Source organism: Camellia sinensis, chromosome 7, assembly GCF_055761805.1.
Source record: "Camellia sinensis isolate YWXY chromosome 7, ASM5576180v1, whole genome shotgun sequence".
In the NCBI taxonomy this organism is placed as follows: domain Eukaryota; kingdom Viridiplantae; phylum Streptophyta; class Magnoliopsida; order Ericales; family Theaceae; genus Camellia; species Camellia sinensis.
In genome coordinates this window covers 27261824-27333912 of record NC_138967.1, presented here as the reverse complement: position 1 = coordinate 27333912, position 72089 = coordinate 27261824, and the positions used below count along the sequence as shown (strand labels likewise).

Below are 72089 nucleotides of genomic sequence, written 5' to 3'. Positions count from 1 at the left end.
ATCCAGGCTGCAGGACGTTTGGTCGGAATAACCAAACATTGTTCTAAGTTAGCTGGAAAAAACTAACTTAGAGGTTGGCTGGATTAAACCAACTCTTTGTACTCTTCAGCCGAAGTATGAGTGTGGCCGAAGAGTGGTTGGCTGGAATAAACCAACTCTTGTTACTCTTCAGCCGAAGTAAGGGTATGGCTGAAGAGTGGTTGGCTGGAATAAACCAACTTTTGTTACTCTTCAGCCGAAGCAAGGGTATGGCTGAAGAATGGTTGGTTGGAATAAACCAACTCTTATTACTCTTCAGCTGAAGTACGGGTAGGGCTGAAAAATAGTTGGTTGGATTAAACAAACTCCGTATACTCCTCAGCCGAAGTAAATATATCGGCTAAGGAGTGGTTGGCTGGTAAGCATAGTTTAACCAGCTAAAATCGAAATAGCAGTTAGAGTAATAGAAGACATTACAAAGTACAGGCATACATATCACAACCGGAATAAGAGTGAAGCAAATTTTTCATTCATTAAAAAGTCATTACAGAGGGGCATAGCCCGGTTACAAAGACAACAGGTAACAAAAAAGAGAAAAAATGCAAAATCAAGAAAAAAGATCTTCAATTTCGGCGTCAAAGGCAGCATCGGCATCAACTTGAAGACCGGTTTCAGGCGGAAGGACGTTTTCAGTCGCAAGAGTGGTTTCGGTCGGAACCACGGTTTCACTTGGTTGTTCAATAGTTAGATCTTCCACCGTGGGCTCCGACCGAACTACCTGATCTACATTCACAACCGGAGTATCCTCAGGGGCAGAATCTTCATCAGAGTCTGAGCCCTCAAGAAACTGCTGTTGCATGGCATTGGCGTATTCCATGAGGGAGTTCGGTATGAAGTATGCTGGAGGGTTGAAAACCTCGGTCTGAGGATCATGACTGAGCTTCTCAACGGCTCCCCTCCAGCCGCACTTAAAGAACAGCTCTTTGGCGGCCTCACATTGTTGGACGTATACATCTTCCGCCTTCTTGAAACCTCTCTTTTCGGCCTCTTTTGCACTCTCCTTCGCCTCTGATATTTCGGCATCTTTCTTCCTTTCCAGCTTCACCAGCTCGCGTAGATACTTGTCTTTCAGAGCAATGGCAGCCTTCTGCTTTTCGGCTTCGGCCGAACTAACCATTCCGGTCAGTTTGCCGACCTCACCCCGTAGTTCGGCCATTTCCTTTCTGGCCTCCTCCAGCTCGGCCGCTTTTGCCTCAGCCTCTGCCGCTGCTTGCCTAGTTACTTTCCTAAGCTCCAGTACTTTCCTATGAGTGATTTGGTTTTTCTGAAGGGCCTGACAAAGCAAAGATTTCCCTTTAAACCGAAGTAGAAGTTGAAAAAAGAAAGTAGATAGCAAAACGACCGAAGTTGCTTACCAAAATCATGGATTTTGTCGTTGACCGGATGGCCTTTAGTTCGGTATTCAGTTGTTTTTGGTGGTGCTCCATGTCTTTGGGGAGGCACACACCCTTGGCCAGATTGAGGGCCAACAAGTGGTCTTTCTCAGCAACAACCGAATTTGTATCTCGGATGTCTCGGTCATTGAAGGTAAGTTTTGGGGCCCAGCTGCCGGTAGTTCAGTTAGAAGGTTCCGGTTGAGGGCTCGGTGGCAAGCTCGGCGGCAAGCTCGGCGGAAGTGCGGGTTCTGCTTCATCAACCAAAATTTGTTCGGTCTCAGCAGTCCGGGCGCGCTTGGTTCGGCGAGAAGAGGACGGCTGTTGAGAAGGGAGGGCCACAACAGCAGGTTACGATTGGCTGGGTGGCGTTACTTCGGGCCTTGTTGTCTCGGTTAAAAGAGCCCTGACTCTGTTCTTTTTCGCCATCTCTTCTTCGGCTGTCAGTGGGATCAGTCTGATCTCGGGCAAGGAGGGGTCCGGTTCTGGGACGTCTTCAAGAAGAAAGTCGGTCACTTTGGCTTTCCGACGACCACTATATCGATAGGTCGGCTCGAATTGCAGCAATTTGGCCCAGCTACGTTCAGGATATCATAGTGCGACTCGCAAAGTTGCAAGGTTTGGATAACTGTATAGAGAGTAAAGGTGGGCAAAATCTGCGAGAAAAGACAACTGTTAGTCCGGTTGAAACATTAAAAACGCCGAAGTAAAAAATGAAAGGAAGAAGACCGAAGTTAAATTACCAGGCTCTCATTTTTTCCAATTTATAGGTCGGCCAGGAATTTGGGCTTGAAAATCCTCAAAGTTCCCAGAGACTCAGAAAAAATCGTCGTCATTAAGGTCTTTGTCCGGTGTATATTTAACTATCTTCTCTCGGCGGCGGCGAATCCTAAGGTAATAGACCCACCCATCCTCTTTTGAGCCGATGGAGTATTGATGGAAAATTTCGGCCAGGCCAAGATTTAGTCCGGCTTTTCGGTTTAGTTCGGCTATTACCATGATGATACGGTAGGAGTTGGTGGACAGTTGGGTAGGGCATAGTCTGGTTTGCCTACGAAATTCACAAATCAACGGTTGAACCGGAAACCGTAGTCCGGTTTCTATGATGGATAGAAGGGTGAAGGGGACGAAGCCCTCATTATCCCAGGGAATGACGTCTTTTTCAGCCAAAACCAGTTGGACGTCGTCAGGGATTTGGTAGTCTTTCCTGAATTCGGCTAGGCCGCCCGGAGTATCTACTAGGTATCTATACTTCCCCATTTATCGTATAATTTAAGAATAAGTTATATCGGTGCAAAAATTATGCTCAGTAGTTCGGTTGAGTGCACGGAGTGACTGGGCAACCTAAGTCTGCAAAGTAGAAAACAAAAGGGTTAAGCACAGATCACTGGACCGTGCTACAAATTAAAAGCATGGTAAAAGAGCCCTACTTCGGTTTTAAAGACAGGTTCTATCTCGGTTCAGCGAAAATGTTTGGGAGCTCGGTTTGAGCAAAGTGCTTATAGATCAAATCTTGGAAGACATCTCGGCATACTGGCTTTGGAAACAATTTTTAGACCAGTTCATCGTCTAGGGGCAGCTTTCTGAGCTCGGTCTAAAAAACTAAGAAAGCTGGTTCAGCCCCAAAGGCCTAAGTCGGTTGAACTAGGAGTTTTGTTATTTCGGTTGAGCCTCTAGGGGCAGCTTTCTGAGTTTGGTTTAGAAACTAGGAAAGCTGGCTTAGCCCCAAAGGCTTAGCTCGGTTGAGACCGAGATTCCTAAATTAAGCAGTTCAAACTTCGTTCGGTGGATTTATCTCGGCTAGAGTGACTTAAGAGTTGATAACCTACTGAAACTGCTGCTATTTCTACAAGTTTTAGTTCGGTTATAATCTAAAGTGATCTACCTATATAGGACAAACAGTGTCCTAGTTCGGTTGCTACTTGATTTTGGATTCAAGACCAATTTTCTACAAGATAGTTCGTACACGCATGAGTTTTTACTAATTTTTTCATAAGAATACAAGAAGCAAAGTAGAAAAGGAAGAACATGTTTTTCAAAAATACAGTAAACAAAATGCCTAGAACATGTACGAAAGCAAAAACAAGGAAGGAAAATAGATTTACTTACCAGATTGGAGAGAAGGGGACTAGAGATGGAGACAGTAGCTGCAAAATGAAGAACACAAACACAGGTTGGAAAGGCAGAGGCATGGGGAGAGAAGAATGTGAAAAGTATGAGTGAATGACTCAAGAATAGAAGGGTTGTTTTGTGAAAAAGGAGAGAGAAAAAGCGGCAAAAAGGGGCGGGACTGTTCAAAAATTTCGTAGTACGAGGGCGGCGTAATAACAGCTCACAGCCTATCAGAACCTGCCACGTGTCATTGGAAAGTGAAGCGTTACAGTCAGTGATTGAAGAGACGTTTTGACCGAACAAGTAGAGCCGGAGTGAAATAAGCTCGGCTGGAGAGGCTGAAACGATGTTTTAGTTCGGCTGGAAAGGCTTGATAACGTTTAGCTCGGCTGGACACTTGGTAATCCCAATCATGCTGTGCAGATGGAATTAAGGGGCAATTGAGAGGGTAATTTTGAGTGAAAATTGGGCCGAGCTATGAGACGGACTTTATGGCCCAAAGTATGACGGACTGAGTAAAAAGGGCCGAAAAAGTTACTCAGGCCCAATGGAAATGTAAAAGTTACTCCGGTCCAAGAGTAAGAAAGTTACACCGGTTCAGGAATGGTAAAGTTACTTCGGCCCAGAAGAGATGTTGAGTTACTTCGGTCCGTACAACTTTTCTAGTAAGGCCGGTCTCGGAGATAGTCCGGCCATGATGTATTTTGGGTAAGTCGATCGGAATGTTGCTACTCGCTAGATCGGTCTAACCACACCATGGTTCGTACATGAGAGAACCGGAATATGGTGTAGCAAGAAGAAGAACCGAACTACTGTAAGTTCGGCCTACTCCGTGGCTCGGTATAGCCAGAATTATTTCGGTCATGTGGTAGTTCAGCCATAGTAAAAACCATCCCACTTAGTGTAAGCAGTGGGGGGGGTGAAAAAGGATACGCATTATCCTTTAGGAATGTAAATCCTAGGAGGACTCTGCATGGAGAAATAAAAGTCCTACTAGGATTGTGCCACACGAAACCTATAAAAGCTCACAAGCATCACCTTGGAGGAGGTAACAGAACACAACACACAACTTTGCTTTCTAAACACATTGAGCTTTGTCTATTTGTCAAGTTTGCTGACTTAGGCATCGGAGAGGTTTTCGGCACACACCCGCCGGCTAGCTCACGTTTGTGTTTTCAGGTAACAAAGCGACGTCGTACGGAGGAGCGTGGACTTAGTCAACAGGATTATACGAGGAAAATTATTTCTTCCCCGTACAGTGACTATGATATCGTTAGAATATTTTTTTGAGAAGTTAGTAAAAAGTTGATTTTTTTAATTTTTTTTTTTTTTTTTTGTGACTTCTTAACTTTTTTGTGTGAAAAAAATAGAAAATCATAAAAAAAATTAAAAAATTGACTTTTTACTATATTACCAAAATGCCCCATATGAGTTAATCATTTCTACCTTGGTACAGGTTAACACATACTCTAAAAGAGTGAGAAAATTGAAAGGATCAGTTTTAAATTTCAAAGTGATGGCTGAGCCTCCGTTTGGGAAGTGGGTTGGCTTTTTGATTTTTTTTAGCCATTTTAGTCTGGAGTTAAAAAGTCTGGTTTGGGAAGGTCTTTTTTGCCTTTTTAGCTTTTTGGTGAGGTGTCTTCTTGTTAAATTACCAAATTGCCCTTTTTGCCTTTTTATTTTTTATTTTTATTTTGGGTTTGGATTTGGCATATTTTGCTTAATTTTTTTTTTTTTTTTTGGGTTTGGATTTGGCGTATTTTGCTTAAATGTTTTTTTTTTTTTCGTTTGGATTTGGCATATTTTGGTTTTTTTTTTTTATTTTTTTATGTTGGGTTTGGATTTGGCGTATTTTGCTTAAATTTTTATTTATTTATTTTTTTTGGGGTTTGGATTTGGCATATTTTGCTTTATTTTATTTTATTTTATTTTTTTAAATTTTTTTTTATTTTGGGTTTGGATTTGGCGTATTTACTTTAATTTTTGTTTTTTTTTATTTTTTTTTATTTTGGGTTTGGATTTGGCGTATTTTGCTTAAATTTTTTTTTCTTTTAATTTTTTTATTTTGGGTTTGGATTTGGCGTATTGTTCTTAAATTTTTTGAATTTTTTTTTTAAAATTTATGTTTTTGTACTTTTTTTTTTTTTTACATTTATTAGTTCTTGTTCTTTATTTTTATTGGTATACAATAACTTTTTTTTTTATTTATGTGTTTCATTTATTTGTAAATTACGTGGCGAATGGTAATTTATATTTTCATGTTTTTTTTTTAAATGTTTTTGAATGAGACGTATTTTTGTCGTTATTTTTTCAAAATTTATGATTTTGTCATTTTCTTATTCACTCACATTAATTTGTTTTTATATTTAAAAAATGGATTTTCTCTCATTTTATTTATTTGTAAATGACGTGGCAAATGGTAATTTCTGTTTTTTTCTTTTTTTTTTTTTCCCAACAAATTTGGATGAGGCCTATGTTTGTTGTTCTTTTTTTTTTTAATTTACGTTTCTACAATTTTTTTTAATTTGTATACATTAATTTGTTTTTATATTTGACAAATGAGTTTTCATGTGTTTTATTTATTTGTAAATTACGTGGCAAATGCTAATTTCGGTTGGTTTTTTTGTTTGGAAAAATGCTTTTTTTTATGTCATTTATTCAAAATACAGTGGAAAATCATATATTGCCGTGGCACATGACAAAAAATGAGGGTCTGTTTTGGTTTTTTTGTTGTTTTCAACTTCTGTTTTTATGTTTTTAATTGACGTCGCACATGACAATTTCTGTATTAGTTTAGTTTTTTTTTTTTGTTATTTGTTTCACCTTTTTTTGTTTTTCGAAAAAAAAAATTCTGTGGATTTTGGTTTTTCAAAGTTAGGCACGTCACCAACTGGAAGGGGGTACATTCCCGTGGAAACTCATACATATTATACATGATAATATATTTGAATACAGGCTGTTCCACGTGTGTCATTAGTAATGTTACAACTATACGAAAATTAGGTCGACTATTATATATTTCCTAACATTCCGTTATTACGCATGTAACATAATTTGTCACGTATGTGAAGGCGCACCAATGCCATATGAGGGTCCTCATCCCCAACCATTAAACCATCCTCGTCATGTTCAACTTCTGGTATGGCATTTACGATTGTCATAACCTCTTCCTCGTCACAGATTGAGTGAACAGTTGTTGGGTTACCTGTGTTTCGCCGTATATAATTATGTAATGTCATTGACGCACCTACTAACTGAACTTGCACATTTGCAAAGTCATACCAAGGCATGTCTCGAATAAACCCCCATCGATTTTTTCAGGCACCGAAAGTGCGTTCCACCACATTGCATAAGGACGAGTGGACTTTGTTAAATAATTCCCTTGGCGTGTTTGCCGTCGTGTTCCGTGTAATACGTCAGAATTCTTGTTGGTGGTAACGGTGGCCTTTGAATGGTGCTAAGTAACCTATCCGGTTTGGATAGCCAGAATCGACAAGATAATATTTTCCTGCAGACAAGACAACAATGTATGACACAAAAACCGAACATTGTGCGTCATTTTCAAGTAACGCTGTTTCAAAAAAAATTTATAGGCCTCTAAATGTAATAACATCACCATGTGTTACCTTCGTCAGGATGTAGGAAAGGGACATTGTCATTTGTTAGTATCTCGTTGAATATGCGACTATCATGCATACTTCCTTCCCATCCGCACGAAATGAATATGAAACACATGTCAAAATCGACTGCGGCCATGATATTTTGCGTGTGACAGTATTTCCTACCGAAATATGTTGCTGCATCTGGCCCCGTAACCCATGCACTTACATGTGTTTCGCCTATTGTGCCAATGCAGTCCTGCAAACAATCCAATTGTTTTGTTGTTTAAATGGGCAACAAGTGTTTGGTTTTTTTTATACGTCACTTCCAGTTAATAATAAAAACAAAATAACTAACACTCTTTATTTATATATCAATAATGTTTTTCAGGAGTACCTTGAACGGTAGGTATTTCCGTCTAGATCGCACGTATGGATGTATACGATGCTGATTGTATATGGGCCGGCAATGAACAACAATGAACTCTTTCATAGAAGTTAATACGTTATGCACGTGCCGAGACACAGTCTCCCAGGAATGTTAAAACCGTTCTTGGATTTCCCGATTTTGCTTTCCTCTCAACACATGGATAAACATTGCAACACTTTCTTCAACAACTAAGCCATGTGGACGCTGCGGGACTTGTAACCCAAAATCATTTACTAATGTCTCACACAATGCGACAAAAACTTCCTTCGACATGCAAACATTTTCCTCAAATCGACCCATGTGGCCCGCATATAGTTCGCATATCCATGCATTCCCGGTCAGTATAGAAGTGCGACACGGCGTTTTATCCATGTGTTTTTCGTACCATTCTATCGCATACTGGCATGCTTGTAGAAATGTGCAGTTGTGTTCTTGTTGCACCTGGACCGCTATTTGATTAAGCAATTCTGTTATTTCATCATTGTTGCTTCCATCTCAGGAATTCATCGCGTCTTTGTTGATGCGAAACCTACAATAGTGGCACTGTTTCAATCAGTTGGCACGTGATTCATTGACTCAAATTATATTGAAGTTTGCAATTAAAAAATGCCGACATTGTTTTTAATGTAAGTAATGTCGTCACCAATGTCATTAGGAACGCATAATCATATGAATTGCACAAAAAAGAAAGCTTGTTCAATTTCTGCTTTACAGGGGGGCCATGGTGGTAACAACCACAAAAATAGCCAGCAAACTAAACTAACAATTAAAGTTGCGGAGAAGTACGGGCATTCAAAAGCTAGCAAGAAAAATGTAATTCCCTGTCTAAAAAATAGCCACACAAAATATTAAAACATAAGCATCCCATTCATTTCCCAAAAACGAAGCACAACCATGCTTCCGTTCCGTCAACCCATGCACTTAACTAAAAGTTTTGGTCACCATAGCTAGTAAGAAAAAAACAAAAACGACAGAATACAAACATGCACACACCACCATCCTGTTTTAATACAGTGCCAACAATACCATAAGTCAAAGTTTTAAAAAGGAAGACAAGGACAGTCATCTTCAACACTCGTAGCATCGCTACATCACATCCGGCGACCCCCAAACAGGTTTGCAAAAGGCGCCGACGCAGTACACTAGAGCTGCTTCTGTGTAAGCCACCCAATGATGTGGTCGTCATCAGGCTGGTACATCATCACCTCCCTGTAATCGGCGTTATCCATAAGTGTCGAGGCAAAGTGGAATAACGGCGTACCAATCAGGGATGTAATACTCATTAGGCGATACATGCACTTCGAAATAGTGTACAGCGATTCGTTGCCTGTGAGGTGCCTCACCGTAACCTGCTGATTCTTCGTACGCACCACATCTGTCAGATTGTTCATGCTTTCTGCAATAACTGACGCTCCACTTGTTGCCTTCTTCGACTTTGAAACACTTGTTGACGGCGTCTTTCTCCTTTTCTCATTTTCAATCGGAACATGCTCCAGTGAAAAATCTGAATCCACGTCCTGTACTTCTGCGGGTATCGAATCAGCAAATGGCTGGGCTCCCAAACTATGTACTGAATCAGATGAGTCATCAGCAGCTTCAGGAAGTTTCTCTCTCGGGGTCCAATGGTGCTTCCCAGTAGCTGATGCCCCCATAAAGACCGTCTCCATCAACTCACGATGTTCCAAGGTTTTTTTCCTGAACTTGGTGCACACATTGTTTATCTACAGAAATGGAGATATATGAAAGAGGAAGACGTTACATTTCATAAAATTAATTAAAAGTTAATTAAACAAGTAAAAAATGTATTGGTAAATGACAAATATGAAACTTGTTTGTACATGTACTTACCGATTCCATCTTGTCCCACCACTCCTCAGGTGCCTGAAACATACCGGTGTCACTGTCAAAGCCTATCCCTGACACTCCTTTGCTTGAATCCATCAACTTTGTCCACGCTTGCCACTCTTTTTTCAAGCTCATGTACTTATTCTTTAACTGTTTCAGTCCATGTTTTCTTCTTGTTTTTTTTCTCAAATTTCCTTGCCAAGGACTTGTACCCTGCTTGGCTGAGCGATTTCCTTTAGTAATCTCTTTTGCAATCAACTGCAGGAAAACTCGGATTGAGTCACTGTCCCATGAGGCCTTGTGGCTAAACTGATGTGTCTCTTCAAGACTGCTTGACTTGTCGATGACAATGCCTTTGTTTTTCGATTGGGTATGCGGAGAAGTACGTATGGAAGCCATTACTAATGTACGGTTACAGAAGATTACCATCAAAAATTCGGTTGTTATATGCAAACGCGTAAGCCATTACACATTACTAACAAGAAACAGAGAGATAGGATGCTAAATTAGGGAGCATATAACCATTGCAGAGTAATAACATACGTACACAGGTTCCATGGAACTAAGTAGTGGACATAGTTATGATATTCATTAATACGTCGTTATATTTCGTACTAACAAAGGCAAAGGCAGCTTAAAGTCATACTAGAACATACCACGAACATACTAACAACGTCCTAACGTGTTTGTACATACTGACAACATCTTAACCTTTCTTACATACGGAACAACAAAATGACAACGACAATGCATAGCACATACACAATGGTTTTAAGGACACGCAAGGATTGTTGAATGTCTATGACATCAGGCCGCAATTGCATGACAAGTTCGTCTCTGTGTGACGCATAGTCTTGGTTGTCTGGCCTTGGTTCTTTGCACCAACCAATCCAACTGACACAGGGCTGATCAGTGCACATGATGGAACTATTAGTGAATGGGTTGTTAATGTTCATATAGTTATGACCGGTAAAGAATGGGTGACTCACCACAGGGCGGGGACATGCATAGTAACGACGGCCTGGATTTTTGGCGGACCTGGAAATCTTAACAAAATAGGGGCCATGTCTACAGGCACCCATTCGTCGTGGCCATGTACTGGAAGTTGCAGTAGAGGTAAATGAAGCCATGCTATAATTGATAGACAATCGATACAGACAATAAATCATGTAAGTAATTAGTTTATGTTATCTGTGTATGAGGTTAAATATTTTCTGAATACAATGTTAGTGGATGTTTCAATGGATACGTATACAAACTTCACCTTCCTTCCGTTTATTTTAAGGAAAATCAGCCTACATTCTCATGGTTTCACTGTGAAGGTGGTAATAGAACGGTAAATCTGTAATTTGGTAAATTTAGATTTCAATGAACATAACAACAGGGCATGAACACCGTGTGTTTACATGACTGAGATGAAGAATTCATGATCAAATTATATTATTACTTTTTTCCTACTTATTATTATTATTATTATCTTCTGATGTTTTTTGACATTTTCGAATAATGTATTGACATCAATAATTTTGAAGATTAAAGTTTGTCTCCACATGCACACACAAATTAGACTTACTTTTTTGAATGAAAAATACAGCATTAATTTATATATACTTAGACTAGATCAACTGAGAAAGAGTTATATTGAACTGGTTTCTGTATTAGCTTTCAATGAAGATAGATATGAATAAAGAAAGCAGAGGGTCTTATCCGCATGTAACATAATGAAGGTAACAGTGTTTGAAGAAGTGAAGTTCAATAACGACAACCCAAAAATGTGTCATTTATTTAAGAATCAAGACTGCCTGTGAGGAGTGTTTTTTGGAAGAGAGATAGAGACATTTTTTCACTATTGACAAATCAATAGGTAATTCAATTTTCTTCAAATCAATAGGTATTTCACAGATGGAGACATTGTCTCCAGCATTGACTCACAAATGACAGAACCCATTTAGATCATGTGTTTTCCTTATTCATTAACAGACCATTTCATAACTCATTAATAGGTAATTGACAGATGATAAATGAAGTTTATCATGACAATGATAAATAATCAAATGAATTTTGTAACAAAAATTGATATTCATTTATAGAATTGATGTCATTAGTCAGCAGTTGAATGCCATAAATGTGAAATTGTGATTTGAAATTGATAATTTGTAATGTGACTTCTAAGGAAAAAAAAATTGCAGAACAGACTATTTTGAACAGAACAAGTGCCAAGAACAGAACAGGTTGAATATGAATATGACTGTTTTTTTACCATGGGTTGATCTACATGAAAATATAAAAACAGATACATATATCTACCTTCAAACCGAACAGATTTATATATAAGAACAGATATATATCTGCCCGAAATGTGTGAAATGTAACCATAATGAACCCAAACCGAACAGATTTTACAGATTTTCATATAAGAACAGATATATAAATAAGAACAGATATATATTAAATTATATATATATATATATATAACTGTCCCAAATGTGTTTGTTAGTAACTGTAATGAACCCAAACCGAACAGATTTTACAGATTTTCATATAAGAACAGATACATAAATAATAACAGATATATATTTTTTTTGTTATATATATGTATATATATATATATATCTGTCCCAAATGTGTGAGATGTAACCGTAATCCAGGATAACCGAACAGATTTTTAATATAAGAACATATATGGTTTAATTTTTCAAAGATATATATATATATATACTTATATATCTATCTGCCTCAAATGTGTGTAATGTAAGCGTAATCAACCCAATCACGATGGTAAGGAAACAGATCGGTCATGAACCCAAGCCATTATGAACCCATACTATGCAGATCGGAAGTAGGGGCCACACAGACGCGAAAAGGGAAACGAAATCAGTTAGGCCATAAAAGAATTACCTGCAGATCGGTTTGTGTTTGAGAGGGTTGGTTCTTGTTCGCCGCCGCGGATGCGTACTCCGGTGCTAATCACCTCTGCGAAGGTGGTTCAGATGTCGTCGTCGCCGCTGGTATTTCCGAATCGCTTATTTCGCTTGTTCTGTGCCATTTGGGAAGGGTGTGTGTGTTTTGGATGAGACGTTGTCCCTCAGAATGAGAGGGATCTCTTCAGGGTATTTTAGTAAATTTACACCAATAAGGGTTTCAAACATACCCGTGAATACAGTTTTGTCTGGACGTGGCTAAATCAATCTAATTTGTCCGGACGTGGCTAATTTACCCCAAGTTTTCCTTCCCAAACGGTGCCTGATGGAGTTAGCGGGGTGCGTGGATGAATATGCACACATACATACATACATACATATATATATATATATATTTATGTATTTTATTTTTAGATATAATGTTGGTTTGAAAAGAAATTTTTTAGCTTGATTTTTTAACTTAATCTAATCTGGTTAAATTAGTTTCATTTTGAAAGATTCTTTTAGCTTTTTAATTTTTTGATTTTTTTGTAAAAAAATAAAATGATTATATTTTAAATATGATATTTTATCTTATTAACTTATTTTATTTATTTTATTTTTTTATACTTTTTTAATTCCAACACACTTCTCAAACGATAACTTAAAAAATAGTAATAAGAAATTAAAAAAACAAAGTGAGGGTAGAAAGAGAAAAAAAAAAGGGTGTAAATAGAAGAAACATATTTGTGTTTAGTAGGGGTGAGCAGCGGATATACCGATCCGCCAAAACCGACCGAACCGAACCGATCCGCCGCATTTTGGACGGATGCGTGATGATGAGCGGACGGTTGCGGATTGATTTTCTCCAATCCGCCAATTTGGCGGACGGATGGCGGATTTGAGATTTTTTGGCCGCAACCGAACCGCCAAACCGCCAAATCGCGAGCACCTGTAGTAATTTATAAGACTTTGTATTTTCAATTTGTTTAAATATTATGTTTGTGTTTTCAATTGAAAAAGAGTTTAAATATTCTGTTGAAAAAAAGTTTTCAACTTGAATATATTTTTGAATTGAAAAAAATAAACATATTATTCATCTATATTTTTTAGTTTTTAAATCTAACTCTAAAAATAATAAATAAAAAATATGATATATGCTGGTTGGTTTTTGTTTTCAAAAACATATGTAGATGTAACAATATAGAGACATTCAATCTCTACTACTGCTCTGTTTATGGTTTTGATGGTTTGAATTGTTATTATATTTTAAGAATTACAGATTGTAATACTTTATAGGGATGAATCATGCTGTAATTGTAACATGTGGATGAAGCATACAATGATCGTGATATTCTAAAGTTACAAACTTTCTTTCTTTGGATAAGGCATACAGTGATTGTAATACTTTTTTAAGTCATTGACTGTAATACTTTTTTTTTTTTTTTTTTTTTTAAGGAAGTGCACAAGTTGAATTATGTTGAAAATTTATAAAATTTTAAACCGCCAAACCGATTCGCATCCATCCGCCAAACCGCCAATCCGCTCAATCCACATCCGCCGGATTGGCGGACGGATGCGGATTGATTTTCTTCAATCCGCCAATCTGGCGGACGGATGGCGGATTAAAGGTTTCGTGGCCGCAACCGACCCGCGCCCACCCCTAGTGTTTAGACAATCTCCGTGGTGTCTTGAAAAGTTGATAAAAAAATTGATTTGTTAATTTTTTTTTTTATGATTTTTAACTTTTTGTGTAAAAAAAATAAAGAAATAACATAATTTAAAAAAGTAAAAAAAATTAAAAAATTGATTTTTTATTATGTTGTCAAAAACACCCCTATCAGTGTCGAAACCCGTGCATGTGCGTGTCAAATTTCAAAAAAATAAAAATAAAACGCCGTTAAATAACACCGTTATAAATTAAACGGCACACTGTCTGTTTATACATAAAAGCCGTAACAGACACAGAAAAGGCTTGCGCATATAGCTCTCGATAAGGAGAGAGACTCAACAACTCAAACCCCTCTCTCTCTCTCTCTCTCTCTAAAACGCACAGATCCGAGTGAAATCGTAGGTGAATCGCTCAAACTCTTCTCAATTTCGACTATTGATCTCTTGTTCTGGTTCATGCGATGTAATGTAGTTTCGATTCGTGTTGAGATCTCCATTCGCTTATTGTTTTCTTCGTCTTGCTGTCTGATCTGTTTGTGTTTTGGTGTTTTGGTCTTGGATATGCCAAATTTGATGAGAAAATGAGAAGCTTTTTGATTTCTGATTAGTTGATTTGAAATGTAGGCCATCTTCAGCCCTTACTCAAAATTTTACTGAAATTTTAGTAAAAGCTTCTTTTTTTTTGATATGAAGCACTCCAATGTATGTACAGTTTCAGATTTAAGTATAAACTTGGGTAAAAGCTTTACTAATGACAAAGTGGTAAATTTGAGAGCCACAATATAACCTTGAAAATTTTGAGTAAACATTTGAGTCTCCCTTGATTTGGGTAGAAATCTTGGTAAAATACTCAATTTGTTGTGAGATTGGGTCAAGTTGTGGTGGGTGTGTGTTTTTAGTGATTTTGACCCAAATTTAAGTTTGAGTCAAGATTGGAGATGCCCTTGGCCTGGCAATTAAAAAGGTTTGATTTTGAATTTGAATGTGTACTTAAGTATGCCTAATAGTACTCTTTGGTTTAGTCAGATTAGGTTCTCATGTGCTAAGTCAGTTTTCTTAGTGATGACCAAATTGGGGTATAGTGGTTCTTTTGCTCCCATTTTGCTCATAAGGGGGTTGTTTGGAGGATCAGATTTACTATATAGAATATCCTGAATGCGAATTGGCCTGAGAGCCACTGGATTTGTCTTGCATTTTATTTGTTCTTATCGGTTTTGTTCCCATTGTACCAGAGCCTATTTTTGTGTATATATATATATATGTATGTATCAAAGTCTGCTGTGCATCATTATTCGATAGATGTTCACAAAGACTTATAAATAAGAAATATGTATAAATCAACTCATCAAGTTTATATATATATAAATATATATTATTTTTTATTAAGGACAATTTGGTGTTTATTTTGCCATTTTATCCATTTTCTGTCGTCAGAATTAGATCTGAAATCTGTTGTTATTATGCTTCATTATTTCTAGTGGACCACCGCTTTTGCTTGACTGATAATTCTGTGTACACATGTGTGAGCACATATATAGTGTACAAAGGTACGTACATATGTAAGTCTTTTTTCCCCCTGGCTTACTCCACACTTGTTTAGTCAGTATAAGGTGTCACAATTTAATATGCTTAAAGGATTTATAACTTGTACCCACCTTATTACCTGAAATAAATAAATATATGAATACATAAATGAAGCTTGTACCACCCAATTCTCTCGGTGTTGGAAAGCCAAATGATTCTGTTTGTTGCTTCTTTATATATATATATATATATATATTTTAAATTAAGATGTCTTTTCATGTTTGCCAAAACTATCATCATCTACTTTAAAATTTTCCGCTTACTCACTTTACTCTTTGTTTAACCCCAATATTTTAAGTCCAATCTGCACAAATATTGTAATGTTTAGAAGTCCTTTAGAAATTCCCCTATATTTAAATTTCATGTAGGAGTGACAATGCTAGATGGGGTTGCAAACAAGCCGAGCCGAGCCGAGTCGAGTCGAGCCGGCTCGTTTGCTGACCTCAAGCTCTGCTGACCTCGAGCTCGGCTCGTTTGCTTATTGAGCTCATTTATTGAGCTCGAGCTCAGCTCGATAACTAATTGGGCTCGAGCTTGGTCCGACTCATTAATATTAATGAAACTCGAGTTCGGCTTTGCTCGGCTCGATAAGGTTTTTTTATATTATTATTAATATTATTTATATGATTTAATATATAAATAATATATGTATTATATAATTTATATAAAGATAAACGAGCTGAGTTTATTCGAGCTTGAGCTCGGCTTGTTTGGCCAAGCCGAGTTAGCTCGCGAGCAGCTCAGTTCATTGGTAGTCTAGTCCTAATGCTAAGATAGTTGTTAGGAAAAGGGAGACTGTTTGAATAGATGGTTGGTTCCTCTTGATAGAATTATAGAAACATAGTTCCAAGCAAAGCATACAAGTGTACATCGATGAACTTATTAAAGGAGACAATTTATGTTGGGGCTATTGGGGAGATATAAGAACTTGTAAGACTCAATAAAAATTGAAATATTTTCTATTCTTTTACATTTCTTGAGATATACAATGCACATTAAGGAATTTGTTTTGTGTTGTTTACTATATCTAAAGTTATTCGGGCCTCATGATTTGCATACATTTTTTTGTGACTTGGTTTTTTGTTAATGTTGATAAATTTACTAGACAACTGCATTTGTCCGACAATCATAACATTGAGTATTAATTTCTTTTTTTTTTTTTTCTTTTTTTTTTTTTTTTTTTTTTTCTAACTTGAACTGCATGTGCCTTCCCCAACCCATGATGGCAGCACAGTTGTTTATCCCAACTCTTGATGGAACTGCTATGGTCCATTCACTCACCCATGCAATAATCTCAGAACTTGAATGATTACATAACCAAATTTGTGACCTGGAATGGATATTGTAAACTGAGTTCAAGCATTTTTACATTTGTTTTGTTTTGTGAATATTTAATGGTCGGTAGAAATTAACAAATATGTAACTAATCAGAGATTTGGTTGAATCTTGCTCTGCTCTGATTATATGAATAGACAAGCCCTACTAGGACAAGGAGCATTCATTTTACATTTTTTAAGTGCAACTGTTCTCTATCTTTTGCTTTTTCACTTATCGGTCTTCACTTGTGTCATGGTTTTCTTTTCCTCAGCAATTCAGTCTTTAATCTTTATTGTTTCGTAGTTTGATTAAGAAAGAGTTCAATGTCTTTTCATTTTCAGCAAAATGGGAGTGTGAATATATGTTGAATGTATTGATCTGAATACTGAGATTCATTTGGTGTTTTACAAACAGTGGAATAGGGAAAAGATTTGAACTTGCAGAAGGAAATACTATCACAGAGTTAATCTTCTCTGTTAGTGCAGCAACTATGACCCGTAATTAGCTGTAGCGCAATTTTGTTTTTTGTTTTCCCCCCTATACTTTTGCAATGTACTGGTTGTCTGGGCCTTGGTACATATTTATACAGAGGAACTGCTGCATGATTTTAATTTTTTAAAATCACACATCCAAAGGAACTGCATTGAACATCACTGAGATTGAGCTATTTCCAAGTACACTTGGCATCTAAACCTGTCTAAATTGGCACGACTTCTATCTATGTTACTGGAAATTACAGCAATAGACTATTGGAATTGGATGATTGGATGAACTTTTTTTTTTTTATACTTTTTTTACAACAAGAATAGAGGTGATAAGATTGTGATACTTATGCTTCTCTTTTGCAGTGTGATGGGGATGGAAGTTACAGATATATGCTTGGACAAAGAGCCAGATTGTGTCATAATTTATTCAAATGGTGTTTCTCATGATTCAAATCAGGAAACTAGCACATTTCATCATGATGTTTCAGAGTCATATGAGCATATTAATGGGGATCCGGTACCCCAGGTGTTGGAAGAGAATGCTGAAGTTAAGGAGTGTGAAGTGAAGGAATGCACTACTGAAAACTTGGTTAAGGTTTCTGAACTCTGTCAAGTTGAAATACATGAGGAAAAAGTACCAAGTTCAAACTGTGACACTCATTTGCAGGATGAGAAGATGAAAATTGAAGCTCAACCAACAAGCGATGATAATAAGAAATCTAAATTTGCTGCAAAAACTGCATCCAAACCTGGTTCTGGAAACGCTCGAACAAAATGCACTGTTCCACAGCCATTTGCTCTGGCAACTGAAAAACGTGCTTCATGTGGAACACGTCCTGTTGGAAATGAACCCGATGTTGGTACTACTGTGAGCAAATCATCTAACTCAAACAGTTTGCAACACCAAATTACTACAAAACAAAATCAGGTGATGGCACTAAACCACGTTTAGGTTGTAAAACTTGTACTAGTTGATGGTTTCTAACATTTCTTACACTTTCACCTGCAAGCTCATAGTAAATAGAAGCAAGCTTGTAAAGCCTATCTCAGTGAATTCACAATTTTCTCTTCCTGCCTCGCCCTCCTATTTCTTCTTTTCTTGCTTCCTTGTCTAGGACTGAGCAAGGAATCCGAAAAATCCACAATCTAAACCGGTCAAGTCCAATCCGGTAGGTTTTGAATGGTTTTTTGAATCCGTGGATTGGTTTTGGATTGAAAAATGGAGAACCCGTTCTCTGCGGATCGGTTCCGGATTGGAGTTCATGGTTCCAGATTAGAATCGATCTGGACTGTATGTAACTTAAACCATATATATAATCCTACACTCCTATAATTGTTGTTGGTACTGACAAAATATTTGTTCGATGGAAGTTTTATGCTCCCTACATGTTGATCAATATGTTTATTTACTACATATTATGTTTGTTTAAGTTAATAGTGGAACAATATGCATGTTTATGTTTCGAAAAATTATGGACAGATTAATGTTGAAATAAAAATGTCATATGATTTTTCTTTATGAACTGATTATGTGAAACCGTGGTTCTAAATCAAGCCGAACCATGTCTAAATGGATTGGGTCGGATTGGTTCCATGATTTAAATGAATTGGCTTGGTTCCAAATTTTATGGAACCGTAGACAACGGATTGGTCCTGGTCCCAAACCAAACAATCCGGACCATGCTCACCCCTATCCTTGTCATCCCTTCTCAGAAAATGTACAAAGAATGTCTTTCTATCCTATTAAACAAGAGAATTTCAAAACCAATATTACTTATAAAAATCATCTCGTACTTGTTGCTTCAATGTAACCCTGAATTTGGTACCTGTTTATTGCTGATAATGGAACTTTTCTATCTACCTTACAGCTGGTTTCACCTTTGGTATCAAGGAAGCCACTTCAACCTGATAATAAGAAACATCCCGATGAAGATGATTCTTGTTCTGTTGCTTCCTCGTATCCTCTTATTTCGCGCTAAGCTTGACTCATCTTAAATAATATGCTTTTATTTTTACCTTTTCTTTTTTACTCTGTCATCTGTCTGAGCCTCTGTTGGGTATTTTCTTAACCATGCAAAGTACTGCAGCATCAGTGAGGACTATTAAGTCTAGGACAACTGTTGCATCTGCTCCAACATTTAGATGCATTGAACGTGCAGAGAAACGCAAGGAGGTAGTGCATCATTGATCTTTGCACGTGAAGTTTGTTATATAATCTATTTGAACGAACAATGATTTTAAAATCAGACTTTGAACGCAAACTTGAGTTCCTTTGTTTTTTTTTTTTTTTTTTTTTTTTTGTTGTGCTCCCTTCTTTTAGTTTTATTCAAAATTAGAGGAGAAGCACCAAGCGCTGGAGGCTGAGAAAACCCAATGGGAAGCAAGGACTAGGGTATGATTTTGCAATGCTGTCTCAAGTATAAGTTAAATCATTTTGAGAAATCCACTGTCCATTCTTCCTGATACATGTACCCCAGGATATAATATGCCCCTTCTGTTTCACTCCTGTGCAATTGCATCTCTTTATCTTTAATCATTTTTAACACTTCTAGGAAGAGAAAGAGGCTGCTATCAAGCAACTGAGAAAAGGTTTGACGTTCAAGGCAAACCCGATGCCAAGTTTCTACCACGAGGGACCACCACCCAAGGTTGAACTGAAAAAGGTATTGCATAAATTCCAAGCAGGTTCTCTTGCCATTATCTAGCAGTAGAGAGATGTTATTTGAAGCACAAATTTCTTGTAGTTTGTAGAGAATGACAAGTAGCATTAAAATTAATAAGCCAAAAAAGAAGAAAAAAGAAAAAAAAGAAGCTGGGAAAGATATATTTATAATTAGTTTTATCTATACTCATGGTTGTTCATATTTTGGCTTTAGAAATTTCAAAACCCATTGCTCTATTTGGATGGCAGCCACCACCAACCCGTGCAAAATCACCAAAATTGGGTAGAAGGAAGAGCTGCAGTGATGCTGTTGGTTTGTCTCAGCGAGACAAGGGTATAGGAGCTACTGATCGAGGAACTCGTCACAGTTTTGGCAATTACAAAGACAGTACCACCACCACTACTACTACCAACAGGAAGGATCGGAGCAGTATCCAGAATGGTAATTCTGCTTGCAAATTCAAAGATGAATCCAAACAAATGAGAGAGACAAATCCGTCAATTTCAACCAAGGTAAATGGGCAAGGGAATGTAGACATTGCTGTTGAGTCATGAGTCTTTGGTGAGTTTCTAATTTAAATGAGGGGAGAAGTCTCTTTTCCCTTGTTTCCTTATGACTTATTTAAGGAATGTTTATTTGATCCCCCTTAATCTGCAAGGACTTGTTGCAGTGGCTTGTGTTATGTTGATGTGTTTTAAAGTGTAAATTTTTGTATCTTATTTTCACACATATATGTATAAAGAGCTCCAATTTGTCATAAATGCTGTTCCATATATTGCTTCTGATTAAATTTAACATTATTTAGTTTTGATTTGAAATTAGGAAGCAGTACATGAAACATTTTGACTTGCATATTTGTTTGCGTTGAAGATTTTTTGTTAGTTGTGTTAGGTAGTGTCGAAGAAGTGATTGCTTTACAGTGTCTATAATCTGGCAACGGGGGTAAAGTTACAACCCGAGGGCCCTTTAAGATGTGCTTTATCAGGGCAGAAATCCCCTATTTTTGGCTTGATAGCGAAAAGTTCTTAAAGCAAAAGAAAGATGCACGTTGAAGTGTTTGGAGTAGACATACTGATAAAGATAGACTTTTTAAGGCAGGAAATAACCATATGTGGAAGCAGAATTGCTAGTCAAAAAGGAGTTTGGGCTTTAGAATTTGTGATGGTTCTAGACCTTTGATTTTTCTTGTTCTCAGTTTCCATGTTTGTTGGCGTTTTACTTATATCAATGAATTAATCTACTGATCATAGAAGATTTGACTTTCATTTTTTTAGGCTTTTGCATCGAACATTTTGACTGTTTGACTTTAAAACTTTTGACGTAAGATGTATGGAGGTGAAAGGGTATTTCTGGCATAGTTTGATTTGCACACCTCACTTTGATGGGGTTGAAGTGAATTCACTGTCATTACAATCCCAAATTGTTTGCTAAGTATTTTGTTTTCTGTTTTTATTTTCTGGAGAACACGGATTCTATGGCTTGTGCAAGTTGAAACAGCTGGTGTTAGATCATCGAAGGAGATCAGAATTGTTGAGGAGAGTGAGATTGATTAATTATGACATTGAAAATTTGAGTTCAACTTCATTTCAAGTGAAAACTGAAGTAGATTCTTCATGGTTGCTAGTATGCAAGCATTTGGATTTTAATTCCCCAGACAAAACGTCGAGTAAGCCCTGGAAATAATTGGATCAATATAGGCTTGATGATGAGGGGTTGAAGCAAAAAAATTTACCATTTACGGCTTGAAACATATGATAACAGGGTTCTCGAGCCAGGTAAATGGAGGGTTTCATGATTGAAGCTTGCTCCAATGTGAAAAAAAAGGCAATAATAGGAATGGGTTTTCGTATTTCCGTAGGAGGATCTGGATTTGGTCAGTTTCTTCTGTTAAATTATATAAACCCTCGTAGGAACTCAATGTGAACTTCAAACTTTGCAGAAACTACTTAACACATACATACAAAAAAAAGAAGAAGACAGAATGTGTGTCAGCACAGTAAGGACATTTTTAGCGCGGTGAGATCAGCACCATCCTTTTCCACCACTTCGATAGTGCTGGCATTACCCTGTAACTGTTACGGCCATTGTCTTTTGTAAATGGTTACCGCCGTTAGCTTCTGTATAGTTTGTAAACCAGATTCTCTTAGAATTCATTTCCTCCCCCCAGATTTCCCCCCTTCTTACAATATCAGAAGGTCAGTTTAGCTTGTCTAGAAATGATTTGAGTAGGGAAAAAAAGGAAAAAAAAATTAGCTTCTATTTTATACACTTAATTTTTTATTTTTTTATCCCTTCACAAATTCTTTCTCGAATCTTTGATCCAAATAAAGCTATAAGCCTTCTGCTTCACTTCCCCACTACTTTTTTTCTCCTAATACCCATGCACTTCTATTCTTGGCTCTGCTCAAGCTTTTACTAGCCAACCTGTCTTCCTTTCCATTCAAGCTTGGAATCACAATATTTTTGGGGTTGCCCTCATTGATGAAGGTTGTCCCACCTCTCATCTTCTCTTTTTCCACAAGTGGGAGGCAAAGAGATCTTTAAACATCATGTCAAATGTAAGTCCTAGTAAAGTAAATGATTCTGAGTTAGATTGTCTCACTGACAAATTTTAGATAGTAGTATTAGGTGAATCAAATGATGCGTATCAAGATTTTCAACTTTTGGGATTGAAATTAGCGACTTCAGAAGAAATTAGTTTTTGTTTTTTGTGGGAGTGCATGACTGAAAAACGTTTGAGAAGGGTAACTGCCAATTATCCCTCTCTCTATGATATTTTCGATAAGTTAAAAAGATTGATTATGACAAAACTCTAGCGAGGCTTAAATACATTTCTTTTTTGCTTTATTATTATTATTATTATTTTTAATGCATAGATCTATGCTAGGCGACCACCCTTGATCCAAAGGGTCTGATCTGTTCTTATGTGATGGAAATTGTAGCATCCAAGCCAACGGTAGCGACAAGAAGAGTTTGTAGAAGGTTGTGATGGTGTTTTGGTTGGTGTGTTTGTTTGTTTTGTTTTGTTGTTTTGTATCATCATATTTCCTACCTGTGTGGAAGTTTATTTTTCCTTCATTTGGGTGGCGGCTTTTATCCTCTCTGTATGGGTTTTTTCTTTCCATTTTGAAAACTTTATTGTAGTACGATTTTTTTTCATTGAATTTGTGGCTGGATGTGGATGTGCAATGTGTTGAGGCCCTGGTCTTTTCCATCAAAACATAAAAGAAAAAAAAAAAAGAAAGAAGAAGAAAAAGAAAAAGGTAAAAGTTAAACTAATCATATATGTTAAAGGTGTCGTTTGACAACATTCAGTTTTAGCCAAAAAGTCATTATAAGTTGTCACATCACTTTCTTTATTTTTCTGTACATTTTTTTCGTAAAAAGTCAAAAAGTTACTAAAATAATCTGTTCTTAAACGAGGAGCAGTTAAACTAGTCATATAGGTTGTGTGACCCTTGTCATGAATAGGCTATGAATTGAACATATTGTGAACTGACTGATATGGAAGCGATTTTAACCTTGATCACTGGTTGGTCACATTAGCATTGCTACAAGTTTGTCATTTGAGTTAGAAAAATGTTGTATACTATGAAATTGTATTCCAAATTTTATTCTGAAAATGAGATGAAAATGGTGTAGATTTAAAGTTAGTAAAATGTGGGTCACATTTATAAACACTTTTCCGAGTACTTTTTATGAGTTCCTAATATTGTAGTTGGAGTTAATTCTGCCCACATGGGTATGGGTTAGTGACAGAGAGATTATTGGGAGGTGTTTGGTTTTGTGTTTAAGAAAGGCTTGTGATTTATTCCAGTGTCTATGAGATTGGGGATTTGGGATTGGAAGCAAACTTTTTTTCTGTGGATTTAGGAGAACTGATTTATGTCTAGTAAAGCGTTTTCAATAATAGGTACTCACCAAACAAAGTCTTAATGAGTTAATTGTGTGAAAAGCATGATAGGGAAGGTGTAGAAAGTAAGGACCACCGCTTGTCATCTGACTCACAAAAGAAACCTCTTCTCATCCTCACGTATATAAGGGCCCATGAGAAACAATGCATGGCAAAATCAAAATCAAACAGTCATTTCTCTCTCTCTCTCTCATAGTTGAGGGGAGTGCTGTCTGGTTCGAGACTATCCATTTGAAGTGCAAACCATCATCTGAATGATCTCGGACCAGGCTTCATTCCCCCCAACTTGCAATTTGCATTCACAATGGCCATACCATTCAAACACCTCTTGCTCTCTCTCTAAAAAAATCTCAGCTTGTGAATTGTGTTCTAATATTTTTTTTTTGTATTTTTTTTCCCCTTCAAGGAAGATCTTGAAGAACATATGAAAGTACTAAGCTAAGAAAGGAGATGATCAACCAACATCCAGCAATTTAAGAAGGTACTTATTATGACCTACTTCAAAGAAAATCCATGAAAACTACAATTTACAATGTGTGTACCATGCATATATATTTCATCTATTGATGTGAATAGTTTTGAATTTGTGTTTATCTTTCAAACAAAATTCAAGGAAGAATTATTGTCACAATGGAATTTTCTTGTTCATCTTTATATTCTCAGAAATAGTTATTTATCGTGCAATATTTGCTAGAATCATTGCATAATTTAGTTTTACTGCAAAGAAAAGAACAATTCTTATGAGCAGCTGAATAGACTCCTTTAAATGAGAGGAGAGACAACTGTAGTTTGGTTTATGTTGATTCAAATTCACTTTTATGGTTCCATTTCAAATGTATGGATGGCATAGGTGAAAAATTGGTTGTTTTTTTTTGAAAGTTTGCTTATTAATGCACACTTTAGTCTGCACCATTTTCCTATTTGGTTGTGTTTTCGTTTTTTGTTTTCTGGAAACACACATCTTGTTTCACAATATTTTAAAAGATTATTTTCAATTTTGTTTTCTAAAAACAATCCATTTTCAAGATACCGATATGGAAAAATGAATGGTTTTTTACTTTTCATTGGTTTGTTGCCCAAAAATGAAAAGCAAAAACTAAAAAGAAAAAAGAAACACCAAAAACACAACCAAACAGGTTGGAAAGCAGTGATGGATTTAGTGTGAAAATAAAAACAACAAAAATTTTAAAATTGGAAAATAAAGTTAGATTTCATTTTTAGCAGTTGAATCTGCTACCAAATGAACTTTGCTTGTAGAGAGTTACAAAGAATATAAGTTTGAGAGCTTTTACTTTTTATTTTTGTTGCATGAGAGGGAATCAAAGTGGAGCTTTGAATTGTACACCCTTTTTTACCTAAGACTGCCATCATAACATTTCCTTATAGTGTAAGCTCATTCCTAGCTTTTTAACCACCATGTGGGACTGGTCTAACCTAATGTAGGTAACATGTCCATGAAAAAACCTATAGTACACCATGTGGCTCTGTTATAGGCCATGCCCTAAAGTTCTGTTATTATGTGGGTCAGATTTTAATCCCTGTGGGTCAGGTTTAATTAAGAAATTTAAGGGTGCCTAGTGGGTCAGTTGGGTACCTCTTCTTCTCTTGAAGATGGGGTGACATAGCTAAATGTTTTGATGTAGGAAACATCCATGGTGGAGACTTTTAAATAATCTGTAACATTATTTTGTTTTCGTTTGAAAAATGATTATTTATTAGTTTTTTTATTACTTGACTATTTTAGTAGATTATTTTAATGGTGCATTGTTGAAAGCTGATTATTTATTAATGCACTTCATGATTATTTGACATTGTTGAAAGTTGAGTCCAACTAATAAAGGTGGGGTGACTCAATTGTGATGGTGCATTAATTTGAGAATTGTTAATTGGATTAGTTTCTTGATCTTTCTTTTTGTTCTTACTCTCTTACCATTTTTTAGGTCAGTGGGCACCATAGTAGTACATACCACAATTTGATCAGAAATTTCTAATGATTTTGTACCATTTTCTCAAAGAAGAAATGTCAACTATAAGCATTAATCATCCTGTAATTTATAGTAAAAAGCACTCAATCTCTATCAAAGATGACAAATGTAATTGAGAATCTGCTATGAGTGATTATTCAGCAGTCTTAATGTATCATGTAACATTGTTTGTATAGTTAGTGAAAAATAATTTACACAAGACAATAATAAACCCACCTAATAAATTTTATGATTTATATTTTATCGGAAACACCTCATAAACAATGTAAATAATACCTCATCACTTACTAATAATTTTTCCAAACTATATCCTTATGAATTGTGATCCATAACGGCCCCGTTTGGTGTAACTGTTAAAACAGCTTATAGATTATAGCTTAACAGATTATAGATTATGACTTTAATCAGAAGTTGTTAATTTGTTTGGTATAGCTGTTGGATTATAGATTTAAGTTGCTGAGTAGTGTTTGTTAAATAAGCTGTGAAATAGCTTTTTCAATTAATTTTTATTTTTTGTTTGTCTACATTTCTCATAAAAAATAATAATAAGAATCTATAGTCCATTTGAGTCTTTTTCTATTTTTAAAAAAATAAAAAATAAAAAAATTTAAGAGTATAACCATAAATTAACATGTCCACAGCAGAAGCTGATAATCAGAAGCAAGGGGTGAGCAGCTTCTCAGAATCAGCTTTTTTGAGCTAAAATAAGCTGTTAGAATCAGAAGCTGTTTGAAATAAGTTTAACCAAACTGTCCAAAATAACTTCTTCAAAGCTAAAAGTCATAAGTTAGCTCTGAAAAGCTGAAATGTAAGCATGAACTAATGTTTCTTTATCTCTAATTACTATTTAATTGTTCAAATGACATGGGATAATAAACATCAAATTTAGAATCAATATTGAACAATGTATTTATTACATGTTGATTCCATCATGATCATCTAAATTGACAAGCAAATAAAGTGCAAAAATCCAACTTAAATGATAGTGTTCAATTCAACAAACTTTTATCTTTTGCTAGTCTCCATCATTGATTTTTGAAACATGAATTAACCTTGAAATGCATGAGAAATGACATCAATGGTGGATATTGTATTCATAGATACAACACGAGATCCACTCTCCTATTCCATGGATAATAGTCCAATGATCTTGTAATCGCACTTGATGTAGTAAGGGTTTAGGTTCAAGTTGATTGAGCAACGTTCTGCTTATAAGTTAGACTGTGGTAGTAATTTAACTAAATAACTTGCTAATATACTATTTCTGGAAAAAAATCTACTCTACTTGAATTTTTTTTTTTTATTTCATTGTCTTTACAACACTCACAACCGCACAATTGTGCCTCGAATTTTTAATTTCAAGATTCTCATCATATTACAGAGTTAGAAGTGCATTAGAAACGGATAAACAATAAATTTGGAATAAAATATGCTTGATTCATAGATATACATATGCCCATGGAAGTCAAAAGAACAATAGAGAAAATTACTTGAGTATGGATGAACAAAAGCAATTCCTATGCTCGATAAAGCCACCTCAAAGTTAGAAGATGGGTTGTTAAAAACACTTTAAAGAGTACTCTTTTTTTTGTCTTTACCATACTTCAAATTCTAAAAGCATTCAACAAAAAAATATAAGAAATTTAGAAAAGTCTATTTGGAAAATAGATTAGAAGAGATTGGGCAGCACAATCACAAAGGTATTGTAACATAAAGTTTATTTTGAACTAAAGCTTTCTCTGTTTTGATTTAAAATAAATAAATAATAATAATAATTAATTAATTAACACATACTAGCATGATTGGGAACTTGTCATTGTTCACCAAATTGTGTCCATGAAAAAAATGGTTCCTATGGGTTCTAATTAGTAGCAATGTTTGGTGGAAAGAAGATCATATATGGAATTTGTATATATTGTATTGAGACTTATTATCTTAAAATAAAATAACCATTAAATGATATTTAATTACATCGATGTCAGTACCATCTCATTCTCGTAGAAAATTTTGTATATAGATTTTGTAAGAATTGCATTTTCCTTTGGAAAAATTGGAAACAAGGAAGTGTTTGGCAATCATCTTCTACTCATTCATGTTAGTCTGAGTTTGATTTTGAAATTTGCAAACAGTAATCAAGTGTGTTTGGTAACGTTTACGTTTTCAGTTTATATTTACAAAAATTTTATAAGTTAGTTTTTGTTTATTTTTTGTTTATTTTTAGAAAAACATAAACTACAAACGCGTTTGGTAATTGACAAAATATTTTAAAAAATTTAAAAATATAAAAAAGAGTAAGAAATGGCAAGTGGTGGCAAGTGGCAGCGGAAGACGGTGGTGGAAAGTGGTGACGGTGGGTGGTGGGTAGCTGGTGGTGGTGGGTGAGTTGGTGGGTGGGTGGGTGACGGTGGCGGGTGGCGGGTGGCAGCGAGTGGGTGGTGGTGGTGGTGGCAGGTGGGTGACGGATGGCGGGTGATGGTGGGTGGTGGCGGTGGGTGGGTGGGTGGGTGACGGTGACGGTGGCGGGTGGTGGGTGGTAGCGAGAGAGTGGTGGTGCGGGTGGTGGGTGGTGGTGGCAGGTGGGTGGTGAGTGGTGGGTGGTGATGGTGGGTGAGTGGGTGGGTGACGGTGATGGGTGGTAGCGAGTGGGTGGCGGATGGCGGGTGGTAGCGGGTGGTGGTAGTGGGTGGGTGACGGTGGCGGGTGGTAGGTGGTAACCAGTGGGTGGTGGCGGGTGTTGGGTGGTGGTGGCAGGTGGGTGGCGGATGGCGGGTGGTGGGTGGGTGGATGGGTGACGGTGGCGGGTGGTAGGTAGTAACGAGTGGGCGGTGGTGGTGGTGGTGGGTGGTGGTGACGTGGGTGGCGGGTTGGTGGTGGTGGCGAGTGGGTGGCAGATAGCTGGTGGTGGTAGGTGGCAGGTGGTGGATAGTGATGGCAGGTGGGTGGTAAGTGGTGGTGGCAAGTAGGTGGCGGGCGGTGGATGGTTGTAACGGGTGGTGGGTGGTGGGTGGTGGCGAGGGGTGAGTGGTGGGTAGCAGGTAGGTGGTGGGCGGTGGTGGCGGAAAACGATGGTGGAAAATGGTGGCTAGTGTTGGATGGTATTAAAAAAAAAAAAAACTGAAAACTTAAAATGGAAACATATTTTTTCTGTTTTTATTTTTTGGCCAAATTTATAAACTGAGACCACTGATTTATAAATCAAAAATTTTACCAAACAAGTTTTTATTTGAGTTTTTAAAATTTTTGTAAATATAAACAAAAAACTGAAAACGCAAGTGTTACCAAACGGCACCTAAGCTTTTCAGTATTACTGTTTGCTCTACCAGAAACCCTACACATGAGCTTCAAATATGGGATTATGGGCTCCAGGCCATGCTTGGCACATATGGGCTTAATTTGAGCTTTAATTTGTTTTTTTAATTTATTTATTAAATTTCAAAATTTATTAGAAAAAGAATAAGAAATTATAATACAAACAACAATTATAAAAAAGAAAAAACAAAAAAAAAAATATTGTTATGTACCTTTGGGCCTGCCCTACTCTGTGGCCCAAGCCCAGCTATCATCATTTGTGCTTGGACTGGGCGTGGACTTTGAGATAGAGCTTGAGAGATGGATGCAAGATTGTCTTATTGTCGGGTTGTATTCGATTCATGAATTTGAATAAAAATTTAAAAAGATAAAAATGAAAAAGTGGGTAAAAGGTGTGTGAAATAGTTATATTTTATTTATATTTTGCCTAAATTTTTACTTTTTTTTTTCCCCTCCAAATTTGTATCCATATCCATGAACTAAGGGCTCATAGTAATTGAACCCTATCAAAAAAAAAAAAAAAAAAAAAAAAAACCTTGTTAATTTACACTATGGATTCAACAACTCTTATCACTTGTTTGTTTACTTATATACTTTTTTTTTTTTAGATAGTTGTTTACTTATACACCTAAACTAGAGTTTAAGAGATTTTAACTGTATATATAATATCATGGCCTTCTAGTTGTTGAGGATATTGCTGAAAGAAAAGTGTTGTTGGTTGGAACCACCTATCCACCTGTCATGATACGATTTTAAAAAATGATTATTCTCTTTCTCTCTTCATTTTTAATGCATTATTCATGTTATTTTACACAGTATCTTATTACGTTTTGTTTATCTTTAATATGTCATTATTGTATTAGTATCAGATATGAGTAATGAGACTTATTAAATCAAGGTATTAGTAAAAAATTAAATGATAAACAAAATATGATAAGATAATAATAATATTATTATTATTATTTTTTTTTTTTGGGTACAGATTATCATAATATTATTATAATATACATAAAACTTGTTATTTGAAAACAACTACTAATGGGTGTGAATAGAAGCTCTTGATTGGAGAGCACACTTCATTTTCTTTTCTTTTTTTTCTTTTTTCAAATTTATAAATATGATAAGAACATGGACATTAGGAAATTGCAACATCACAGTCACAAACATACTATAAAATTCAACCATCATAAATGTCATCTACATGTAGGGTAGTTAAACTGGAGCCCTCAACAATTAAAATAATAATACTTCAATCAAAGTAGTAATATTGTCAACTCAATGTCACAAACTAGATACATATATACTGAAAAAAGATTTATGCTTCTTTGCCCACAATACAAAGAACAAATCTAGAATTAATGAGTTCTCTGAAGTTCAGACCTGTTAATTCTAATTCATTATAGTAATACAGATCATGAATCTTTTTTATTTTTTCTCTTGGCTTGTAGACCAAACCTTCTCAACTAGTAGACATCTATAATTTCCTAATAAGGATGCAATTATATACATTTAAACCACAAGGAAGCTTTGATTTAAATGGGGAAATAAAAGGGTGATGTGAATGCTTTAAATCACACATAACCTTTAAAGAAAATGAATTTTATGATGCAGAAGAGTTACTCATTTAAAACCCAAATGAATATTATTTAGAATCCAACTATTGAAAATAAATTCAACATTAGATTCCCAAGTACAAAATTTCCATCCTCATTAATTCCCATTTCTTGGCAAAATTCCTTAAACTTTCACCAAGCCAAATCTACTGCTAGACACTTTAGTCCCGTAATAGCTTTGCCTTGACTAGTCTTTAGGTACATGCAGTTCTCCTATTTCATACGTACTAGATAATTAATTGTGAATAATACTAGAGATCATGAAAAAAAATCATAAAATATTTTATGAAGATTTTTTATCTTTTGATTAGTGTGTGGTGTTTTCTTGTATATGTAATTTAATAGTGGAGAATATTTCATGATCATTTTCTTGATATTTTTTTTCATGATACCTAACATTACTCATTGCATAGTCTTGGAAGTGTTTTCGGGTGTCCCGATCAACTTGCGGAAGGGGGGATCACAAAAAGTAGGAATCAACAATAGGAATAGATGAAGGGTGTGTTAAAGGCGACACTGCACTCGCAGGAATCTCCTCCTCATCAATGTGCATATTGGAGATGGAATGCCTTTGAAGTTGGATATCAAAAACCCGACAAATTTCAAACTATCCATTATTTTTAGTTCTGAAAACATGAAAAATAAAAATAAAAACACAACTAAACAGGTAATATCCCCATGGAGTGGTGGCTGAAGATGATTCCTCTTAGATTTGTAGAGTTCCATATGGACATGTTTGATTGGGTGAATTAGAGCATGAGATTGAGATTATTAATCCGTGAACCCAATTATCCTACGTTTGTTTTAACATTTTGATTTAGAATTATTAATCCAATGGATAATTAATCTAACAAATTTGTAGGATTATTAGTAATGGAATAAGATTGGGATTATTAATCCAATGGATATTAATTCAATTGGATAGTAAATACTACACTAATTTAATAGAATTATTAATACTTCACTATTAGTCTTGTGAATCAAACATGACCTATAAGTACAAAGCATAGGCAATAATCTCGGAAAAGTAAGTTTAATATCATCACAAGATTAATGTTTTCAGTACATGAAAAAAATGTAAGAAATATATATATATATATATATATTTTTTTTTTTCTTCCAACAGAGCATGATATTTTGCTTCAACGTTTGTATGATTGTTCTATTGCTTTACCAAAGGAGATAAAAAAAAGAAAGTTTGTGTAAGTTTGTGTTATTACTATTTAAGATGAATCTGTATCATATATTTCATTTTTTGTGTATTTTTCTGGGCACATTTTCTATGATTGTAATATTACTTATCAGAATTTTTTCAATTTGTGAGTGATATTCTGTATCAATTTCATCACATAATAAATTAATCTATAGTGATAAGATAAATTAGTAAAAAAATTAATAATGTCATTGTCAGCCCAATTTTGACTTAATTCCATCATATACAATAAAATGGCCGATAAAGAAAAAAGAGTGTAATCTTTGACCAAATACAGATCGGCTTCTCTCCGGATCAGTATCAAATTGTAGAGTCTAGTTCGAGCATCAGATTGTGCTATGCCAGGAATTTAATAATTCAAAAACCTAGATATAACCACTTGCACACAAATTCAAATTTCAATTGGACAAAAAGTGCGACCCAATATTGGAGTCAAATTTTTTTTTTTTTTTTGAATAGATGAACAAATCTGAGCCTTTGATTATATATAAAAAAAAAATGCTGATGCCATGCCATCCAGTCCTTGGTACTGAACCCTCTACTGTTTAGACCAGAACCGGAGAGAAGTTGTTTATGTACATAGCAGAGGAAAACTTTTTGGGACTGGCTTTCTCCGGTCTCAGATCAGATTGGAATAAGGTATAACGTGACATGTCACATTGTACCTTCAGCCAATCACAAACACTATAGCCTTTCATGTTATCTCCTCATTACCCAACACATAAATATAGCCTCTACCCACTAAATAAATGAGAGAACAGAAAGGTATCACATGGCATCTACCCTATCTGCACCTAAAAATTTCTCGATTGGAGGGTATTATTAGGTCTGTGGAGAGTCCTCACGAGTTTTATTTTGATAATTCAAACCATTTTGAAAAACCTTCGTGATTCGTGATTCAGATCAAGATTAAAAAGCTCACATAAAAACTTATTTGGTAAATTTTTGATTTATAAATCAGTGGTCTCAGTTTATAAATTTGGCCAAAAAATGTAAAATCAAAAAATTTGTTTCCATTTTGAGTTTTCTGTTTTTTTTTTTATCACCCAACACTAGCCACCACCCACCACCATTTTCCACCACCGTCTTCTGTCACCACCACCCACCCCCCACCCCCCACCATCACCACCACCTGCCACCACCACTCACTACCCACCTGCCACCACCCACTCGCCACCACCACCACCACCGTTGCCACCACCACTACCACCCACCACCCACAACTACCATCCACATCCCGCCACCACCACTCACCATCCACCTGCTACATCATCCACCACCCGCCACCACTAGCCACCCACCCCCACCACCCACCACCACCATTCACTACCCACCCGCCACCCACCTGCCACCACCACCCACCATCTGCCACCGTCACCCACCACCACCACCCGCCATCCACACCACCGCCACCACCACCCGCCACCACCACCACCACCACCCACCCGCTACCACACACCCCCCGCCACCGTCACCCACCCACCCACCATCACCACCACCCACCCGCCACCCACCTGCCACCACCACCTACCACCACCACCACTCACTCACTACCACCCACCACTCGTCACCCACCCACCCACCACCACCCGCCACCTACCCGCCACCACCTGCCACCACCAGTCATTCGCCACCACCACCCGCCACCACCCATTCGCTATCACCCACCACCCACCCACCCACCCACCCACCCACCCACCACCACCCAGCACCATCCGCTACCCACCACCTACCGTCATCACTTTCCACCACCGTCTTCCGCCGCCACTTGTCACCACTTGCCATTTCTCACTCTTTTTTATATTTTTAAAATTTTTAAACATTTTGTCAATTACCAAACGCGTTTGTAGTTTATGTTTTTCTAAAAATAAACAAAAAATAAACAAAAATCAGTTTATAAAATTTTTGTAAATATAAACTGAAAACGTAAACGTTACCAAACAGACCCTAAGTGTAATTTGTTTGGTTTGATTTTTTAGAAATTGTTTTAGACGGATTTTCACATGTGTTTATATATATATATATATATATGTTTATTTATTTATTTTTGTAGATACATCTAAAAACTACAAAAAAAAAAAAAAAAACTAACTAATGAAAAAAAAAATGCTAAAAAATTTCACTAAAATGCACACAGGTTTTTTTCATTTGTCTTTAGTGATGTTGTTTTTTTTCATATTTTATTCAATTCTTCTTGTAAAAGTTTACTAAAAACAAACAAAAATTGGTCTAAAAATATTTTTTGAAAAATCAAACCAAATCACTATGATATGATTTAGGATCCTATCAGGTGTTTTCCTAATGTTTGAGATCCATAAAATTTTTTTTCATAATTTGACTCACAATGATGTGACATGGTAGATATCAATTTTTAATTTGTTACACACTTAACTATATAGACCCAACTCAGGTGAATTTGTGGATTTAAGATTGTGAGTCTCTAGCATTTCTTGTTTTTTTTTTTTCAATTTTATTTTGTTTTTTTGTTTTTTGTTTTTTGTTTTTTGTAACTCTTGTTTAGCAAATTGTTTATTATTTTCTTTCCTGAAAACCACCCATCTTTTAGGTAAAAATAAGAACGCTTCTTTTAGGTAGAAATAAGAAGTTGTATTTGAATTTTGAAAACTATTTTTGTACCAAAATAAAAAGGGTATGAAAAGAACAGTTGTTTTAAACTTTTATTATTTTGTTTTTGAAAGCACAAAAACCGAAAATCTGAAAAAGATTAAACAAAACTTTAGCAAACTATTTTTTATTGGTTTTTTTTATTTTTATTTTTTATTTTTATTTTTATTTTAAGGTTCCTTGTATTATGATTTTATAGCATAAAGGACACTCAATATTTTTATAATGTCTAAGGTCCCTCAACATCAATCCAGAAAAAATTCGATCCAAAGAAAATTCAACCAGAGAAAATTCAATCCAGTGAGATTCTTTGGTCCAAACCCAGAGAAAATTCAATTTAATCCAGAGAAATTCTCTGGTTCAAACCAGAGAAAATTCAATTCAGTGAAATTCTTTGGTTCAAAATCAGAGAAAATTTAATTTAATCTAAAGAAATTCTCTGATCCATACCAAAGAAAATTCAATTAAGAGAAATTCACTCTGGTCGAATTTTCTCTGGATTGGTCCAGAGAAATTCTCTGGTTTGGTCCATAGGAGAAATTTGAACAACCAAAGATATATACCTAGTGTCAGTGGCGTCCGCCATTTCCATCTTCATCTTCTTACTGTTGGTACAATTATTAGAGTCCTGAATTTGAAACTGTGATTTCTAATCTTCCACTTTGTTTTTGAGCTATGACTTGCTATGATACTAATTGTCAATGCCTGCCTGCAAACCATTTCAAGAACACCATAAGAAGTGGGAATACAAACCAGAGTCACAATTCCATGGATTTGAGCTTCTTTAGCTCTCTCACAGTTATAAAACTGAAGTTGATGACCACCGGTTAACCAAACCAGAGACCCAGAACTAAAAGCCTTCTCGGGAACTCCATCTCCGACGCCTCCTATCATCTTCGATGATCTCTTCTGCGGCAATGGTGACCAGAAGTCCGATTCCGTCGCCGGAGATAGACTAGGGTTCTGAGCTCCTTCATTCCAGTCGGAGAATGTGCCGACGCCTCCGTGATCGACGGCAGATTTTAGGGAGAGGAGAGAGAGGTCGTCGGAGGAGAGAGAGTGTGTGAAGTTGAGATTTTGGATGTAAATGGAACAACATAATAGGAGCAGAGAGATTTGAGACATTTGGAGAGAACAAAGTAGAGCTGAGCTGATATATGTTTAGAGAGACAAAGAGTCAAATTTCTCTGATATATGTTTAGGGACTTTAGACATCAAAAAATAATTTTGTGAATCTCTTCCATTACGAAAAGTGGGAGAGGGACCCTAGACTAATTTTTTCTTTTTTCTTTTTATTTTTTTCCTGAAAACAACCTTCTTTTTATAGAAAACACCAAGAAGTTGTTCTTGGATTTCTGAAAACTATTTTCGTACAAAAATGAAAAAGATATGAAATGATATATATTTTAAATTTTCATTGTTTTGTTTTTGAAAATAAGAAAACCAAAAGGAAGATTAATCAATAAGTCTCATATTTTAGACTTGTGATTCATATAGTCTTATATTTTTTTCTTGTGATTCAGTTATTCCTTTTGGATATGTAATGACTCATTTGCACATCATATTAGAGCGTTACATTTGGGGAGTTACATTGGAGTGTTATGTTTGGAAAAAGTACACTAACAAGTTTTTTATTGTGTTAGTGTTACATTGGAGTGTCATGTTTAGGAAAAATACGCTAAGGACTATTTTAGTGTGTTACATCAAAGCGTTATGTTTGAGGAGTTTTTTAGTATGTTGTTAGAAGAGTGTTACGTTTGTAAAAAATGCACTAAGGAGTTTTTTAGTGTAGTGTGTAATGTTATAGTGTTACATTTGAGGAGTTTTTCAATGTGTTACGTTGGAGGAGTTGTACGTTTGTGAAAAATACACTAAGGAGTTTTTTGGTGTGTTAGTATTATGTTGGAGTGTTACGTTTTATGAAAGTACACTAAGAAGTTTTTTAGTATGTTACGTTTGAAAAAAGTATACTATGGAGTTTTTTAATGTGTTATGTTGGAGAAGCGTTACATTTGGAAAAAAAAAATACACTAATTAGTTTTTTAGTGTATTGTGTTACGTTGGAGGAGTTTTTCAGTGTATTATGTTGGAGGAGTGTTACACTTGTGAAAAGTACATTAAGGAGTTTTTTAGTATGTTACGTTGGAGTGTTGAAGTGTTACGTTTAGAAAGAAAAAAAAAAAGGTACAAAGGTGATCTTTTAATGTGTTACATTATAATGTTGGAGGAGTCTTTTAGTGTTACGTTGGAGTAGTGTTACGTTTTTTAAAAATTGTTAACACCATAAATCTGTAATTTTATTATTATATAATTGCAGGACACGTGGCATCTCTTATTTATTTGGAAGTTAAAAGAAGTTATAGAGATAATGGAGAATATGAAGGACAAAGTGGATGAGTGGAAGGACACATGGCAAGACAAGAATAAAGATGGAAGAAATGGGTAGTTACTAAGTAGTTATTGCTGTATTTTTTCCTCTATAAATAGCCATTAATGGCTACATTGTAATAGATCTAGAACTTAAATCAAAGACAATTGATTTCAATATTTCTTGTCATTTTCCTTATCTTAGGAGTAGTTTAATATAAATTTATATTTCGAAGCATTTATTTTCAGCATTTCCATTTCGAAGCATTTTATGCACTTTCTTTTCGAAGCATAGGAGTAGAGGTAAGTAATTATTACTTTGATTGTTCACTCAATCATCTTTCTCCGTTCCTTTTTCTTCTTTTACTTTTTCTTTTCTCTACACTTGACAATTTTGAAGTCCTCTTCGTTGAGGCAAAAGAACCGTCAACACAATCGCTAGATAATTGGTTTGAATTTAATCTGTAAGGATTTTTCAATCCTTGCTGGCAAGCTCGCATTTATGATATTTTCTTTCGTAGGAAAAATAAGCCAACATTTTTTGGCACGCCCGGTGGGACAGCCAAGTGTAAGAAATGACAAACTATTTGGATTTCGCCATTCGAACTTGTCAATATGAAATATATTGGCGTGAAAGAGAAATTTTGGATCTTCAAGAAGAGATCCATTTTCTTGATGAAATAAACTTTCATCCCTTACAATATTATTTGGTGGAAGAAAAAAGACACCATTTAATTGGAGAAATTTATCAACTTGATATGGAAATTCGCCAATGGAATGATGAGTTATCAACTCTCACTACCAAGTCTTTAACTGAGGCTTTAATGGTCGGAATTGGTGAATTTTTTCAGAATTTTTCCATGGTTGAAAATTGCAAAAGCAAAGAGTTGATTTCATCAATGGCTCGAGGGGTTCAAGAGTCCGTTTTTAAAGAGCCAAATTATGAAATTAACATAACGAAAGAGCATGTTTTTTAGCCAAATTTGGCTAAGAATGATGTTTCATACATGGCTCGGGGGGTCCAAAAATCAATTTTTAGAGAGTCAAGTCATGAAAATAACATTCTTATGGGGGATTTTCATAGGCCATTAATGGCTAACATGGAAAAACAACCCACTTTGCCAAAGAATTATGAAAATCAATTTGGCGAAAGTCATGTTTTTAAACCAAACATGGTTAAGAATAATGAACAAGCCACTGTTCATGAATTCAAAATTTTTGACATTTTTCAAAATGTCAAAAAGTATGAATTTTTATGGTCACACTATACCATGACTTTTGGTGTTCAAAATCCTTTTTGGATTTGTGGTTCACATCAAAATATAATTCTGATGATGTGGCTAATAAAATTAACAAATTGTTCTTATGAGTTCGAAGCACTAAGAACAAGGGATGACCATTTAAAATGCATGAACTTGGCTAGAAAAAGCCTGTGCATTTAAATAAATGGTTGAGAATGGCTTATCTTTTCAAATTTATGGCCAGTTGTTTGTATGTACACAATCAAAGCATCGAAGATACATTCGAAGGATCAATAGTTGTTTCGAAGGTTGATTACTTCACCTTCGAAGCTGTATAAAGCTTTGAAGATACATTCGAAGTATCAAAAGTTGTTTTGAAGGTTGATTACTTCACCTTCGAAACTGTATAAAGCTTTGAAAACTTTCGAAATGTGTACATCTCTTCAAATATATGTGAAATGACAATTAATTAGTTGTCGAATAATGCCTGTTTTTGGCATGATAAGTTGTTTCGAAGAACAACAGTTTTGGTGTCTTTGAAGAATTAATAATTGGTTCGAAGCACAAAATTAATATTTTCATTAATTATGTATGAATCAGAACATACAAAATGTGAATAACTACAATGTTGGCCAAAAGCTGCTTCGAAGGCTCTTTTGCCATAATTTTGTAAGCTCCGAAGCACTCCATCCTGCATTAACAGCTTTGAAGAAACAATAATGGTGGTTGTGAACCTTCGAAACTTTACCGAGTATATCTAAGGATGTAATTTGTCATTTGTCGGCACTTTCAACCTTCGAAAGATGATTTTAGTCCTTTGTACTAGTCCATAATAGCTAACATTCGAGACATCTAGTTAGAATTTCATACTCATTCGAAGCACTTTATTGGTATTGTTACATCATTCGAAGCACTTTGTTGCTTAGGTTAGTCATGTGCTTGGTTCGGCCCTTCAAAAATTCAAGTAAACATCATTTTTAAGGGTCGCGGGGGGTAATGTTAGCACCATAAATCTGCAATTATTATTATTATTTATTATTTATATAATTGCAGGACACATGGCATCCTCTTACTCATTTGGAAGTTAAAAGAAGTTATAGAGATAATGGAGAATATGAAGGATAAAGTAGATGAGTGAGAGGACAAAGTGGATGAGTAGAAGGACACATGGCAGGACAAGAATGAAGATGGAAGAAATGGGTAGTTACTAAGTAGTTATTGCTGTATTTTTTCCTCTATAAATAGCCATTAATGGCTACATTGTAAGGGATCCAGAATCATAAATCAAAGACAATTGATTTCAATATTTCTTGTCATTTTCCTTATCTTAGGAGTAGTTTAACATAGATTTATATTTCGAAGCATTTATTTTCAGCATTTCCATTTCAAAGCATTTTATGCACTTTCTTTTCGAAGCATAGGAGTAGAGGTAAGTAATTATTACTTCGATTGTTCACTTAATCATCTTTCTCCATCCCCTATTCTTCTTTCTACATTGTAAGGGATCCAGAATCATAAATCAAAGACAATTGATTTCAATATTTCTTGTCATTTTCCTTATCTTAGGAGTAGTTTAACATAGATTTATATTTCGAAGCATTTATTTTCAGCATTTCCATTTCAAAGCATTTTATGCACTTTTTTTTCGAAGCATAGGAGTAGAGGTAAGTAATTATTACTTCGATTGTTCACTTAATCATCTTTCTCCGTCCCCCATTCTTCTTTTAATTTTTCTTTTCTTTATACTTGGCAATTTTGAAGTCCTCTTCGTTGAGGCAAAAGAACCGTCAACACAATCGCTTGATAATTGGCTTGAATTTAATCTGTAAGGATTTTTCAATTCTTGCTGGCACGCTCGCATTTATGATATTTTCCTTCGTAGGCCCTTCAAAAATTCAAGTAAATATCATTTTTAAGGGCCGCGGGGGGTAATGTTAGCACCATAAATCTGCAATTTTTATTATTATTTATTATTTATATAATTGCAGGACACGTGGCATCCTCTTATTCATTTGGAAGTTAAAAGAAGTTATAGAGATAATGGAGAATATGAAGGATAAAGTAGATGAGTGAGAGGACAAAGTGGATAAGTGGAAGGACACATGGCAAGACAAGAATGAAGATGGAAGAAATGGGTAGTTACTAAGTAGTTATTGCTGTATTTTTTCCTCTATAAATAGCCATTAATGACTACATTGTAAGGGATCCAGAATCATAAATCAAAGACAATTAATTTCAATATTTCTTGTCATTTTCCTTATCTTAGGAGTAGTTTAACATAGATTTATATTTCGAAGCATTTATTTTCAGCATTTCCATTTCGAAGCATTTTATGCACTTTCTTTTCGAAGCATAGGAGTAGAGGTAAGTAATTATTACTTTGATTGTTCACTCAATCATCTTTCTCCGTCCCTTTTTCTTCTTTTACTTTTTCTTTTCTCTACACTTGACAATTTTGAAGTCCTCTTCGTTGAGGCAAAAGAACCGTCAACACAATCGCTTGATAATTGGCTTGAATTTAATCTGTAAGGATTTTTCAATCCTTTCTGACACGCTCGCATTTATGATATTTTCCTTCGTAGGAAAAATAAGCCAACAAAAATATACTGAGTTTTTTAGTGTGTGACATTCTTACATTAAAGTGACGGAAAACGTGATCCAAAAATTAGATCTAACTTCCCTAAGATGGCGTCCCTCAATGAGGAATGGTAGAAATGTCCACCGAATCATACCAAAATTTAAAATAAGATCTTATGGTAAGATTGTCAAAACAAAGAGGACCTAGCAATGTATAAAAAAATTCATGGGACTATTTGGAGTAACTGATTCTCATATGAGACTTTTTGATAATTTTCCCAAACCAAGAACGCTAAAACATTTTTAAAACTCACTGTTTTCATATCATTTTTATTTTTATGCAAATATTTAAAAAAAAATAAAATTGAGAACAGTTCCCCATCTGAGATTGTTCTTGTAAGTGTTACCTTTTCCTTAAAAGTTCAACTGGTAGATTGTTATTGTTTATTGGATTTTAGTTTGGTTGGATTGATGAATTATTACAATTATTCTTGAATAGTGTAAATTCTCCTGTCGTAAATCACTTTAAAAGTATTATCTAATATTCGGATACGATATGAAAATTCTTATAAAAAAAACTACTATCATTTATGCATTATGGATTGATATCATAGACTTTTCATGAATTGAACACAATCTTATGCATGGTGGGAAATTGTAGTTCTAGTAAAAGGTTTATAATTTACTATGAATCTAACATAATCTCATCTTCCACTTCTATTAGTAACCATTATAATGGGTCAATTCCATAACAACACAAAGTATACCACTTGAAATGGCAAAAGATATAAGAAGAAGGATTGCAAATAAGGATTGAAAGATGTGTGTGTTGCACTGTAATAATATAGAACTATTCATAGTTATTTCATCAGATCAGATTTCTGTCAATCATTTATTTTTTTACCGTCTATTTTTTATTTTTATTTTTATTTTTATTTTTATATACAAAACTGATTTAATCACGTAACTATCGATATCTGATTAATGTGATTTTTTATAACCATATAGTACTTGAAGAGTTTTTTACATTGACGGTTTGAATTTCCATGATGGCCTCCACAAATTTAACAGTATCCTTCAATCCGGTCTAAGACAGAAGGAAACCAGATTGAAAGTTTTTCTAACAAGTTTGTCTGGGTTGCTGAGATCATTGATCCGCAGGGCACCAAATTTGTACTAGACTACCTAGGAAAAATGAATACCTAAATTGTCTTCACCACAATTTCTTGTGGCCAATCATTAATGTTTAATATCATCACAAGATTTCGTGTTTTGGGTGGATGAAAAAATATGTAAGAAATATTATTTTCCTCCAACAGGGCATGTTATTTTGTCTCAACATCTGTATGACAGTTCTACTGTTTTACATATGGGAAACGAAAGATAAGTGTAATTTGTTTGGTTTGATTTTTTAGAAATTGTTTTAGACGGATTTTCACATGTGTTTATATATATATGTTTATTTATTTTTGTAGATACATCTAAAAACTACAAAAAAAAAAAAAAAAAAAAAAAACTAACTAATGAAAAAAAAAAAGCTAAAAAAATTCACTAAAATGCACACAGGTTTTTTTCATTTGTCTTTAGTGATGTTGTTTTTTTTCATATTTTGTTCAATTCTTTTTGTAAAAGTTTACTAAAGACAAACAAAAACTGGACTAAAAATATTTTTTGAAAAATCAAACCAAATCACTATGATATGATTTAGGATTCTATCTGGTGTTTTCCTAATGTTTGAGATCCATAAAAAAATTCTCATAATTTGACTCACAATGATGTGATATGGTAGATATCAATTTTTAATTTGTTGCACACTTAGCTATATAGACCCAACTCAGGTGAATTTGTGGATTTAAGATTGTGAGTCTCTAGCATTTCTTGTTTTTTTTTTTTTTCAATTTTTTTTTGTTTTTTGTTTTTTTTTGTAACTCTTGTTTAGCAAGTTGTTTATTATTTTCTTTCCTGAAAACACCCATCTTTTAGGTAAAAATAAGAAGTTGTATTTGAATTTTGAAAACTATTTTTGTACCAAAATAAAAAGGGTATGAAAAGAACAGTTGTTTTAAACTTTTTATTATTTTGTTTTTGAAAACACAAAAACCGAAAACCTTAAAAAGATTAAACAAAACTTTAGCAAACTATTTTTTATTGGGTTTTTTTTTTAAGATCCATGGTATTATGATTTTATAACATAAAGGACACTCAATATTTTTATAATGCCTAAGGTCCCTCAACATCAATCCAGAGAAAATTCGATCAAGAGAAAATTCAATCAGAGAAAATTCAATCCAGTGAAATTCTTTGGTCCAAACCCAGAGAAAATTCAATTTAATCCCGAGAAATTCTTTGGTCCAAATCAGAGAAAATTCAATTCAGTGAAATTCTTTGGTTCAAAACCAGAGAAAATTCAATTTAATCTAGAAAAATTCTTTTATCCAAACCAGAGAAAATTCAATTAAGAGAAATTCACTCTGGTCGAATTTTTTCTAGGTTGGTCCAGAGAAATTCTCTAGTTTGGTCCATAGGAGAAATTTGAACAACCAAAGATATATACCTAGTGTCAGTGGCGTCCGCCATTTCCATCTTCATTTTCTCACTGTTGGTACAATTATTAGAGTCTTGAATTTGAAACTGTGATTTCAAATCTTCCACTTTGTTTTTGAGCTATGACTTGCTATGATACTAATTGTTAGTGCCTGCCTGCAAACCATTTCAAGAACACCATAAGACGTGGGAATACAAACCAGAGTCACAATTCCATGGATCTGAGCTTCTTTAGCTCTCTCACAGTTATAAAACTGAAGTTGATGACCACCGGTTAACCAAACCAGAGACCCAGAACTAAAAGCCTTCCCGGGAACTCCATCTTTGACGTCTCCGATCATCTCCGATGATCTCTTCTGTGGCAATGGTGACCAGAAGTCCGATTCTGTCGCCGGAGATAGACTAGGGTTTCGAGCTCCTTCGTTCCAATAGGAGAATGCGCCGCGCGCCTCCGTGATAGATGACGAATTTTAGGGAGAGGAGAGAGACGCCGTCGGAGGAGAGAGAGTGTGTGAAGTTGAGATTTTGGATGTAAATGAAAAAACATAATAGGAGCAGAGAGAGTTGAGACATTTGGAGAAAACAGAGCATAGCTGAGCTGATATATGTTTAGAAAGACAAAGAGTCAAATTTCTTTGATATATGTTTAGGGACCTTAGACATCAAAAAATAATTTTGTGGATCTCTTCCATTACGAAAAGTGGGAGAGGGACCCTAGACTTATTTTCCCTTTTTTATTTTTATTTTTTTCCTGAAAACAACCTTCTTTTTATAGAAAACACCAAGAAGTTGTTCTTGAATTTCTGAAAACTATTTTCGTACAAAAATGAAAAAGATATGAAATGATATATATTTTAAATTTTCATTGTTTTGTTTTTGAAAATGGGAAAACCAAAAGGAAGATTAATCAATAAGTCTCATATTTTAGACTTGTGATCCATATAGTCTTATATTTTTTCTTGTGATTCATTTATTCTTTTTGGATATGTAATGACTCATTTGCCCATCATATTAGAGCGTTACATTTGGAGAGTTACGTTGGAGTGTTATGTTTGGAAAAAGTACACTAGCGAGTTTTTTATTGTGTTAGTGTTACATTGGAGTGTCATGTTTGGAAAAAATACGCTAAGGACTATTTTAGTGTGTTATATCAAAGCGTTATGTTTGAGGGGTTTTTTAGTATGCTGTTAGAAGAGTGTTACGTTTGTAAAAAATACACTAAGGAGTTTTTTAGTGTAGTGTGTAATATTATAGTGTTACATTTGAGGAGTTTTTCAATGTGTTACGTTGGAGGAGTGGTGCGTTTGTGAAAAATATACTAAGGAGTTTTTTGGTGTGTTAGTATTATGTTGGAGTGTTATGTTTTATGAAAGTACACTAAGAAGTCTTTTAGTATGTTACGTTTGAAAAAAGTATACTATGGAGTTTTTTAATGTGTTACGTTGGAGAAGCGTTACATTTGGAAAAAAAAATACAGTAATTAGTTTTTTAGTGTATTGTGTTACGTTGGAAGAGTTTTTCAGTGCATTATGTTGGAGGAGTGTTACACTTGTGAAAAGTACGCTAAGGAGTTTTTTAGTATGTTACGTTGGAGTGTTGAAGTGTTACATTTAGAAACAAAAAAAAAAAGGTACTAAGGTGATCTTTTAATGTGTTACATTATAATGTTGGAGGAGTCTTTTAGTGTTACGTTGGAGTAGTGTTACGTTTTTTAAAAATATACTGAGTTTTTTAGTGTGTGACATTCTTACATTAAAGTGACGGAAAACGTGATCCAAAAATTGGATCTAACTTCCCTAAGATGGCGTCCCTCAATGAGGAATGGTAGAAATGTCCACCGAATCATGCCAAAATTTAAAATAAGATCTTATGGTAAGATTGTCAAAACAAAGAGGACCTAGCAATGTATAAAAAAATTCATGAGACTATTTGGAGTAACTGATCGCATATGAGACTTTTTGATAATTTTCCCAAACCAAGAATGCTAAAACATTTTTAAAACTCACTGTTTTCATATCATTTTTATTTTTATGCAAATATTTAAAAAAAAAAAAAATTGAGAACAGTTCCCCATTTGAGATTGTTCTTGTAAGTGTTACCTTTTCCTTAAAAGTTCAACTAGTAGATTGTTATTGTTTATTGGATTTTAGTTTGGTTGGATTGATGAATTATTACAATTATTCTTGAATAGTGTAAATTCTCCTGTCATAAATCACTTTAAAAGTATTATCTAATATTCGGATACGATATGAAAATTCTTATAAAAAAAACTACTATCATTTATGCATTATGGATTGATATCATAGACTTTTCATGAATTGAACACAATCTTATGCATGGTGGGAAATTGTAGTTCTAGTGAAAGGTTTATAATTTACTATGAATCTAACATAATCTTATCTTCCACTTCTATTTGTAACCATTATAATGGGTCATTTCCATAACAACACAAAGTATACCACTTGAAATGGCAAAAGATATAAGAAGAAGGATTGCAAATAAGGATTGAAAGATGTGTGTGTTGCACTGTAATAATATAGAACTATTCTGAGTCAACAATAAAAAGTGAATTTCATTAACACTAAAAAGAGAAAAAGAAAAATTCAAAGATATGTGAATAGATTGCAAATTATTAAGCTCTTCCATTTATTATCTTAAATTATTAGAAAAATATGTGAAATCGATAATTGACTTAAAATTAACTGGCTTGTTGAACATTAATTAGTTAATACCGGGCCTATTTTAACACTAATCAATTCGTGCTCGACAAAACAATCAATTTTAAAGAACCTGGATTGTCTCTAGCTAAGTCAATTGAACTTTTCAATCTAGCCTATTGTAGGCCCATTTCAAGTCTATCTCGACAATTAAAACGGTTCATCTTTGTAGACTCTATGAAGTAATTTATACTTATAAAAAATTAAGTTCATCAGACATTAATAATTACTTTATCCGTCCATTTTTTTAAAGAAAAATATAATCTAATTAAGTGAATACTAATGCCAGATAAACCTACTTTTTAACATGAATAATCTATTTGATGGAATCTACAAAAACAAACAATTCATTTTGTTAACATGAACTCAAAATTGGTCCATAATAAACCAAATTGAATGGTCCAGTTGAATTAGCCAACTGAAAACAATCTCAATTTTAAACTTGTCAACAAGACATAATATTTAATTTTGAACATTATTATTGTGTTTTTATTTTCATTTTTTTATTATATGTTTCTCACTCAAAAAAATCATTTAGGGAAAGAAATTGTCATAACTACCTTTCTTGACACACATTCTTTTTTTCTTTTTTTTTTATTCAAAGGAAATTAAAGCAAACAAAGAGAAAAGGAGTTCAATACAGCAACCAGAGGGTTAGTTCCTTACTACAGATACTCTAGTCATGTCGTCTATGAGGAGAGCTATGACTTCAATAGGGGAATCCGTAAGGATCATTATATGTTCTTCCCGAGCTACTCCCATATTAGCTAACCTATCAGCTACTTTGTTTCCCTCTCTCAAGGTATGGAGCAGTGAGCAGTGGCATCTCTGTAGAAGAAATTTTGTATTTTCAATGAGAGCCTTGAGAGGAGAATTTGGATTTGGACTATGTTGAATTTGGTGCACGGCTTGTTCTGATTCAGTTTTAACTTCCATATTGGTAACCCCTTTGTGAAACAGTATGGTGAGTCCTCGATATATTGACACATATTCACAACATCAGGTGTAGGACAACTCTATGTTGCAAGTCAAAAATTATTTAAAAATATTAAGAATTTTAAATATTTTATCAAATATTTTATATGAGTATGTGATTCACACAAATTTTATGTAAACTCTACACCCATATAAGACATTTGGGTGTCCTAAATAAGTACACTTTTTGACTTTTTATGAAATATGGGTTAGATATGGGTTGAGTTTGAAGTGATGTGATAGAGAAGTGATATGACTTAAATAAAATAGTGACTTTTTAATTTTTTTAATTTTTTTGAAGATGCCAAACTTGACCTTAATAAAATATTTAAGACTGCTACCATTACTCTTCTTTTATATTAATGTCTTTGGGGCAATAAATAATTGCCCAATCCAAGCATTTCTTTCTATTTTTTTTATTATAAAAATAACATTAATATAATTAGATTATTACAACCAAAAACAGATTCGCCGCTAATTTCGAATTCGTCGCCTCCTCTTTTCCGCACCCTTAACGTTAAGCATTCTACAGCACCTGATTTAACAGAATCTCCCCATGAGGAAGAGCATCTTCCTTCTTCCTAACCTAAAAAATCTAAAAATTTTCACCCAAAATATAAAAATTCAGGAAACTTTTAACATGACAACTATTGACTCCCAATCACCTATAAACACGTGACAACAACCCAAACTATAAAAAGACCAAAATACCCTTCAATTGTCTATTAGCCAAACCAAGTTCCACCCACGCGCCTCAAACGAGTTGCGAAAAGCTTTTCCTCATCACTCTTCAATCAACGGTTTTAACAGCGCCACGTCACACCATCGTACAATTTATAACCCGCCCCAAACCCTGTACGCTCTCTCTTCTCTTTCTCTCTCTAAAAATTCCAGGCTTCTCTCTCTGTCTCTTCTATTTTGAGATCTCTCAAGCTCAAGCCTCATCCATTTCTCTCTCTCTATATATATATATACACACACATGCGTATGTGTATATATATCGATCTGAAATGGAGGAGAGTTTGTCGAATTTCATGGAATTGATGAAGAGGCCAGTGGTGGTTGAAACATTCGTCGACATTTTGTTATGCGCAGTCCCGATTTGGGTCGCGGTGATGATCGGGCTCGTGATCGGCTGGTCTTGGCGGCCTAGGTGGACCGGACTGGTTTATTTAGGGCTCCGGTCCAAGCTCCGGTTCGCCTGGACTTTGCCGCCGGGGTTCGGAGCTCGGCGCCTCTGGTTTGCCTTCACGGCGCTCTCGGCTTTCTCTGTTGGTCGGACTCTTTGGTCTAGGTTTAGAGGGAAAGGAAAGGAGTCGGCGGCTGCGGCCGCGGCTTCGGGTTCCGACTCGCCGGCGATTGTGTCGGTGGATGGTAGTGGCGGCGATATCGAGTGAGTACGATCATAAATTCAATTTCTCGAATTTTTTTGTTTATGATGTGATTTACTTTCATTTATATATATAATGTCGGTTATAAATAAATAAATTTATAAAAAAAGAGAAGAAAGAGGTATGTTATGATAATTGGTGTGTTTGGATCATATGGATTTAAGAAACAATAAAATGAAAAAAATATGAATGAAATATTAGTTAATTAATTAAATAAAAGTCTTTTTTTTAAGGGTTTCCCTTAACAAATTTCTATTCAAACTTATGATCTAGGCACAACCTTAGGTTTTTCAATTAAAAGCTACTTGGTGATTGTATGGAATTTGATGTTTTGAATGGGTTGCTGAGATAGGCATTTGGTGCTTTTGAATTTTTGTGTAGGTAGGAACATGGTTTTAAATAAACCAAACCAAACCAAACCAAAACAGACCAGACCAGACCAAACCAAACCAAGTAAGTCCCATCAAATGGGGTTCTCCACTCTGACACTATCCAAGGCCATTTTGTTAATCAGGAATATGGTTTTAAATAATGGTATCGAAATATCTAGATTGGATTGGTGATATGGTGGCTGATATTGGAGAGTACCGGATAGTATAAGCCAATATATTAGTGAATATATTAACGGCTGATACTAGATGTAACAGGTAATATTTAAAGCCCTGGTAGGAAGTTTTGAAACCTTGGTATTTGACACACAACACTCGAACAAGGGGATGGGGCATGTGCTGGATACTTTTCAACGGATATTTCTTATATAATTGTATATAAAATTATTATTATATCTACATATTGTTGTATAATTGCTATAAATATCCTTTTGACACTGTAAGTTATATGTAGTACCATTTTATCTCACATACTTAATTAAAAATATAAAAATATGACATCTTTTTATCAAGTCAACTTTTAAATTTATGGTTTGATGAGTTCGATTTCTAAATACGTACTCACATCCAACACTCGTGCCCAAGTCCATATAATATAGTATATAGGAACCGACACTTGTCCAAACATGTCATTTAAAAAAAAAATGGACCCAAACACTTGACGCACATAAAAGACATGTTTTGAATGGGTTGTTGAGATAGGCATTTGTTGCTTTTGAATGGAATTTATGTATAGATAGGAAATTTTGAAACCATGGTATTTGACGATATACGGCAATGTTGTTGATGTAGTTGGATTTTTCAGATAATGTGTTTTCCATCTGTGGAAGATGAACACTTTGAAGGTGGCAACTTTGACGTGGACATATATTCAAACCGACACTTGTTTAAACATGTCCTTTTTTAACTTAAAATATTTTTTTTAGACCCAAACACTTCAGACTTGCGACACACACATAAAAGACATTTTTTGAATGGGTTGTTGAGATAGGCATTTGGTGCTTTTGAATTGCATTTATGTATAGATAGGAAGTTTTGAAACCATGGTACTTGACATATATGACAACTTCGGATAACGTGTGTGTTTTCCATCCATGGAATGGAACACAAACACTTTGAAGGTGGCAACTTTGACATGGACATATATTGGATACCGACACCTGTCCAACATGTCCTTTATTTATTTATTTTTAGACCCAAACACTTCGGACTTAGGGACACACACACACACACACATAAAAGACATCATAAGTTTGAATAAAATAATTTAGGATACAATGATAAAAGAGAAATAATGGAGATTTACACATATTAATGTCTTATGCTTTACATATTAGTGTTATGTTTCTTTTTATTATTATTATATTTGAATGAAATGTTTATATAAATGATATATAATAAATATAAAATTATATATCATACCCATGTTCTTCATGTGTTGTGTTGCATTTTTTAAAAATTATCTGTCGGCATGTTGGTGTAATGTCTGTGCTTTTTAGGTTCCATTGTTTGATCTACACCACAATTTACTTGAGGTATTGTTTTGTGATGATGTTGCTGGTGTTTTTGGTTGGCCTTACCGATATTGGTCTACTAGTCCAATTGTGGTGTTGCACATGCAATTTTGTTTAGAGATAATTCATATTTTTGCCAATTCTAGGATTTCTTTGGCAATGCATATTGGTGATTAATGTAATTTATATTTTTGCAATAAGAGATTGGAGATGTTTTGAGTCTATTATACATGATCTACTATGATGTTCAAAATGCTAATAAAACAATTAGCTAATTTAGTATAGCTCTAAGACATAACCTATAGTCAATTATTATGAATTTCTTTTGTCAATTATTTAACTCCATTTTGTTTTATTATTATGAATTTTTAATGTTCGGTTCGGCCTCTATTGGCACCTTGTTATGCGATGTCCGAGATCATTATGCCCAGCCTGTCAGCATAGTGAAAGAGACTTGGAATGAGATTCTTACTCCACCTCTACATTCTTGCCATCCAAACATGGTGCAAAATTTAATTCTATGCTTGAGCTATGAGTGAGTTACTCTAAGCCAAAAGAAGTTCCATCATCTGACCTCTACCGCATGGAGATGGAGCAAAATTCAAACCCAAAACTCATAAGCTTTCTATAGAGTATGGGAGAGGGAGAAGACAATCACTAGAGTCGTAGACGTAGTAGGATGAAACTCGTACTTGGGTGACGTTTCTTACTCAAAAATTCAATTTTGCTCTCCGAAGTTAGAAAATTGTAGGAAACTTGCTTTCATCGAGAAATAATTCGCTTCCAATTGAGATAAGACCTCCCCAACAAATCTCAAAGAGGAGGGAAAAAAGTTATCCTACTACTTCTTATTTAACATTATATTCATTTATATTTAACAAAGATAATTTATAGTTGACATCAATCTCTAATGTTTATTTATATGAACCTACATTAGTGAAATTAAAAACTCATTTTTAATTATCACTCTGCTCTGGCTGAGGTCTTCCTTGAGTTATATTCTCCTTTTTTACTTGAAAGTGATAGATTCTCCATGTATGTCAAACTAAGTCCATTCAATGTGTGTTCATATTTCTTGTTTAGAATATAAACATAATATATTGTTAAAAGGGAAAAATTCAATTTATCCCCTTGTGGTTTGAGCTCGGAGCAGTTTACCCCCATGATTCAAAAATAGGCTGACAACTCCCTTGTGGTTTTGATTTGCACTTTGCCTCCTTGCCGTTATTATTTCCGTCTAAAATGACGGAGAGTGTTCCACACTTGCCAAAATTGAGAGTTGGCAATGAAAAAAATAGAAGTCAAAGTCAAAATTCAATGTTAAAAGACAGGCATGCCCTTCGCTTTATCTTCTTCTCCAATCAATATGAAACTTAAACCCTAGCCCTAACCCTAACCCTAACCCTAACCCTAACCCTAACCCCTCTCTTACTCAGCAACGACGGCATGATTCCAGCACATGCCCCATCCCCTGCTTCCTCTGCTTGCTTGCTCGGCAAACACACTGCCGCTGGAGACAACGATGGAATCTTTGTTGAAAACTCATCGGAGAATCACCCCCAGCCACTTCATTTCGCCTCATTGACCACCGGCGCTGCACCCTCTTCTGATTTCGAATAACTCCATATCCATTTTTTGATCAGCGCCGCAACACCCTCTTCTATTCCTAGCTGCACGCTCTGATTTCGAATCACTCCATATCCATTTTCTGATTACCGCCGCAACACCCTCTTCTATTCCTAGCCCTGGCTGTGTTATTAACCCTCCATGTGTGTCTATATATATATATACGACTATGAGCTTCTCCTCTCCACCCATGTACTTTTCTTTTTCCCTCCCTTCCCTTCGTCTTCTTTCAATGCTTCGTTCGAAAAGGTGTTCTCGATGATTGATTATTGTTTGCAAAAGAGACAATTTGAAGAATTTTTAATGGTGAACCGAATTGATGTACTGTTCATAGAATGCTTTGTTGAGTTGAGAAATTATGCAATTTTTGAATTCATATAGATAGATATATAGATATGTTTGTATGTATGTATATATACGTGTGTATAATTAGATTAAATAATTAGGAATATATCTGTATGTAATTAAGAAGTTAATTAAACTAAATAATTATATATATGTGAATAATTTTTTTGACATAGTGTGAATAATTAAGTTAAATAAATACGAAGTTGTGTTAATAAATGGTTTAATTAATAAAATAAGTGATTGACTTAAAATTAGGTATATAATAGAAGAAATACAAAGAAAAATAGTTATTTCCGTGCGAGGGTAAAATAGTCTTTTGACTGCTAACGGTAATAGATGTTAGATTGCAATTTAGTCCAAAACCATAAGGGGCCGATATGCCTATATTTGAATCACATGGGGTAAAGTGCTCCAGCATCAAACCACAGGGGGGTGAAATGAATTTTGCCCTTGTTAAAACCTAGCATTACACTTACAAGACTTGGAACAACTATGGTGTTTTTAGGTATGTGAATTACATTCACAATTGCAACTGTTGAACATGTAAATAAAACTCAATATAGGTGTTCATGCATGGTCATATTCAGTGAACTTGTTCTCTAGCAAATGCATGCACAACTGTAACTATTGATCATCTATCTAACATGAAAGTAAAACTTGATATAGGTGTTCACACACAGTCATGTTTAGTAAATTTGTTTTCTAATAAGTACTCATATGTTTACTTTAGTGTCTCAACATAAGCGAGACTAGTCACCCTCCCAATTAAGTATAACATGTGTTAGTCTATCTGCTTAATAATCCTATGTCGAGGAATCTTTCAGAATAAAGTACTGAGAATTCAAGTTGTTTATTCTTAACTATTAAGAACAATTTTTCTCAACTTTAATTCTATGGATTTATAATGTAAACAATAGCACACAAGGTGAACATGATAATGAATAAACTTGCCTTCTAGTTTTACAAAAGTATCCTGAACCATATCTTTAGGTTGAGGGCATACCACCAAGACAGACTAATTAGGGTGTAAATTACAAATACCTGCCTTTAGGGTTCTGACAAATACAATTAACTCCTTGAGGTTCTAAACCTTACATCCTACCCTTTGAGGTTTCCAATCGCATAACAAATACCCCTCCGTCAATCAATCGTCAAGTCAAAAAAAAAATATTCTCTCTCTCTCTCTCCACCGGCCCACCAACACCCCTCCAGAAAAACCTACCGATTCTCACCTCAACAAATAAAGATATCTTAGTCTATTGGTTTGAATTATATATTAGATCCGTTAATACTTTGCAATTTGAAAGTGAAAGCAAATACTGGCCTGGTCTTCAGCTTCACATCTTTTTATTTTCATTTTCGAGTATTTTTCTTACTTTTGAAAGCAAAAAGTGTTGTAGCCAAAACTCAAAAGTACTTCAGAATGCCAGCCGAAAGGCACCCTAGTAGAGGATAATATGCACATGCCAAATCTTACAATTGGTGTGCGTGTTGCCCTCAATTTTCCACATAAATTCCAAATCTTAGGCAACAAAGGAACATAGAGAAACAAAACTAATAGACAAAGGGACATCCAAAGAGCTATGTCACAATCAACAACTTCAATTAGAAACTATGAATTCAAGTCTCTTGCATGCATTTTTTCTTTAAGATGAGAGGGTAATTAGGTAATTGTTTCATTTTTGTTAACACCGAAGTGACGAACTCTGACAAGAAGGTAATTGTAATTTTCAGATCCACAAGAGGGAAGCTAAAATAGATGTCATTTTGGTTTAAGTGCTTCCCTTTCAACTCTTAAGTTGAGATTTTTCTGTTTACCACCATGTGTTGTAAACTTTTGTACCTTGATTTTTAGGACATGTCACCACTGTTTGTTGACGACTAATTTTTTTTCTTCCTGGCAGGCCCAGCAATGCAACATCTCTGATAGAGGATGTTGTCACTGAGAAAGATGTTGAACACTTATTGAATCTGCTTGAAAGCAAGGATGGGGAAATGGGGTGGCAAAATCTGATGGAACGCTCCACCTCAAACATGGCATACCAAGCTTGGCGCCATGAGCCCGAGGTACAAATTGACCTCGACTTCAGAATGAGTGTTTTTTCTATATGCTGGAAAAGTCACAGTGGGAATTACTTGCATAGATTTTTACTTTGTTCAATGCACGACTTGTCTTTCAAATGCTGGAAAAGTTTGTCCAAGCCTTGGTATTCACAGTTTAGTTTAGGGGATAGTGAATTTTGTAATTGGCTCTTCCAAAGAAGCAAAATACTCGTGTTAGATATGATGTGACATGGGCATGGATATAGGATAATAATCACAACTCATGCATGCATCCAGTTGGTTTCTCTACAGAAAACAGGATGGAGTACATGCCTAGTTGGATTCATTAACTACACTATTCTCCAAATGATTTCTTTTTTGGTTACAGAGGCATACTAAGATGAGGTACCTATGCCGAAGAGGGAATGTGTATGCTTCTTTCTCACTGTAGGGAGGAAAACTGAACAACTTAATTCCTAATTTTACCATTGCTAGGTTAGACAAATTACTGAAACATACCTGTAGCTTACTCCTTATATTGTTGTGTGGCTGACTTACTAAAGAACTTCAGACCTTTTCTATTTTTCCCCTTCTCAATTTAAAATTGCAAAATGTCACAGGAAGCATATTCTAGGGCATCAGGTTTGGAAATGCCTGATGACTTTGTTTGTATGCATAAAATATTTCTGGGTACTAGAAATCTTTTTAGTTTAGTTTTCTGAAACCCTTTCCACTTGTGAGATCTAGTAGGAATTCAGGTCTTCGTTTCCTTTCTCATTGTTGCTTGAAAATTTTATGCATCAAAACCATACTGTGCATCTTGTTTATCAGACGGGACCTGTAGTGTACCGTAGCAGAACGGTCTTTGAGGATGCAACTCCGGAGCTGGTTAGAGATTTCTTCTGGGATGATGAGTTTCGCCCTAAATGGGATCCTATGCTTGCGCACTTCAAAATATTGGAGGAATGTCCTTCTACAGGGACGATGATTGTCCACTGGATAAAAAAGGTTTTCTTGAACATATGCATTGTGCGTCTATTGAATGAGTTTTGCCTTTGATACCTGTTGTTTCAACAGTATTTGGGTGATACTTTTTTTTTGTTTCTCTATGCAGTTCCCTTTTTTCTGCAGTGATCGCGAATATATCATTGGTCGAAGAATATGGGAAGATGGAAAGACGTATTATTGCGTGACCAAGGTACTAATTTCTTAAGCTATTAATTTTTAAGTTTCAACATCTTGCTCTATCCTAAGCAGTAGTTTCCATGGCTGCATGAATAAAGAGGGAAAGGGGTTGTGAAGGTGCAATCAATGCATCTTACCAAATTCAATGGCAAGAATGAGTCAACCATAAATTTAAACTCAATGAGTATAAGCATGACTTGGGCAAATTGATTTCATATGGGAAAACCTGAATTATCTTTTCACTTTTGCAAGCTTGTGTTTTTTTTATTATTTTTTATTCATTTATTTTTTTGGTTGGGGGATGCCAACTCCAAGCAATCCACTTGCTACTTTAGCACACTTTGCACATCTGGTTACTAGTTCCACAGATACATGGGCCAATATGAACCTGATAATAGTTCACTAGTGCACCAATAATTTTGATTTATGCCGTGGAACTTCTGGGAGGACCTTAATCCATTATGTCGAATATCTAAACAAATGCTTATGTTATTGGAAGCTTCTTGCGATGTAAAAAATACTTCAACTTCTATCTTTTACAGTAATGTATTTGTATACTTGGAAGTTTTAATTTTTTGATGCTGGGATGACCATTCTGGATTACTTTGCTTATTGCGATTTGATTCTCTTAAAAATAACCTTCTTGCATGTGTTTTTAGATAGAAACCTTGATTATCAAGCAATTAATTCTGACTTGTTTGTGAGATTGAAATTAACTGCAAGTAATCATAGAATTAGGATATTCTAACATATTATTCTTTTACAGAGAGACTCTGGTGCTTTTTGTGTGGTTATATCTTCAAATAGGCCTTAATTATGAAATTTTTTTTCCTGATTTGTTTGTTAAACGCTAACAAGTGTTAATTCCAACTACTTGGCATTGGCTAATATGGATGTGACCTCTTCAGTTGGCTCTCTGGTGATACAGTTAATATATGATTTTCATAATTACATAAGTAACAGATGACGTACATGTAGAACTAAATCTTTGATGTGACAAAGGGTTTGGTCTGTCCCTTTTTCAATCTATCAAGGCTACTTCATTTTTGAGATTGTTTGCATTTGTCGTGTTTGGTTACAGCTACTTAATTTATTTTTTTGTTGATATTTATTAAAAATTATTACTATAATCATTATTTAGTTGATGCAGCTTGGTTTTTTACTTTTCATTTAAGAGGTGGAAATGTTTCCTAATTGAGGATCTGCTGATTTAGGGCCCAATGTTGAATTAAAAGACTTAGATAACTTATATTTTTTATATCCTAATCATGTATTTGTATACTTGAAATTTTAATCAGTGTGTTTGGTTTGAGTTTTTTGAATTAAGTTTTTTGAAAACTGAGTTTTTTTTGTGTTTTTTTTTTTGTTTTTAGTGAAAATTTTTAAAATTTTAAACATTTTTTTTACTATTTTAGATGCGCCTTACTTAGATGTATCTAAAAAGTAAAAAATTTCTGAAAAAATATTTTTAAAAATTAATAAATACATAAAAATACAAAAAATGTACTGAATTCTCATATTTTTTTTTTTTGTATTTTTGGTATTTAGTGAATTTTTAAAATATTTTTTTCAATTTTTTTTTACTTTTTAGGTATATTTATGTTAGGTATGTCTAAAAATTTTAAAAATTGCTCAAAATATTAAAAAAATTCAGTAAAAACAAAAAAATACGGAAAATAAAAAAGTAGAATTTTCTGAAAAGTATTTTTGAAAAATGATAACCAAGCATAGTGAATTTTTTTTTATGCTGGGATGACCATTTTGGATTACTTTGCTTATTGCCATTTGATTCCCTTAAAATAACCTTCTTGCATTTATTTTTAGATAGAAATTTTGATTATCAAGCAATTAATTCTGACTTGTTTGTGAGATTGAAATTAATCGCAAGTAATCATAGAATTAGGATATTCTGACATATTATTTTTTCACAGAGAGAATGATATTGCTGGTGCTTTCTGTACGGTTATATCTTCACATAGGCCTTAATTTTTATAAATAAAATAAAAAATATCCTGATTCATTTGTTAAACACTAATAAGCGTTTCTTTAATTCCAACTACTTGGCATTTGCTAATATGTATGGGACTTCTTCAGTTGGCTCTCTGGTAAACAGTTAATATATGACTTTCATAATTACATAATTAACAGATGACATGCATGTAGAAACTAGGGTTCTGTCTGTCCCTTTTTCAATCTCCCAAAGGCTACTTCATTTTTGGGATTGTTTGCATTTGTAGTGTTTGGTTACTTCATTTACTTTTTTGTTAATTATTTATTAAAAATTATTTGGGTGATGCAGCTTGGGTTGTTACTTTTCATTTAAGAGGTGGAAATGTTTCATAATTGAGGATCTGCCAATTCAGGGCCCAATGTTGAACTAAAAAGACTTGACTTGTTATCTATTTTTTATATCCTGATGATGTACCCTCTATGCCGCAGTACATAGTGTTTTTCTTTGGAAAATCATATTTCATCCTAATTTTGAGACAACTCTTTGTTTTTTATTCTTTCAATTTTTATTTATTTATTTATTGTTTGTTATTTATTTATCTGTTTATTTATTTTTACATGGACTATGGCTATTAACACACAAATTGCAATAATGCAGGGGGTGCCATATCCAGCTTTGCAGAGGAGTGACAAGCCAAGGCGTGTGGATCTGTATTTCTCAAGCTGGGTTATCAAGCCTGGTAAACATTTTCAAATAATAATCACTTGTTTCAAATAATCATGTGATGCTTTTGACACTTTCATCAGTCAGTTTCTTGATCGATATATTTGCATACTTGATGTAGTGCAATCTCGTAGAGGAGATGGACAGATGACAGCCTGTGAGGTGACTCTCGTACATTACGAGGACATGGGAATCCCCAAAGATGTGGCGAAGCTAGGAGTCCGTCACGGGATGTGGGGAACGGTGAAGAAGTTGCACTCTGGCTTCAGAGCATATCAGCAAGCAAGGAAATCAGAGACCCCACTGTCCCGAAGTGCAGTGATGGCAGGTAAGACCACAAAGATTGCTTTGGAGCCAACTTCTTCCAATGAAGATGAGAAAGGCAGAGCGTTTACAGCGGGACTCACTGGAGATAATGGCGGCTTTGATTGGAAATGGGTAGCTATAGGTGGGGCCGTGGCTGTAGTTTGTGGGCTTCAGACTGGTGTGATCGGAAAAGCCTTGTTGCTTGGGGCAGGGCAGAGATTTGCTCGGAGGTGAGAGATTCCCTTTTCTTTTTGTTTTATTAAGGATCCGTGAGAACATAATTTGAATTTAATGTTTTTCAAATTGTCAGTAATGTTAGATCAAGTAATTATATTTTGATAATTTTCCATAAAATGAAAAGAATATAATTAATTGTGGATTGGTGTACTCGGAACCATAAAGTCCAAGTGTATTATTATTTGTGATTTGGTTTATGAATAGGTTCAAACCTGTTTGGGGCCAAGTTTTATTTCACTGGCATGCAAGCAAATCATCCGTCTTCATTGTTCAAAATATTTTTCCCCTTCTCCCTCTTTAATTTTTGTACTTCAACATACATAGAAAAACTTTGGGGAAAAAAATATTAATGTGTGATTTAAGTCTCGTTTGAGAACAAGTTATTTTGGTAATTTTTTTGTTTAGATAAAAAAATTAGTATGTTTGAAATGATTTTTTACTAAAAGATGTGCAAAAAGTAAAGAGAAAATGAAATTTTTAATTTTTTAGTATAGGTTATAAATTTTTTTAGTAATTTTTTGATTTTTAAGCTAAAATAGTTGCATGCCAAATGAGGCTCTAGTTTTATTATTATTATTATTATGATTGAACCTGCTTTGTCAAACAAAGCTATTGATGCTCATCCATGTGAATATCTCAGTCACTTTGCTACTAGAAAAAGAAAATGATTATTTCTTATTTTCATAATTATTAATCTTATGAAATTGTCAATATAGGTCTATAAGTCTCGTTTGGATGATTCAAATTAGTCTTTTTATTAGACTATTCTCTTTGTGTATATTTGATAATTTATTTTATTTTATCATGTTTGTCTCAAAAAATAAAAAAACAAAAAACAAGTGAGTTTTTTATTTTTATTTCTTAGACAAAGGTCACAAGTCTTGTTTTCATAGTAATCAAAATTGCTCATTTTGTTGCACTTTCAATGTTTATTCAATGATCTCTCTTTGATTTTGGTTTTTTGACATTGTTTGTTTCAAACACAAAATCAATCATAAATATTCAAAACTAACGCAATGAAATTTTTTGCAACTCTTCACTATTTATTTTCACAAGACATTTGAAATTTGAAAATAAAAATTTGGGCGGTTTTCAAAAGAAACAAAAACACCCTCTTTTAAATATAATTGAAAATATAACTTTATTTTATACATAAATTTTCAATTATGTTTGAAAGAGGGGTGTTTAGGTATCATAGCACCATGGTCACCTTTCATGCATATTTTCATTCAAACCTTTTTGTGCACTAATATCATAGCACCATGTTCACCTTTCATTGTATATTTTCATTCAAACCAAAACTTTAGAGATTAATGTGGAAGTGCATTTTTGCTTTCATGCAAAACTTATACAAAGACCATACAATGACACAAGTACACATGAAATTTTAAGGAGCCAAAAAATTAATTTAGATGCACAATTATGAATCACAACTTTAATTTTTTTTTCTCAAGATTCAAAAAAAATAATAAAAACCTTTTGAAAAGATAAACATGAGAAAACTATAATATTTGTTACAACAATTTCCTGGTTAACTTTCATAGTTTTTTTTTTTTTTAAATCTTTTTAAACTTTTTTAAAAAATCAAAATAAATTATATACATCAAAATTTTTAATTTTAGCACAAATTATTATAAATCAAATTTCCTAATTTTTAATATATCAAAACACATTATTTCTAGCACAAATGAATTATAATAATATTAAAAAAATCCACTAAAATCTCAATGAATTCAGAGGATACCTTATGTATGCACATACACACACATATATATATATATATATATATATTGTATGTTGCTCAATTATTAGCAAATATTACTTTAATCTCTTCATCTATGAACCCGTACATTTTGACTCTTTCAATTATAAAATTGTATCTTCTAAGAGGTATATTTACACCACTTTTATAATTGAAAATATCAATATAAACGAGTTCATAGATGAGGGGAGTAAATTAATATTTATATGCAATCTTCATCTTGCTAATGAAAAGAGAAAAAGACAGTAGTATCTTGCACATACCATCCAAACAATCTGTTGATTGTTTTTGGCGAAACCACAACTTAGCATGATTGGATGGCTTATGCAAAAACCAAAGTCTATCCTCTCTCAATCTGGGCCTCTCTCTCTCTCTCTCTCTCTCTCTCTCTCTGAATAGGTTAGATGGGTACATGAAGATGTTGGGTTTATATATACTATGCACAAACCCTAATTAGGGTTTTTACGTGTTAAAGTGGCCGCCTTGAAATATTATATATATAAGTAAATTACAAATTGCCCCTTTATATTTGTTTATTTTTTATTTTGGCCCTTGATTTTTTTTTTCTCACTCTGTCATTCATATTTCAAATTTTTTCCAGTTTAATCCAAAAATTAATTTCTGTCCAAAATTAAGCCGAAATTCTCATGTTATAATATAAAAATATATTATATTGGGATTTAAGTTTGTGTTAGAAGTGTGAATTATATATATGAAATATTTTTATGTTATGTGACTATCAATATATTATTTTATGTCTAATTTTGGACATAAGTTTGCTTATGGAGCAAGTAGGGAAAACCATGAAACATAAACTGGTAAAGTGAAAAAAATAAATTTTAAGAGTCAAAGTAAGGCCTAGTTTGGGAAGATTGAAAAAAGACAAAAAGTCAAAAAGTCACTATCCTATTTAAGTCACATCATCTTATTTAAGTCACATCACCTCTCTAATACATCACTTCAAACCTAATCCAAACCCAACCCATATTTCATAAAAAGTCAAAAAGTGTACTTATTTAGTCTTCCCAAACTAGGCTTAAGAAAATGATTAAACAAAAAAGAGGCAAAGTGAAATTTATCGTACAGAGTAATGATTCATCCCCCTTTGACCCCCTCTCTCTCTCATTGGTTACCTTTTCTTTTTCTTTTTCTTTTTTTTCCTGCTCCACCAATCACCCCCTGCCATGTGGCAAAGGGGGGGTGAGGGGGTGACCCCCAAAAGGGGATCCCAAGCATTATTCTTACCCTACATATTGATTTGACTTCTTTCTAATTCAGATTTGAATTGAAGGGCTTTGTCTCATGAAATCTTTCATTAATCTTTTTCAATGATTTGAATTGTTAATTTTATAAGATATTTTGTGTATATTGTCAACACAAAATTAGGTCAATTCGAAAATTATAATCTCTTCAATTTATCATGTTTGTTAAAAAAAAAAAAAAAATTAATTAAAAATACGCCCCTTGATGTTTGCTTAATATCCAAATTGCCCCTAATGATTCTGAAAATTACATCTTGCCATTTCAAATTTTTAATGGTATAACAAATGACCCGTTTTATTAATAAATTATTAAGTCAATTAACATTTTTTAATGATGTCAAAAATATATTTTAATTAACAATTCTTCTATTGCATTGTTGTAAAGGATATTAGTTAAAAAATTTATTCTTTCTGTTAATTATGTTAAAAACATTTTGATAAGGAAGTATTTGTAATTTTTAAAATTATAAAAAGCAATTCTTATTTTAAATAAATTTCAAAAGATGTATTGATAATTAATCTAAAAAAATATGAATAGTTTATTTTTTAAAAAACCTTTATGATCAATTTTTTATATAAATAATATACACAGAACGATTCAGATCTATATATAAAATAACAGAAATGTTTGGGACTCCCTTTTTGAAGGTTCTATGACTCCTAATTTGATCTTGGCCCTTGATGTGTGTATGGAGTCCACTCATGTATGTGTGGACCTAACATTATGAATAATTGAAATGAAAGTGAGAGTTATAAAAATTATATATATATATATATATATATAGATCTCTATCACAATTGATAAAATAAATTAAGCCTCCGTTTGGAAAGTGGGTTGACTTTTTGACTTTTTTAGCTGGGAGCTAAAAAGCCTGGTTTGGGAAAGGCTTTTTGACTTTTTGACTTTTTTTGTGAGAGAGGAGTGTAATGATTATGTATTGGATTTGATGTTTTATTTTTTGTGACTAAAATAACCTATTTTATTTTTTGTGACTTATTTAATCCCTAACCCATCAAAACTAACTTTCCAAACTATGTCTAAATCAGACTTACGATGAATTTGACGAACTCTAACCGTACTCTCCCGTCCCGTCCATATAAATATCTATGGTACCACCGACATCGACCAATGCAACCCTGTAACACCGACATAAAATCAAGAGGATTGGGTTATTGAATCATGATTAAGAGAGTTGGGCTTAGGATTGATAAGGATAGGATAGGACCACCACAACCCAACCCAACCCAACTCAGCTGGCCTTTTACTTTTGGGAAGCCTTTTAATTGGGTTTTAGTTGAACCCAAGCCTCTTTTTATTTATTTATTTATTTATTTTTTAAGATTTTGCAAGAAACTGTGGTGGTTTCGAGTAGTGGTAAAGATCCATATTTGAGACCCTTATGATGTGGCAAGGTAATAAAACTCCACATAATTAAATATATGACAAATTAAAGTTAACCCCTATCATTTTACATCATTTTCAGTGAAATTATGAGAGTTTTATTAGACGCCTTAACTATTTTCCTGGTAGTATCAGGCTCTCTCTAAAAAAACAAAACAAAAAAGTTATGATTTATTATTTTTTAATCAACTTTCAATCGCATAATTGTATTTGGATAGATTACATTGTGCACTTTATATCAAATCTTATTTTAATTTATTATTTTTTAATTGTAACAATTAATTTTTACACTTTTAGTTAAATTACTATATGATTCTTTTATTACTTTACTATATGATTCTTTTATTACTTTAATGTTAAATTACCTAACTAAAATTGTAATGCGACTACCTTGCATTACAATTTTTGTCAACCAATTTAATATCAAACTAATAAAATGAACACATAGAAACTTACCTGAAATTACAAAAAAAATTATTTGTTAGCATTGAAAAATGAGTGTCCAATGTAAAATTTCCCTTTGTCACAACTTATGAATTGATTAGATAATTGTTTAAAATTAGTTCTACATTATACAAGAACATACAAAAGTGAAAGGGTTACAATTTTATATATTTATCTGATATTTATGTGAAATATATGAATAATTATTGCATTGGGTAGTGTTTCCGCATGGCATCTCCTTTTTATTTATTTATTTATTTATTTATTGTGATTGATTTATATTTATGTTAGTATAAAAAATTTATGAGAAAATTTACAATGTGCACCTTTTTAAATGGTGCACATTATAAAAAAGTTATGATTTTTTATGATCAATGTTATGATTGTTTATGATGTGTTATGACATTTTATAGTAAAGTTATAAATAGCGAATTTATGATGTGCACCTTAAAGTTAAGAATGATAATGTCATGACATTTTGTAATTTTTGTTATGACGCATTGAGATTTTGTTATGACATTTTTTAATAAAAAAAAAGTTATGACTTTTGTAGTGAAAAATTTATGACATTTTGGGTTTAAATTATAAAATTTTATAAAAAATTTATGAAAAACATACCATATACACATTTTTAAAATGCACATTGTAACATCTCTCAAAATTTATATATATAAATAACATCTTACTTTTGCCTAACAACATGAGGAAATGAGATTTGATAAACTTTCTCAAAAGCACCCGTTTTTTTTAGTAGTGAGCAATGAGCATAGTCCGGTTTGGATTTGTTTTGGATGAAATTAGAATCAATTTATTGTCTACAATTCTAAAAAAAATTAGAATCAAACTAAGTCATTAAAATCATATAATCAATTCGAACCAAATTATTTAAATATTATTCTGTTTAGTTTAAAATCATGGTTTCATATAATCTGTTCACAAAAAAAAATCATATAATATTTTTTTAAAAAAATTTAACCTATCATAAATTATAAAAATAATAATAGCATGCCAATCAAATAAACTACTCTCATAATGTTTCACCAATAAAACAAAAATATAACATTAAACAAATATTGTTCAACATTAATCGGTTATGATTTTTCGAAACATAAAATTTCAAAAAATAAACATACACATTGTTCAATCATTAACTAAAACAAATATAATATCTAGCAAATAAACATATATGGTTTAAGTTATACAGTCTGATTTGATTCAAATCCAGAACCGTAAACCTAAATTCATAATCAATGTATAGAAACCGATTCCTTAATTTTTCAAACTAAGACCGAACTACAAAATAGAAAAACCAAACTAAATTGATCTTCCATTCCCCATCACAAATACCAACTCTCACCAAAAGGACCTTTTTATTGTGAAAGAGAAACCCAAGTTGAGGATTCTTGTACAATAGGGAATTGCATGGCTCTTGTCTCATGCCTCTGTGGATTGGCCAGCTTGAAATAGACTATCCACTTTTCTTGTAGTCATGGATGGTGCAATGAAAAAGCATTTATGTCGGTGAGATAGGCCATGACCACAAGGTTTTTTTTATAATTTTTTTAAGAAGATTATTTACAAATATAGGAGAATCACATCAAGCTGAATAATCATATGGGACAAGATGTCAAACAAAATTAATTACGTATTAATAAAAAAATTATAATTATAATTATTATTATTTATAATATTTATTTAATTTTTTTTGTAATTTTTATTTTCTATTCCCATTGCATTGTTATTTTCCCTAATCATATTCCACAAACACATATCTATAATTTTAAAGAATCAATACTAACAATCAACACAAAAAAGAGCTTACAATAAGAAGAAATAAACTTGATATAACGGAACTCTATAATGAGAGGAAAATAATTAAGGCGAGTTTAGCATACAGCTAAAACAATTATATATATTTTATATTTTTTTTTTGTCTTTAGTAATGTCTTTTCAAAATTAGGTCAAATTTTTTTTACTTTTTAGGTCCCCTTGTGTAGACATTAAAAAGTAAAAAAAAATTCAAAAAATCCAAAAACTATTCACTAAAGACAAAAAAAAATCAATTGTTTTTTGCTTTTTTTGTTTGTTTGTTCCTTTCTAAATTTTTTTTCAAATTTTTATTTTTTGAGTCCGTCTAGTTGAGTAAAACCCAAAAATTTAGAGTTTTTTTTTAAAAAATAAAATAAAATAAAAAATCAATAAAAATTACTAAAAAAAATCAATCCCAAACACCTTAATCTTTACCTTCATTAAGACCAACCTCCTAACCATTTAATTAAGAATACATAGAAATGAACAAGTGAGCTAGCCCCAGTTAATTTTTAAGACCACAAGTTTGGTGGCTGCTAAAAATACAAACAAAAATGAAATGGATTTTATGAAATAGGTGGTGGAGAGCCACTTGGAAACATCCAAGGGTCAACTTCTTCCAAATGGCAGAATTGCTCATCAATTTGTTTGATCCATGCTTCCCAATTTATACGAAACTCAAGTGCTTACCAAAAAATAGTGGGATTTCGTGAATTGTTTGTTGTCATTTCAAATAATGTGTATTTTGAGTATATTTCTTGTGTAAATGCAAAAAAGTAAAATAAAATAAAAAAATAAAAGAAGAAGAAGTATATTTCTTGTGTGAGAGATTTTCCATTAATAGTGAGCCAAAAATCCATATATTACTTAAATTACATATTTATTGATCCGTGTACAAAACTATTGTTGGATAGTAAGCAATTACACAGCCTTTATTTTTTATTTATTTATATTTTTTTAAAGATGGATTCTTACGAAGTGATACCATAAGACTAAGGGGTTCTTTGGAGAATCTTAAATAAGTGTACTTTTTTTTCTTTTTGGATTAAAAAGATGAGGAAAAAAATACCGTCTGGGTTAACTTTTTGTCTTCTTATAAAAAAAATGTGTAATAAAAAATTATATAAATAAAGGGTGTAGTGGAAGATTAATTATTGATTGTACGGCTGCCTCGGCTGCCCAACCTGTGTATACAAAAAAAAATAATCAAATCCTTCGGGGCGAAAAACTTTTGGATAGTGATGGTCGGTCCGTGGGGGCCATCATGAGTCCCATTTTAATAATCTAAACCGTTCAATATGTACAATTCGTCGAGTATTATATGCCTGTAAAAAATCACATTGATCGGATATCAATAGCTATATAATCAGATTAGTGTTTTTTCAACAGTTAACTATCACACCATCCATTTTGTTTATACAAAACTGATTTGATCATATAGTTAACGATATCCGATCAATGTGATTTTTTACAGGAATATATTAATCGACGATTTTTACATGTTGAACGGTTCGGATTATCAAAAGGGAGTCCTTAATGGGCCTCCATGGGCCCAACATTTTTGTGACTTTACATATAGTATTTTTTTTTGGCCCCAAACTTCGGGGCAAATGCCTGTCAGACGGCAAATAATCAGCTACTGTGCATTTGAAGTGTAAATATATATAAAATATATTTTTAATATTTTTTATTTGTGAATAGTAATGTCTTTTTTACTTTTGTGTACCTTTTTAGCTTTTTAAATTTTTTTGAGGATGCCAAACTTGGCCTAATATTTGTCATCATGTGAGTGAATTACTCGTGGGAATAACAAATTAACTAGTTAATTCAGTTGATCATTTTTGTATATTCTTATAAGTCAGGAAGTTAATTTTTATCAAATATAAAGGGTAAATTACACTTTGCACTCTTACACTTTATATCAAATCTTACTTTGACCTTTACATATGAAATCATTACAGTCAACTCTTACACTTCTGGTCAAATCCCATTTTGGTCCCTGCACATGAAATTATGACCATTAATCTTTTATACTTTTACTCAAATCCTAATTTGGTCCCTACACGAGTATTAATGTCCCTCTTCTATTACTTCAATTTTAAATTTTTAACAAATCCAATCATGTGACAAAAATGTGACTACGAAATGAGAGTAAGAGAATAAAATCATTCATGTTTCCTACCAATACACTTTTTTCTATGTAATAAGCACATGAGAGTTATATATATATATATATATATGTTCGCATGGTAAAAATTAGGATGAAAATGTAAGAAAATAAAGCTTTGGAAACAAAAAATAAAAAAATATGTGATAACGAAATCATAGAGCAAGAAAGATGAATAGACAGAAGGCTATGTTACCGTGAAAAACAGAGTTTCGTAATTTCAATTTATGCAAAACTCTAGTTTATCTTCTTAATTGTTCACAATCTGCGTTTTGTTTTAACCTAATACAGTCATATTTTGATATAAATTTTTGGATAAAGTGTGTGTTGGTGAAAATGTAGATGATTTTTCTCTCTTACCCTCATATCGCAGTCACATTCTTATCACATGACTAGATTTTGTTAAAGATTTAATTATTAAATAACAGAAAAGAGACATTGACACTTGTGTAGGGATCAAAGTAAGATTTGATCAAAAGTACAAGGCGTTAACCGTTACAATTTCATGCGCGGAGACTAAAGTGGAATTTGACCAAAAATATAGGGGGTTAACTGTTATAATTTCTTGTGTAGGGATTAAAGTGAGATTTGGTACAAAGTGCTGAGTACAAAGTGTAATTTACCCAAATATAAATATTGATTATTTCTCCTTTATGAGGTTTTATTTTTTCTTCTGTGTTGAGTTTATTTTATCATATTATGGGCTATTTGTTATGATGGTTGTTGGGTTTTAAGCTATTTATTGTTAAATTTTATGTATTTAATTTGATATAATTTTTTTCATACTGGTATTTGATCTGCAAAAGAAATGCTTTAACAATATAAGCAGCCATAAATGAATTAGAATGAAGAAGAAGAAGAAAAAGAGATTGATTTGAAGAGAGATTTGTGAAGGGGAAAAATTAGATTGGATTTCGTTTGGTAAGGAGGTTTGGGGTTATTTTAGTCACAAAAGATAAAATAGGCTATTTTAATTACAACAAACAAAACATCACATCCAACCCATAATCATTACACTATTCTCTTACAAAAAAAGTCAAAAAGTCAAAAAGTCGAAAAACTCTTCACAAATCAAGCTTTTTAGCCCAGGCTAAAATAGTTAAAAAAGTCAAAAAGCCAACTCACTTCCTAAATGGAGGCATAAATTAATTTTTTTTGTCACTTTTCTCTACTCTTTTCCTTTCTATCTACAAATCCATATTTAAATTCAAAATTTAAAAACAGTCTAAGCCTCTGTTTGGGAAGTGAGTTGGCTTTTTAGCTTTTTGACTATTTTAGCCTGGGTTAAAAAACTTGGTTTGGGAATGAATTTTTGGCTTTTTGACTTTTTTTGTGAGAGAAGGGTGTAATGATTATGGGTTGGATGTTATGTTTTGTTTGTTATGGCTAAAATAGCCTATTTTATTTTTTGTGACTATTTTAGCCCCAAAACCACTTGCCAAACACCACTTAAGAATAAATTCCTTTGGCAATGACAAGGGTTTTATGCTAATAAAATTATTTTATAGTTTTCAATGAAATAAATTCAAAAGAAACAAATTTCTACCTCTTTACTCTTTTTTCTAAACAAAAATGTCAAAGACAGAAGGGTACTATGAATAAAAAAGAAGATAAATATTGGTCTCGTTTGGGAACAGATTTTTTTAATAACTTTTTATTTTTTTGGCTAAAATATGATGTCAAAAAAAATTAGCATGTTTTGAATGACTTTTTGATTTTTTATGAAAAGATGTGCAAAAAGTAAAGAAAAAAAGAAAATCTTTGACTTTTTGTATGAATTTTTAACTTTTTAACTTTTTTAGTGACTTTTTAATTTTTTGACAAAAAAATCACTGGTCAAACGACACCTCGGAGAGAATAACACCATAGTGGAAACAGGAAAAAGAAAAGTATAAATAAGTGATAAAGGTTATACACTATAATTAAAATGGTACACTTTTTTATGATTGTGTTTTTTTTTTTTTTGGGGTCACCACTGTGTTGCTATTTCCCCAAAATTTTTTTTACAATTTTTTGAATTTTTGGCTAAAATATGAGTTAGAAAAATTAATATGTTTGAAATAATTTTTAATTTTTACTAGAAGACATTCAAAAAGAATTTTTGACTTTTTTTTTGTATGATTCTTTAATTTTTTTAACTTTTTGATTTTTTTTTGGATATTTTCAAACCAAGCCACATTGTTTGGTTTCAAAAAATTGAACCCACTTTTTAGAAAATTGAGACATCGTTTGGCAACATCACTTTTTAACTTAAAAGTCAAAAAATTATTAAAAAATCAAAAAGCAAACAATTTATATCAAAAACTAAAAAATTTCATTTTATCTCTACTTTTTGAACATCTTTTCGTAAAAAATAAAATATCATCTCAAATATACTAGTTTTTTTACATCATATTTTAGCAAAAAAAAATCAAAAAATTACTAAAAAATCATGTTCCCAAACGAGACCGAGTTTCTTATTTTTGTTTTTTGTATTTTTTTTTATTTTTATTCAAAAATATTAATATTTTAAGCATTTTTATTTTTATTTTTTAAATGCACATAACCTAGATACACATAAAAAGTATAAAATATCTTTACAAAATTCATCAAATACAAAAAAAAAAAAATACCAAAAAATAATATATTTTCATATTCTTGCGTATTTAATTTAATTTTTAAAATATTTTTTCACAAATATTTTACTTTTTAAACGAATCTAAGTTATGTGCATCTAAAAAGTAACAAATTTACAAAAAATATTTAAAAAATTCACTAAAATAAAAAAATATAAAAACAAATATAAAATACATTTATGTTGGGTAAATTACACTTTTCATCCTTCATCTATCACTCAAATTTTTTAAAATTTTCATATTTTAATTGCAACTTGACTGCAATTTTTGCTTCACTTCATGTATAGTAAGTAGGGGTGTGCATAATACCGCCGAAACCGCCGAAACAGTTAAAACCGCACCGAACCGCACCGTCAAGGCAAATTCGTTATTATTTGCCAATCGAACCGCTGGTTTTTGGTAAGAAAAATGGCAAATTCTAGTGACATTTTTATCAATCCGCCGGTTTCTATTTTTCTTCCAAACCGCACCGACCCGCACCGCTATTAAATCATGTTTTATAAGATTCTAAATTTTTTTTTAACTTAAGTTTGCTTGTTGTTCTATACCTTAGAATATAGTATTACATTACTGCTCGAGGGGAATTCAAGATGTTAGTAATCCAAAATAAAGTTGGCTTCCAATTCACTTTTCAATCTTTTTTTTTTTTGGCCATGTTGCAAACTTGCATCAGCTCACTTTTCAATCTAAATACTTTTCAACAGTAAACATTTTCAATATATTGTAAATCCTGAATGATATTAATTTTATGTATTGTATTTGATCATTGTAGCTTCCACAGATGCTTGTAATGAACTGATGGCATAGTCGTTGATATTATCATGTTGTTGTTACACTTGCTGCATCAGAAGAAAGTTTCGCAAGATGCTTAACATCACGGTATCTCTCGTCTTTTTTTTACTCTTTGATTTAAGTTTTGTAATTTGAATTATATTTTTTATAAACCGCCAATCCACCCGAACCGCCAAGGCAAATCCGCCATTATTTACGAACTAAACCGCCGATTTTTGATAAGAAAAATAGCAAATTCTAGTAACACTTTTATCAATCTGCCACCCGCCATACGGTTTCTATTTTTCTCTCAAACCGCACCGACCCGCACCGCGCACACCCCTAATAGTAAGGGTGGGTAAAAAAATTATCAAAGTATTTTTCACACTTTAATTTACATAAATTTTACTTTAATCTCTCGTGTTTAAATATCACTCAAAATTTGAAGGATGAGGGTGGCGGAAGAGCTTATGTTGAAATCTGTGAATTTAATTATTGTAATTCAAAAGTGAGTTACCAAAATAAAATTTAAGTAAAAGTTTAAATTTGATAATCATAAGATTTTTTATTTTGATAATCTGTGAATTTAATTATTGTAATTATAAAGTGAGTGACCAAATTAAAATTTAAGTAAAAGTTTAAATTTGATAATCATAAGATTTTTTATTTTTTAGTTGAATTGATAATCGTAAGAAAAAAATGTAAAAAATATAAGGGAGGTAAAATATATTTCCATTGATATTAAGTCAGGTGAAATGTAATTAGATTTGTTATCAGTTTAAATTTGATAATCATAAGATTTTTTATTTTTTAATTCAATTGATAGACATAAGAAAAATAAGGTAGAAAATATAAGAGAGGAAAAAAAATATTTATTGATGTGAATGAGAGCGAGATTGGTATTTAAACATTATTTTATCGGTAATATATAAATCTTACCGGTAAGATAAGTGGTCAACTCTTACCCCCTTGCATGTGATCATCTCTCTCTCTCTCTTCCATCAAAGTGATCATATTAGGTAAAATATAATTAGATTTGTTATCATT

General features: G+C 33.5%; 3 protein-coding genes across 14 annotated transcripts; 2 read left to right on the top strand and 1 right to left on the bottom strand.

Annotated features, from left to right (window-relative positions):
* Nucleotides 1-8695: 8695 nt before the first annotated feature.
* LOC145795692 (L10-interacting MYB domain-containing protein-like) lies at nt 8696-9797 on the bottom strand. Its single transcript, XM_082880556.1, has 3 exons — nt 9611-9797; nt 9402-9517; nt 8696-9274 (listed from the first exon to the last, which is right to left on the bottom strand). The coding sequence occupies exons 1-3, from the start codon at nt 9795-9797 to the stop codon at nt 8696-8698; spliced, it is 882 nt and encodes a 293-aa protein (XP_082736682.1).
* Nucleotides 9798-14225: 4428 nt separating this feature from the next.
* Nucleotides 14226-20779, top strand: LOC114306513 (protein WVD2-like 3). 11 transcript variants are annotated; one of them, XM_082877610.1, is made up of 8 exons: nt 14226-14368; nt 17719-17944; nt 18023-18283; nt 19224-19312; nt 19435-19528; nt 19676-19747; nt 19908-20018; nt 20267-20779. In XM_082877610.1, the coding sequence occupies exons 2-8, from the start codon at nt 17723-17725 to the stop codon at nt 20570-20572; spliced, it is 1155 nt and encodes a 384-aa protein (XP_082733736.1). In that variant the 5' UTR covers nt 14226-14368; nt 17719-17722; the 3' UTR covers nt 20573-20779. The 11 variants fall into 11 exon arrangements, with proteins under 11 accessions (XP_082733736.1, XP_082733734.1, XP_028107559.2 ...); XM_082877608.1 differs by having other exon boundaries at nt 17719-17950; XM_028251760.2 differs by having other exon boundaries at nt 14245-14372.
* A 27051-nt stretch (nt 20780-47830) lies between these two features.
* LOC114306512 (uncharacterized) lies at nt 47831-59047 on the top strand. Of its 2 annotated transcripts, none has more exons than XM_028251756.2 (6): nt 47831-48490; nt 54270-54432; nt 55240-55416; nt 55523-55606; nt 58202-58283; nt 58389-59047. In XM_028251756.2, the coding sequence occupies exons 1-6, from the start codon at nt 48108-48110 to the stop codon at nt 58805-58807; spliced, it is 1308 nt and encodes a 435-aa protein (XP_028107557.2). In that variant the 5' UTR covers nt 47831-48107; the 3' UTR covers nt 58808-59047. The 2 variants fall into 2 exon arrangements, with proteins under 2 accessions (XP_028107557.2, XP_028107556.2); XM_028251755.2 differs by having other exon boundaries at nt 47938-48490; nt 55240-55437.
* The last annotated feature ends 13042 nt before the right edge of the window (nt 59048-72089 follow it).

What these genes read in the sequence shown, in the direction of transcription:
- LOC114306513 (XM_028251758.2), top strand. Translation starts at nt 17,723, where the DNA reads ATGGGGATGGAAGTTACAGATATATGCTTGGACAAAGAGCCAGATTGT. An exon ending in GTGCAGAGAAACGCAAGGAG is followed by an intron (nt 19,529 to 19,675) that starts GTAGTGCATCAT and finishes CCCTTCTTTTAG; the next exon opens with TTTTATTCAAAATTAGAGGA. An exon ending in AATGGGAAGCAAGGACTAGG is followed by an intron (nt 19,748 to 19,907) that starts GTATGATTTTGC and finishes TAACACTTCTAG; the next exon opens with GAAGAGAAAGAGGCTGCTAT.
- LOC145795692 (XM_082880556.1), bottom strand. Translation starts at nt 9,797, where the DNA reads ATGGCTTCCATACGTACTTCTCCGCATACCCAATCGAAAAACAAAGGC. An exon ending in AAATCGCTCAGCCAAGCAGG is followed by an intron (nt 9,518 to 9,610) that starts GTACAAGTCCTT and finishes GCTTGAAAAAAG; the next exon opens with AGTGGCAAGCGTGGACAAAG. An exon ending in GGTGGGACAAGATGGAATCG is followed by an intron (nt 9,275 to 9,401) that starts GTAAGTACATGT and finishes CCATTTCTGTAG; the next exon opens with ATAAACAATGTGTGCACCAA.
- LOC114306512 (XM_028251755.2), top strand. Translation starts at nt 48,108, where the DNA reads ATGGAGGAGAGTTTGTCGAATTTCATGGAATTGATGAAGAGGCCAGTG. An exon ending in GGTAGTGGCGGCGATATCGA is followed by an intron (nt 48,491 to 54,269) that starts GTGAGTACGATC and finishes TCTTCCTGGCAG; the next exon opens with GCCCAGCAATGCAACATCTC. An exon ending in CGTATTATTGCGTGACCAAG is followed by an intron (nt 55,607 to 58,201) that starts GTACTAATTTCT and finishes GCAATAATGCAG; the next exon opens with GGGGTGCCATATCCAGCTTT.